Genomic DNA, 72,089 nt, shown 5'->3' with positions numbered 1-72,089 from the left:
GGAAATCTGTAAAAAGGGTTGAAGAACAATCAGGATACTTGGTTTATTTTAATCAGGAATCTGAGTCTCCCAAAGCCATATACCAGTTATATTTCAATCGGAAATGAATTCTTACTCAAATCAGTCATCATTTTTAGTGATAAAGCAGGCTGCTATATAGCCAATCCAGATTTTAGAGCCATTTAACTGAATGTGTGCAATTATTGTGGGATTCCCTTTATTACCCTTTTTATACCTTTGGATGCTAGCGCAGGAGGTCTTACAAGCAGCTGTCCTAGGTTTGTAGCTAATTGGTTTCCAGCATTTGCATTAACAACTGTTCTGTGTAGTTGAAGCGCACATTTTCAAATGTAGTGCCGTTAAAGTGCATTTGAATTATTAATTCTTACCCCCAGACTTTCAATGTGAAATGGTTTTTGGATTTATGAATATTTAAAGGAATATTTAGTGTATATGCACATATACACTCACATTACTAGAGGGGGAGAACAAATCTAACCGTTTGGTACCCAAGTTAGCCTTGTTAAGATCTAATTCCAATGCTTGTGATTAAATGTTACTTTGGAAAATCAAGGTCATTTTCAAACTTCATATTGAGAAGTTCCACTTGCATTGGACTTTTTCATATTTAAAAATGATAATGAAGTTCAGCTGTCTCCAAATGAATGACACATTTAAACGGTAGCACTAACATTTATATCAGAGACCACAATCCTTTTTGTGGCAGAAGGCTCTTAAAGGCAAGCACTTTAGATAGGCCTTTGGAAACTCTTTCTCTCCCTTTCTGGCAACTTAAGTAGTCATTTGATTGTAAGTAGTATCAAACTATGTAGGTAGTTTGATCATGTTTGAGGTAATCCCTGTTATCAGCCCTTGTGACCATGATAACTGAAATGTTACTTTTTTTGGACTATAACTCCCAAAATCCATTTGGAGCTATCCTGGGTATTGTTGGGTGAAAAAAGTAGCTTTCCCAGGCTCTGACCATAAACCTGCACCACGTGGTCCCACTAGAAATACTGTGTGTTTTGCAGACATGGGGAAGCTCATTTTGATAACATCAAGTTCCCAAGGCTACTTGTGGTTTGTTCTGTTGCACATAAACTACTTGTGTGAATTCTTTGGAAGCATCTCTTGTGTGTCCGAATGCAACTGGAATCAAAGGAATCTTATCTTCCATCACCTTCTCCTCTTTATTAGAGATGCAGGCTAACAAGATGGAAGCCAGGATGAGGACAGTTGACATTACCTTCATTCTGCACTCTTTCTGAGACAGACTGTTTCTGTCCTGGAAACCTTAAAAGTACTGTGATGATACCAGCCAAAAGATGTGTCTAAATAAGGAGGAGGAAATGTCTGAGCCACTGGCAATGTGTGGTCCTTGAAGCCCTCCAGAAACCTCTCAAAGCCCATAGATGCCCCCCATTTGGAAATGTCTTACTGGTTTTGGGGGACTTTTCACCCAAAAACCAGCCATAGACATGCAAACATATCTGCAGGTGCAGCTGCTTGCTTTCTGCAACCACTGGAGAGAGAGAAAAGGCCCCAAATCAGACAGAATGACAGCCAAAAGTGGAATTATGTAGACAATCTAAAATGTATTGGAGGGATTGCTTGTAGGAGGTTCGGGGATGGATTCCCTGTCAAATACCCCTTGGCCTTTCTTTTTATTGGCACTTTCTCGTTTTTATCTGTGACTTGGAATGTAGTTGGTTCACATTACTGCCATACTTCAAGAGAGGAAATATGGCTCCTGATGAAACTGGCCCCAGAATAGGCTACAAATGGGCTTATTTTCAAAGTGGCCAAAACCAGGCAGAGTTTCTGAATATCTGTGTCCCAGGAGGGAGATCCGCTCAACTCCTATTTTGCACTGGCTCTGTTGGGATTTGAACATGCATGCCTCTTTGCTAGTGTTGATGACTTATAGTGTTTTTTCCCCTCTTTTTCAGTGAATAATTTTCTTTTGATAAAAGAATTGCTTCTTTGAAAAAACAACAGAAATTCCTTTATTTGTATAAGGAACCTGGTTGTATTTTAATAAAGAAAATGAAATCAACAGACCTCTCAATTTCTAATCTTTGTCCAAAGATTCTCCTTCCTGGATTTATACACTTGTGCCTCCATATTTGCGGATTTGACTTTGCAGATTTGATTATTCACGTATTTTATTAATATGTTCTCTCTAGGTATCTAGGTCCTCCAGCGCATCTCTGCGGTCAACTTTGACCAAAGGTCGCAGTGAAGGACCTAGAGATTCCTAGAGAGAACACTCCACCAGGCATTTGTAGCTCCTCCAGTGCAATTATTGGGCAGATATTGACCACAGAGTTGCACTGGAGGGCCTAGAGATTCCTAGAGAAGTGTTCTCTCAGGTAAAAACATAGTGTTTTTGTTATTTGCAGTTTTTCCACATTCAAAGGGGTCCTGTGCCCCTAACCTCAGTGAATGTGGAGGGATGAGTGTAGGATGTTGCTCCAAGCCTAGATTATTCTCAAGTGTCGAAGTACTGAATTGTTCATTTTCCTTCATTCAACCTTATGTTTGCATAGGATTCCCATGCATAGCTTTAAGGTTAGTATTTTAGTTATGTATCTGCTCACCTTAGCATAGCTTGTTGGATTTTGCATCCTAAATCTCTTTGTATCAAATGTGGTTTGAATTAAAAAGCTAGGGATGTACACAAAACACATTAATAACAAGGTGTGGTGTGCACACAATAACTGGAATCCTGTTATGGCTTTACATTAGTGTTACCATCAGTTAAGCTAGTGTAACAGTCTTTTTCTGCCCTTCCACAAGGAGGTTTCTTATACAGTGGTTTTGCCAGTCCATACAACAGCTGCTCAGATGATGCTGGATGAACCTTCCTCCATTCCTACTGCTAATGCTTTGGCTTCTTGGGGAGAGATAAACACTCACCCTCATGCCTTGAGCCAGAGGCTGATGGCAGGCCCTCCCTCTATTGCAACTGCCATTGCTGTGGCCTCTACAGGAAAGATCAGTGGCCAAAACAGCTTCATCACACCTTGGCTACAGTAGCTGGTGAATGACCCTTTCTCCATGTTCCAACTGCCACTGCTGTGGCCTCTGAGGGAGAGGAGAGCAGCATCATGCCTTGGCTTAACAGCTGGTAAGAGGTCCTCCCTTCTTTCCAATTGCCGTTGTTATTTCTGAAGGATCCATCAGATCCATCACACCTTGACCACAGTACCTGCTGAGTGGTCCTCTCTCCATGTTTCATTGCTGTGGCCTCTGCGAGAGAGAAGAGCAGCCTGCCACAACAGCATCGTGCCTTGGCTTAGCAGCTGGTGAGTGGCCCTTTCTCTGTGTTCTAACAGCCATTGCTGTGGCATCTGGAAGAGAGATGAGCAGCTAGACATAGCTCTATTGCATCTTGGCTACGATAGCTGGTGGGTGGCCCTCTGTCCATGTTCTAAGTGCCATTGCTCTGGTTTCTGAGGGAGAGAAGAGCAGCCTGGCACAGTAGCATCATGCCTTGGCTTAGTAGCTGGTGAGTGGTCTTTCCTCTATGTTTTAACAGCAATTGCTGTGGCCTCTGAAGGAGATGAGCAGTCAGATGCAGCTTCATTACACCTTGGTCACCATAGCTGGTGAATGGTCCTCTCTCCATGTTCCAGCTGCTATTGCTCTGGCTGCTGAAGAAGAGAAGCCAGCGTCTACTAGGCTTAATACTTTCCCCCACTGCCATCCCCATGTCTTATTTAGATGGTGGAGTATAAATACCGTACTCTAACAATTTTTATTTACAGTGCACCCACGCCATGCATGGGCTTGCCATACAAGGACACAAGGTTATGCGGATGGCAAGCCCCCATAGAATGAATGGGACATGCGCCCACACCACATGACGCACAGGAGCATGCCCCATTCATGCAACTGGGCTTTGAGGTCCCATGTTTTTTGCCTTATGCAGGTGGTCCAGAACAGATCTCCTGTGTATTTATTTATCTCTAAACTCAAACAGCCATAGGAGTGTGCTGAAAATATTCCTGTCCGCCTCTGCCCGACTGAGCTTTGCCTTGACCCTCTGAAACCTCTACATAAATAGGGTAAGGGAAACATTACAACACTTAATCATGTACTTGACACCAGCCTAATAAAGAAATGAGAATCAGTGGTTCTCAAACTTTGGCCATACAGCTGTTTTGGACTTCAACCTCCCACCATTCCAGATGGCTGGCTAACCTGGCTGAGGTTTGAAGTCCAAGAGTTTGGAAACCACTGGATTAGATGACTGGCAAAGATAGAAAACAAATAGCACTGCTCTGTTTTTACTATAAATGTTTATAGTAATCCAACAGACAGCAGTTGGATTAGTGAACCCCTAGTTCTAGGCTGATGAGTACCCATAATAAAGACTGAATATGACAGTCCTAAGGCGAACCTATCCTGGGGTTTTCTTGGCAAGATTTGTTCAGAGGAGTTTCCCATTCCCTTTCCCTGAGGCTGAGAGAGTGTGACTTGCCCAGGGTCACCCAGTGGGTTTCTGTGGCCAAACAGGGAATTGAACCCTGGTCTCCTGCTTTGTAGTCCAGCGTCCACATCACTGCCACCATGAATCCCATTATTGGAAGAAAGGTGGGATATAAATGAACAAAATAATAATAATAAATAAAATAATGAGGAAGAACACACACAGCTGCTATTTTGAGCAGAGAAAGCCTGGCATTTAGGGACTGAGTTAAAGTACTTTTGCACTTTGAAAGCACTTTGCAGCAACTGAAGGAAGCTGAAGAAAAAGAGAAAGTGGGAAGAAGACGGAGAAAACCTGGGAGATTTTAAAAGTAGCTGAGAAAGTGAGACATCAGAAGATTGACCTGGGATGGTCTCTGCCAAACTAGAAGAGTTTGGCATAGCAGTTGGTGGGGAGGAGGCAAGTGCTATGGGTTTGGGAGGGCTTTTATATATATTTACAAGCCAAAAATTGGACCCCTGAAATTTTGGGAGAGGTGGCATTTGGGAATTGTAAAGGAACCTCAGAAATGGCATTGGAAGCTTCACTTTTCCCAGACCTGATTTAATATGCAGGCTTCCCCCACCTTTTAATACCTTGCTTTCTGACGACTCGCTCTTTCAAGGCTTGCAAATTGCAAACAAGTTCTATTAATTCAACAGGGGTTCCACTCTTTCGTCCGCTCTTCTTTCCTATGAGGCTCGCTTGGGACCTCTTGCATGTGCATTTGTATATAAATAGTCTGTTAATATAGCTTTGGCAAACCTCCTTTTTATTGATTTTTTATTAAAAATAAAACAGACATAGGTCATACATTATTTACATTCACACCTTTCACGACCGACTTCCAACTGCTAACTGTGCTTGGTGCCTAACTAAATTATTATTTTTCTGTTCCTTTACTACATGCGAAGAATTTTCTGATTCTATCTTAACTAAAAGGATAATTTCAAGCTCATAGTAGATATAAAATGATCTCTCGTAATCAGTTCACAAATCCTACAATTGCCATTTCTCCCCACATATTACTTAGCTTATTACCTGTTCCCAATTATTTGAGCTTTGGCAAACATTCAAAAGTTTTATATGTAGTGTGTTAGTTACGTTTCCAGCAGCCAAAATGCATTTGCAAGCTTAAAAAACAAAATTGGATTCCACTTTTCAACCAGTTCTACTTTCTGACAGTCCTCTGGTCCTTAACTCATCGGATAAGGAGCGCTTTCTTTGCATGGGACTTAATGTATTTTCTGCATAATAAACTTCTATTTTTCTGCTCAAAAGGCCCGATTTGCTGAGAGAAAGTGCCATCTACAGTTTGTGGAAAGGAAGACAGCTATTCCAGCACCGCTTCCAAAGGAGTACTTGAGAAAATGTAGACAAACTGACTTTTCAGACTACAGATTAATAAACGGTGATGTCTGGAGCAAAATATTCCAGAAAAGGCAACATTTCAGAGCTATGGCTCTGGACTGTGGTTTCTAACTCCTTGTCTGCAAATCCTAATATGGTTCTTTTTAAGTTCTGTTTAACCCCCTTCGATGCACATTAATAACGGAAGCATATAACATTAATAACGGATTCCCAGTGATTGGGTGGCATACAAATAAATCATATTATTATTATTATTATTATTATTATTATTATTTAGCAAATCCCTGTTCCATACTCTGTAACTCTACAGTGCTAAGGAATCCTAGGGGTTGTAGTTTGTTGTGGCACCAGAGCTCTTTGACAGAGAAGGCTAAATATCTTTATATACAATAATTTACAGCGTTTTATAAATAAAATGTTGTAGTAATAATAATGATGATGTCATAAAACTACAGTTCCCAGAATTCCCTAGCATTGAGCCAGGGCAGTTAAAAGTGGTCTCAAACTGGATTACTTCTTTGGTGTGTTTCGGACCTTAAAGTGCAAAAGTAGTTGGTGCTCTGTTAATTCAATTGGGGGGAAGGAGAGGAAGGCACAGGATCTTGCCCTTCCCTGTAGACTCAGACAAAAGCAAATTGATACAGACCCTACTAACTTGTCAGTTCTTCTGCATTAAAAACTACAGTATAGCCATTTCAACCACATTCTGGTGTTACTTGACTGAATATGTCCTTGTTTTCATCTGCTAAACATTGGAGAGTATGCCATTCTGAGAACAAAAGGTGCAAAGATTACAGGCTGAAAGTTAGCAAGTAAGAGTACAGTCAGCTCTCCATAGCCATAGGGATGTTGTTTTTTAATCCACAGATTCAAGCATCCACGGCTTGAAAATAGTTTTAAAAATATAAATTCCAAAAAGCAACCCTTGATTTTGCCATTTTATATAAGGGACACAATTTACTACACCGCTGTAGTTGATGAGACTTGAGCATCGTCAGAGGTTGGTATCCATGGGGAGATCTTGGAACCAAACCTCAGTGGATACCAAAGATTAAGGGTGAATATAAATGTAAGTATCCTTTGTTTTTAAAGACAGTGGAGGAAGAATGCTCAAAAGGTACTGAAAATTAAGATAGGAACCTATGAATTCTCTGAAAATGCCAGCCACAGATGCAGGCGAAACGTCAGGAATAAGCTCTTCTAGAACATGGCCACATAGTCCAAAAAACCCACAAAAGACTATGGATACTGGCCACAAAAGCCTTCGACTTCACAAACTACAGATCCTAGGATCCCATAGCATGGAGCCATGGCAGTTAAATCAGTCTCAAAGTGGATTCATTCTGCAACATGCCAACAGCCACAGAAGGTAAAACAGTGTCTAAAGTGCTTTATTTTTGCAAGGTGGCAGCAGCCCTAACTGACTTCACAGGGCTGTTGTGAGGATAAAATAAGACTTCACACACACGCACACACACCTTGAGCTCTCTGGAGGAAAGATGGGGCTCTGAACACATACGATAACCTCTAATTTCCTGAGCGCGATGGGTGTTCCGCAAACCATATTGGAGAGATGAATCATAGCATCTATTTTAAAGAGATAACAAAATGTATGCTAATGAGGCAGGCTATTTTGGGACCTGGATCTTATCTCAAGCTTCCTCTCCTCTGATCTGCAAGCAAGGAAAAATACTAAAGCTCTTAACGAAACCCCAAAGCTCACAAGAGAAGACCAAGACTTTACTCTTAAGGGGGGGAAACAACCATGTCTGTGCCTAATTCCTGGATTTTGAGCATCTTAAGCATTTGCTATCCCTTGTCTTGATGCTTCTGATGTACAAATTCCAGCAATGTCTGGTCAGTTTTTTGAAAATTTGTATGTTTATAGAGATTGAACAAACCAGAGAAACTGCAAGAGATATTCTACATATAAAAATCTGAAGTCAATATGATTACCATAAAGATAAGTTTTTCTTTATCACAGATTACATAAGGAAGTTGATACAAATATGAATTTAACAAATAGAAAATTACATTATAATAATAATAATATGGTTTATTTATAATCCGCTTTTCCAAAATTTGATCAAAGTGGCATACAATTGGAGTATAAAACATCTCAATAAAATCAATTAAAAACAGCATTAAAAACAACACAGCATGACTAAAAGACACCTGAATCAAAATGAAAAGTTGGTTGCTGTTGGAAAGAACTATCTCTATATTTTCTTTTATTATTTGGAACACTTAAAATAAACCTTTTTTTTTCATTGTATGTTTTTTTATTGTACTTTGCTTCAAGTCTCAATTTTGGGGGGTGGGGTGGGGTGGTATATAAATATAATAATGCAGTGGGCCCTTCCCCTCCCATGTAAGGGAAAAACCAGGTATGCTCGAGCCCCATTGAAAGACATTTCCAGACTGGTTCCTCTTACTGGTTTCTCACATTGGCTTACCATTTTCTCCCAGCATACTTTATCAGTACCAGCTGCAAACTGAGAGAGATAGAGACTGCTTATTTTCTCCTCCAGTTCCCAGTTTATTAGTAAGAAGAGCTGCAAGACAGACAGGGGCCAATGTATTTTATGCCTAAGATCCCAGGTTCAATACCTGGCATCTTGAGATAGACCTGGAAAACTCCCAGCATCCAAAACTCTGGAGAGATGCTACTCATCAGTATAAACCAGGGATGGGAATGATGTAACCCCTCTAGATCTTCATGCACTCCAACTCCTAGCATTCATCACCATTGTCTAAGTGATGCAGTCCGACAATACCTAAAGTGAAGTTGAAGGCTTTCATCCATAGTTTTTTTGTGTGTTTTTCAGGCTATGTAGCCATGTTCTAAAAGAGTTTATTCCTGATGTTTCTCCAGCACCTGTGGCTGGCATCTTCAGAGGATGCTGGCATGGAAGGGAGTGGGGTAGTGACCCTGGGTAGGGAGGAGTGATTTCCATGTTAATCTTTGTATTGTTCTGTTGTTGAATGGCAAGGCCTCAGAAGAAGATATGCAAAGAGGATTAGTGTCAGTTTAATTGGTGATCAATGTCTGCTGGAAAAACCCTAACCCTGGGTGGTTTTTCATTTACATTTTGCTGGGTCTTGATTTTAGTGTTTTTCAGAACTGTTAGCCAAACTTTGCTAACTTTAAGGGTTGCTTCTTTCCTGCTGAAGTCGTCCAGGTATTTATGGATTTCAATGGCTTCCCTGTGCATTCTGACCTGATAGCTGTTGCCACAGTCCAGAATTTCAGTGTTTTCAAATAGCATTTTATACCCATAATGGTTTATAACATGTTCTGCTACTGCTAATTTTTTTGGCTGCCTGGCCTAGCAGACCCAGCAAAATGCAAATGAAAAACCATCCAAGGTCAGGGGTTTTTCCTAAGCCAACAATGGATCTCTAATAAAACAGACACAAAGCCTCTTTGCATATCCTCCCACCCTGAGGCTTTGCCATCAACAGCAGAACAATACACAGGTTAACATGGAAACCACTCCTCCCATCCCAGGGTCACACAGTATATATATATACTTCACTCACCTCCATGTCAGCATTCTCTGAAGATGCCACAGATGCTGGAGAAACGTCAGGAATAAGCTCTCTAGAACAGTGATGGTGAACCTTTTAGAGGCCGAGTGCCCAAATTGCAACCCAAAACCCACTTATTTATTGCAAAGTGCCATGTCCCTCTGGCTTTCTAGTAACAAACTCTGTGCTGGGGTAATGGCACATGTGCCCACAGAAAGGGCTCTGAGTGCCACCTCTGGCACGTGTGCCATAAGTTCGCCATCACTGCTCTAGAACATGGCCACAGAGCCTGAAAAACCCACAAAAAAACTAATATCTAAAGCGCTACTTGATTTCCACTCCTGATCAGAGGTGTAACTTTTTTCTAACTAGATGCTTTGGAAACTAGTTACCTTTTGCAGCAACAAGGTAAAATGATGATGAGAGGGTTCTGTGTGCTGCTGACTCCATCTGAGCAGAGGGAGGTAGAGGACAAAAGATTGTAAGGATGGATGCTTCATGCTGCCACTGGGAAGAATAGCTTTGAAATGTCTTTTGTGATTTTCTCAAAATTAACAAGTTGCCGTATCTGAATTGCCCACTTGGGGGCACCAGAGAACATTTCCCTGTATTCTCTGAAAGCAAAACAGTAGCAGTGACAAATTAAACAGGGAGTTAACTCTCTGGACTGTGAACTTTCTGGACAGTGGGAATAAGAAGAAGCAATGATCTGTTGGGTGACTGGAATAATGACAAAATTAACTCATGTCTTCTGAAAATTCATGTTTCCAAACTCTGGGTATAAACAATAGAGGACTACATGAGCAAGAGCCTGATTTTGGTAGTAAGGAAGGCAGTTATGTCCCTTCCAGCAGCTTCCAAAAGTTTAAATGCCAACCAAAAACAGTACAAAAGAATAGTATAAATAACAAACAAACAAAAAAAAGCAATGAAAGCAGACAGTTGCAAAACAGTAGCCAGACTAAGAACAGAATATAGAAGTCAGCAAACTACCCTCACTTCTTAAATGCAGATGGAAAGGCAAGTTAATGGCCTGCTCCAGGGATGGCAAACCTTTTGTCCTCTGGATGTTTTGGACTGCAGACCCCACAATCCTTTACCATTATCCATTCAGGGTAAATCCGATGGGAGTTGTAGGTCAAAACATTTGAAGGGCCAAAACTGTCCTGCTCTTGTCTTATTAATTTACTTCCTCTAAGTAGCAAAAAACCCACAGCAACAGTTCAAGTTTGAAGTCCTATAGCACTTTACCCGAGGAGTAAAGGCTATTGAATTTAATGGTACTTACATCTGAGGAGACCTGTATTTCTGTATATGGCTGTGAAAGTTGGGCGTTGAAGAAAGCTGTATAGAGAAGAGACAAAAGTATCAGGGTGCTGAAAATGGTTGTTTTATTCTTGCAAGTGTTCTTGTTGTGTTCCTTTCTGACTTATGGTGACCTTAAGGCTAACCTGCCACAGGGTTTTCTTGGCACGTTTCCTCGAGGGGGGGGGGTCATCCCCTGAGGCTGAGAGAGTGTGACTCAACCAAGGTGGGTTTCCATGGCTGAGTCAGGATTCGAACCCTGGTCTCCAGAGTCCTCATCCAACACCCAAACAGCTATGCCATGCAGGCTCTCATACTTGCAATGTATGTATTTCAGCCTAGTACTGTAATATTTAATGGCCTTCTTCAGGGGCTGTTAGAAAAGAAAAGAGAGGAAAGGGACAATTCATAAACAACAAAAATTATAACAGAAGAGAAGTTACAATTTGCAGTATAAGGTTATTATCTTGCATCATATTATCTTGCATCAAGATGCTTGCAGAATTTCTCAGTTTTAAAAGTGCCCATCAACCCTAATAAATTTATGCTGGTAACAAACTATTACTTACAGTGCAATTTTAATGCTATCTGCAGGGATTCCAAAAAGAGCTTTTCCAGAGCTTAAAGTGATAGTTTGAGAAGTAGGAGGCAGAGCATTATACTGTTGCATTTCCCCCCAAAGGATACCAGGGACATCCTTATCATAGCAATTCTGCAGCAGAGAGGAATGTTATGGGATATGTAAAAACTTAAGTTTTAAAGCAGATGGATGTACTCTAAGTCCACATATGGGACTAAAATGTCAAGTCTCAATATCCAATCCATTTCTTTTTTAAGCAGATTTCTCTACTTCCCTTCTACTGAATATTACCAGCCCTCTTTGCTTTTCATTGAAGAAAGCTGACAGGAAGGAAATGGACTTATTTGAACTGTGATGCCGAGGAACAGTTCAACGGATTCCACTGACGACTAAAAAGACAAATGAATGGGTCAAGCCTGTACTCCCGCTAGAAGTCAAGACGAATAAACTGAAGCTGTCATACTTTGGACAGATCCTGAGATGATGTGACTCATTGGGAAAAGATGATAACGCTTGGCAAAGAGGAAGGCAGTAGGAAAACAATGGAGAACACACTACGGTTGAATTCGTTCAGTCATGGAAGCCACAGCTGCCCTGAATTTGCTGGACCTGAGCAGGGCAGTTGTTGATGACCAGGGGTTAGTAAACCCTGCATACCCTGCGCTGTATTTTGGGGTCCTTGGATTTTCATATCTCATATCTGGAGTTAGCATGTTTTCAAGAGATGGGTGACCCTTCAGGAACACTAGGTCATGTTCCCAGGAGAAAAGGAATGTGTCCCAAGGCATGTGTACACCCATCAAATCTAAAGGTGTGAATTAAGTGCTCTTTTCTTCGCCCAAGTAACCTGCATTTCAAATCCTAGAGTTGGAAGAAACCACAAGGGCCATCCAGTCCAACCCCATTCTGCCATGCAGGAACTCCCAATCAAAGCATCCCCAACAGATGGCCATCCAGCCTCGGTTTAAAAACCTTCAAAGAAGGAGATGCCACCATCCTCTGAGGGAATGTTTCCCACTGTCTAACAGCTCTTACTGTCAGGAAGTTCCTTCCTCCTAATACTTAGGTGAATTCTTTTTTCCTGTAGCTTGCATCCATTGCTCCAGGTCCCATTATCTGGAGCAGCAGAAAACAAGCTTGGTCCCTCCTCAATATGACATCCCTTCAAATACTTAAACAGAGCTATCATATCACCTCTTAACCTGCTCTTCTCAAGGCTAAATATACCCACCTTTCTAAGTCTCTCCTCATAAGGCATGGCTTCTAGACCCTTCAGCATTCTGGTCACCCTCCTTTGGACACGCTCCAGCTTCTTGACATCCTTTTTGAATTGTTTTGCCCAGAACTGGGGACAGTATTCTAGGTGAGGCCTGATCAAAGCAGAATAGAGGGCACTATAACTTCCCTTGATCTAGACACTATACTACTATTGATGCAGCCTAGAACCACATTGACTTTTTTAGCTGCTGCATCACACTGTTGACTCATGTTCAACTTGTGGTCTACTAGGACTCCAAGATCCGTTTCTCTTGAGACAAAGGGGCTTCTTGTACCCAAAGAAATAAGCCTCTTTTGCTGCCTCCCCCCCCCCCCCCCCGGTTGTGTCCCCAGCAACACTTCTGTCTCTACCCATCTCAAAGATATCCTGATCCAAACTTTTTTTTTTTTTGGTCCACACTAAATTAAAGCCATCAACAGTCCAGAATCCCACTGTCAATTCCGGGTGAAAGACATCCTGCCTTTGTTTACCTGACCAGATAGCCCATCGCTTGGGGCTAGTTGAAGATGGGGACAACGTTTGCCCTCCTCCAGTCTGCTGGGACTTCTCCGTTCTCCAGGTTTCTCCAAGATTATTGCCAATGGCTCCGATATTACATTTGCCAGTTTCTTTTAATACCCTTGGATGGAGTTCATCTGGTCCTGGAGACATATTCATTTAGATTAACAAATTATTCCTGTACTGTCTCTTTACTTATTCTGTGCTGCATTTCCCCTATTGTGTCCCCTGCTTCTTTTTCCTAAGACTGAGCACCATTTTTATTTTTTGAGAAAACTGAGGCAAAGAATTGTTGAGTAGTTCTGCCTTTTCTCTCTCCCCTGTTAGCATTTCACCATCTTCTCCAAGCAATGGCCCTAAGTTTGAAGTTCTGATTTGGTGCAAACGGGACTCCTTTTACTCCAGAGAATCACCTTGGAGCATGGATCGGACCCATGTTTAACCTGTTTTGGTCCTGTAGGTCATTGAAACAGGTCAACATGGGAACATTTCTTTTCCTCTGTGCAGACATAGCCAAAGACTGCCTCCCTTGTACCAATCTGATTGGAACGGGAGGTAAAGGAGCTTTACTTTCAGAGGCTTTCTTAACTGAAGTATGCCCATGGATTGCAGTGTGCCATTCATAAAGAGAGGATCTTTAGATTTAGCCCTGTTTCCAAGCCTTGCATGTCTCTGGCTTTGGGTCTTCAATAGCAGTTAGAAGGGAATTTGTTCAAAGTCACTTCCAACTTTCAGATTCCTTCAAAGGCTTTGTAGCTCAGCATTAATGCTGGAAACAAATCCGTAAGACTTGGCTTAAATGCTGTCTTTCAGAAAGAAGTGGCAGGGGAAGGACAGAAATCAATATACCTCATGGCTTGAACAAAACCCTGTTTCCACTGGCATGTTGGAAAGATTTAGACAACAGCTGGAACCCCGTTGGTGTCTTAGGTGTGTGACGGTTCCCCTTTGGAACTAGTTTGACATTTTTGCACTATGCAGAATGGCATAGTCGGTGCAATCAGAGTCGTACATGTGATGCCATTGTGCATAGTTGCATATTTTGGGCACAGGGAGACACATTTTGCATTGCACATAGTTTTGCATCACACATAATGCACATTGTGTGTGCCAATACTGCCTGCACATTTGGTGGTGCACCTGGCTGTGCAATTCACTACTGAGTTCACATGGAGCAACTGCTACATAACGCTGTGAGCATTCTTCAGGACACATTCAGGGTAGCCATGTTGGCCATAGAACAAAATACAACAAAATCCCATATCCACAAAACAGTGATACCTCTATTGGCCAATCAAAATGGAGAAAAACATTCCAGTCGAAAGCTTGCATGTCCAATAAAAGTACCACTCATGGATTTTGGATTTCGTGAACACTGTTTATTTATATATTTGTTTTAATTTTTTAAAAATAAAATTAATGAATTTCTTTCTCACCTTGTGTCCAAATGGGATCTAAGGCAACTCAGAGCATGAATTAAAAGTATATACATGAATTAAAACCTAACAATAAAAAGTTTTTGAACAGGGTGATTGCTGTTGCCTTTCTCTGAGGTTGAGACAGTGCACCTTGCCCAAGGTTACCCAGTCTGGTTCCATGGCTGGATTCAAATCCAGGTCTCCCAGAGTGATAGTCCAACACTCTAACCACTGCACCACACTGCCTCTTAGAGCAAGGTAAACGTATCACAGGGTTTCTTTTTCAAGATTTGTTCAGAGGGGGGTTACCATTGCCTTCCTTTATAAGGCTGAGAGTATGAGCCTTTTAGGAAGAGAATAATGACGAAAAACCTATTGGCTCGAATCCTGTTGTTAATTCCAAACCAAATACACCAAATGACTCTTAGATCAATGTTGACTTACCAAGTTCCCTTTCATTGAATAGGTCTATTCTAGCCAGGAGTAACAATCCAAAGATACTCTGTTGTTGCCAACTGCCATCAGATTGACTTTGACTTATGGCGACTCCATGAATGAGAGACCTCCAAGTCACCCTGCCCTCAACAGATCTTGCAGACTCAGGACTGTGGCTTCCTTGACTGTATCTATGCATCTGAATTGTGGTCTTCCTCTTTTCCTACTTCCTTCTACCTTACCAAGCATTATTGTCTTTTCTAGTGAACCATGCCTTCTAGTGATACATCCAAAGCACAACAGCCTCAGTATAGTCCTCTTGGCTTCTAGGGAGAGTTCAGACTTAATTTGCTCCAGAAGCCACAGTATCTGCAGAACTCTTCTCCAGCACCACCACATTTCAAGTGAGTTAATTTTCTTCCTATTAACATGTTTCCTGATCTCAAACTTCCCTATATTTAATGCCGGATTTTGGATAAGCTGGTAATCATTAAATGAGGCCGCTCTTCCTAATTAACTCATTCTTTGTACGTCTGTGACATTTCCCAATTCCCTGCATTCATAATCCTTGCAGGCAGCAGTTAATATGTAAATAAGAAGTTCTTGCTTATAGGAACACAAGGAATATTGGTACATAGTTCAACAGCAATAACAGCTCTTCTTCTGAGTTCACCTGAAGGAGCAAGGTTAAACTGATAACGTTAACCCTCCTATTTCCCAAAGTCTACGACTTCATTTGGCTGTGGCTTCTACAGCCTATTATTATTATTATTATTATTATTATTATTATTATTATTATTATTATATCTCACCTTCCTCCCGGTACAGGGACTCAAGTCAAGTCCCTAACCATCCATCTTCTTGGGTTTATATTCTTGCAAAACAGAATATGTCAGCTCCTTCACGATTACGTTTCAAGACAGATAGGTTAATTATAATGTAAGGTGTTGTGTGTTTTATGGATGGCAGCTTTTCATTGCATATGCTTTCATTTTTCTAAGCCAGTAGGTCTGAACTTGTGGTCCATGGACTGTTGGGGGGCTGCAGTGTCCTGGGGGGGGCAGCGGTCTCATCTGCCCTCTCTGCCTTGCTCCCTTGCAGCCAGGGAGCATGTGAAGGTGTTGTGCTGGTCTATGACCATAATAAAGATGAACTGAACTGAACATGTGAAGGTGCCAGGTGCATCAGAGGCAAGGAGCATGGAGGGCAGGGCAGGCGAGCGTTGGATCTGCTGCCACCATGGGACTCACTTTCTCGGTTTTCCTCTTTCTCCTGTATCTAGAGCATTTATGGAGCAAAAGACAACCCTAGCCATCCCAAGGTGTATAGCAAGTACAGTGTTTGATGCACTTTAGTGTTTTGAGTTAAGTTCTGGTCATCTTCGCGGTTATCCAGATGGCGAAAATAAACCAGGGGTAATCTGGGTTGAATCTCCATTGTTCACATGCATCCCAAATGCACCCAATTAAGTTTTGTGGGGGGAGGAGGCGGCCAAAAATTCATTTAATCTGGGGTCATTGATATCAGTCCTGCCCCCCAAGTTTTTTAAAAATATTTGCATTGTAGGCAGTGTGAATAACCAACGCAAATAGACTGGGATAAAACTCTCTGTGACTTGAACGTGTTCCTCTTGTCGACTCCATCTTTATTTGAGTGCTCACATGTGTGAGTAACTGACCTTGCAGAGATGCACATCAATGCAATTCCATAATGTGAATAACAAATCCAGAATGCGTGAGTGAGATTATTTGCATTGTGGCGCTAAAAAAAACATGTCTGAATGACTGCTTAGAATCATAGAATCTTAGCAATGGAAGAGACCCCGAGGGCCATCCAAATCCTATCCAACCCCATTCTGCCATGCAGGAAGACACCATCAAAGTGCTCACTGAGACGGATGTTCACTCAGACTCTGTTTAACAACCTCTGAAGAAGGAGACTCCACCACCCTCTGAGGGAGTGTATTCCATGGTCAAAAAGCTTTTATCCTCAGGAAGGTCTTCCTAATATTGAGGCGGAAACTCTTCTCCTGCAGCTTGGATCCATTGCTTCATTTACTAATCTTTGGAGCAGCAGAAAACAAGTTTGATCCATCCTCAACATGACATCCCTTCAAATATTTAAACATGGCTATCATGTCACCCCTTAACCTTCTCCAGGCTAAACATACTCTGTTCCCTAAGCTGCTCCTCATAGGGCTTGGCGGACCCTTCACCATTTTGGATGACCTCCTTTGGACACGCTCCAGTTTGTCAACATCTTTTTTGAATTGTGCTGCCCAGAACTAGACACAATCTTCCAGGTGGGGCCTGACCAAATCAGAAAAGCGTGGCACTATGACTTCCCTCAATCTGGACACTGATGCAGCCTAGGATTGCATGGTGAGGCACCAGGCTGTATGGATGGTGATCCCAGCAAAGTGTGGTCCTCCCTCTGTGTGTCTCTCTCTGCGTGGTCCAAGCTGCCAAGGTTTTTCAGTCAAGAGCAGAAAGTGCAGAGAGGCGATCTCAGATGCAGCCAGACAAACAACATTTTGATATCCATGTCTTTCTGTGTTAGGAAAAAATAGAGTGTGTTTTCCCCCCTGAGCTACTCAGAGCAGCTGTCCAGATGTTTGATAGCAGCCTTTCAGCTATCCCTGGCATTGCTTCTTCATTTTATTTTGCCGCTCTCTGTGTGTCAGCAGCAAGAAGAAGAGAACTGGAAGGAAGGTTTGGGAGAGAGAAAGCATGGGAAGGGGAGTGACTTGACTTGAGAGGGGAGCCTACTTTACCCTCCAGATTGTTGTTGTTTTGTTGTTTAGGTTTTTTGTTTTGTTTTGTTTTTTGCATCTGGTCCTCTTGGTGGATTGAATCTGAGCAAGCTGCACAGCAAAGAGCATGTCTCCAAAGCCGGCTGTCTTTAGAGTACATCCCTGAAGTTGCTGGCTGCCTTCTTCCTTGCAGCCTGGACCTTTCTGGCATCTCTTTTTTCTTTTTAAAAAAGCAAGAGCTAGAACATTGGGGAAGGAGTGCTGTCTTCTTGACACCTGAAAAAACCTAGCCACCCAAAAGAAAAAGGCACTGAAACTGGAGAGAGAAGATGTTCACACCAGCAGAACAGACCCAGGGCATCTCCCGCTGCTTGACAGGTAATGCTTTCCTTGGAATATTTTGGATGTTAAGTTCTCCAACCAGGGGGCACCTATGGGGAGCAAAGCAAACCAATCTCAGCCTGAGAACTTTTTGGGGAGGAGGAAGGGGAGAGATGGGAAGTGGAGGAAAGAGGAGATTTTTTTCCCCTTCATGGGCAAAATTCCTCTACATTTTGATGCTGAACTAGATTGGTTTGGGGAGCAGGATCAGGGGTTGTTTTTTTTTTTGTGTGTGTGTTTTATAAGAGTACTTCTCTTCCAAAGAGAAAGGATGGATTCTTAGCAGCCCTGGCTGGCAGAAGGCAGATCTGAACAATGGGCACTTAGAGAGACAACTCACCCGGGGGAATGTTAACAGAGAGGTAGGTGAATATAGGACAATTCAGCACGAAAAACATAACTCTGTGCTGAGGTGGGGTGGGGGAAGCAAGGACATTGCTTCAGCTGGATGTTCAGTTTGCTCGCCGTCTGAAAAGGTCCCCATAGTCCTGGGGTCATAGCATCACAGAGCTGGAATTCATCCCAAAGGTCATCTACTCCAGCCCCTTGGCAACGGAGAACTCCAAGGCTAAAACAGTGCACTCTGTGGTCCATGAGTGTGATGGTTGGGGCCCCTGGCTGTATGGGATGGCTAGAGACCACATTGCCTTGGTCACCAGTTGAGATGGATGGGATGGTCCCTTGCAACGCTGCAATTCTATAATCTTACCAAGAGTTCCAAATCTGAGAATTTGGAAGCTTCAATCTCTCTCTCCCTCTTCCCCTATCTCTGACAAAAAAGACACCATTTAAAAGTCAGATTTCCCCCCTAGAAGTTACATTAGGTATAAGCTAAAGATTCTAGACTTATCGGCTACAAGACTGAGTCCCCTCTTTCTTTTGGCAACTGGTCCCTGTGTAAAGTTGCCGACCCTATTAATTTTTTAAAAAACGTTGTTGCAGCTGGTGCTGTTGTTGTTACCTTTATCTTTAAGATGCTTGGTTTTCTGTGGGTTATAGATGCCGACTGTACATCTCTGTGCCTATTTTGTTAAAGATAGAGAAAATTATTAAGTACTCTATACTTCTAAAAGCCATGGGCTCTGCCCTCAAGGAGCTTACAGTCTAAATATTGGCACAGGGAAAAGCCAAAGGAGGAAGCATCAGAAAGAAGAGCATGGAGGATACTGAAGGATTTGTGTGTTAAAGTAGACGTTTCATTGTGCTGATCCAGTGATGGGAATTTCTTGATTATTGGAATTCCTTGGCCTAAATTCTGCTGTCTGTACCAACAAGAGTTTGTTGGTGTGTGTCTTCAAGGCGTTTCTGAATTATGGTGACCCTTGCCACGGGGTTTTCTTGGCAAAATTTGTTCAGAGGGGCTTTGCCATTGGCATCCTCTGAGGCTGAGAGAGTGTGACTTGAGCAAGGTCACCCAGTGGGTTTCCATGTCTAAGGTGGGGTTTGAACCCTGGCCCCCAGAATCCTACTCCAATGCTCAAACCACTGCATCACTCCACTGAATCAACTGGGTTTATATATGTATTGATTTGCCCTTCAACAACTGATTCAATTTAGTTGGAACTGACAGGGGTTAACCTTCTGTGTGCAAATGCAGCCCTTTGATTTAACCATACTAAGGGTTATTTGAGAGCCAGTGTGTGGCATAGTGGTTTGAGCATTGGACTCTGACTCTGGAGACCAGGGTTTGATTCCCAGCTCAGCCATGAAACCCACTGGGTGACCTTGGGCAAGTCACTCTCTCTCAGCCTCAGGGGAAGGCAATGGCAAACCTCCTCTGAACAAATCTTGCCAAGAAAGCCCCATGATAGGGTCGCCTTACGGTCGTCATAAGTCAGAAACGGCTTGAATGCACACGGCACAATGATTATTTGAATATCTTAGATTTGCAGTGCTAGTTCAATCAAAGGTGTAATATGTGTTCATTCAAGCAGGAAAATTGTATGTATTAATTTCCAACATTTATGCACTTTAAAAAATCCCTAAGGAGTTTTGAGTGCCAGCAGGTTCAGTCATATGAACAGGCAATAGGATAAAATGATGGAAGAAGAAGAAGAGTAACATCGGCAAAGTCATTTACTAAAATCTGGAAGTATTTTATTGCTGTGCTGGCTGTGTGCCTTAATAAATGATGTTTGTTTGAAAAAAAAAAAAGGTGACAGATTAAACATTTTAGGAAAATGAACGGGGGAAAAATAGAGAGGTCTTTCTTTGGGTTAAGTTCTCCCCGGGGAGAATATAGAAAGCACCCAACACTGGTCTTTCTGCCTCCCCTAATTTCAATGGGAAGATGATTTTGCCCTGTGTGTGTTTGTGTTTGTGTGTTGGGTGCCTTCAAGTTGTTCCCAAATTACAGCAGCCCTAAGGCAAACCTATTCTTGGGAAGATTTGTTCAGAAGAGATTTGCCATTGCCTTCCCCTGAGGCTGAGAGTATGTCACTTACACAAGGTCACCCAGTGGGTTTCATGACCAAGGTGAGAATCGAAACCTGGTCTCCAGAGTAGAGTCCAACGCTCAAACCACTGTATCACACTGGCCCTACCCTCCGACATTTCACAGGTGAAGCCAAGGACAGGTTGGCCCATCAACACCAGAATGTGGTCAAGATGGCAAAGTGGTTAATGAGGAAGAATGTGGAAGGTAGTCTCCTCTCGGCTGCAGCAGTTTGCTTTTGTCTGAGCTTCCTGGGAAGAGCAAGATTTTTTAGTCAAAAAATTGACCCCAAAAATCTGAGTTGACTTATCCACCGGTCAATGTAAGTACTGTACTTTAACTCCTATTTAAAAAGGAAACATGCCCTGGTGAAAAGCAAGAGCATAATGTGTCCTGGAAACATTGATCCCCCTCTATTCTCTCATTCATCCAGCCTTTAGGATGAGCACCAAGAGTTATGCCTGCTGAACTTTGGCTTTCTTTTCCTTGCTTCATCCTTTAGATCCTTTGTCACATGCCCCTAGGTTTTACCCTTGACTTATCCACGGGTCATAGCAAAATCCATAATTTTGGCCCCAAAACCTATCCTTGATTTATACATGAGGTCGATTTATAGTTGAGTATTTACGGTAATGTTCACTCCTTCTCTTCTATCTCCCTGCCCTTTATGAAATTATAAGAACGATAAGAATACTGATGAGAATAATCATTCATAAAGGACAGGAAGGTAGGGGAGAAAGTGTGAATGCCAAATGCATTTACAAATAAAAAAGGTGAGGCTTTGTTAGGCTGAAGTCTTGTTAGGCATGCTCAGCATGTGGGTTTTACACTCAGCCCTCCACATTTGTGGCTTTGACTTTTGCACATTTTATTATGTGTCCTCCAAGAATCTCTAGATCCTCCAGCACAACTTTGCTGAAAGATGACCACAGCGTCATGCTGGAGGATCTAGAGATTCCGAGAAAATACACTTCTTTAGGCATTTGTAGCACAGTTTTTAATGTCGACTATCGAGTTGCACTGGAGGAGGGCCTAGATTCCTAGAGAGGTATTCTCTCACCTTAATAAATGTGATTTTTTAATGTGTGCTTTTCCCACTTTCACAGGGCTCCTGTGCCCCTAACCTCAGCAAATGTGGAGGGCTCACTGCAGTACAAACTATGGCCTGTTACAGACTGCCAAAATAAAGCTGCTTCGGGTCTCTTTGGAGGTATGCTGTTTAAATGATGCATGCATTCTAAGAATCCGGAAGCTGCACCAAAGCTGCATTCCAGTGCTTAGGAATGGAGCGGGGCTTTGGCGCGACCTCCGGACTCTTAGGACCCATGCATCATTTAAATAGCATACCTCCAAAGAGACCCAAAGCAGCTTTATTTTGGCAGTCTGTAACAGGCCTATCCAACATATTGAACCCTAACTCTCAGATAGGTTCAGCAACTTAAACTACTCCTTTCAAGCTAAAACCCAGATTGAATTCAGCACCAACTCCTTTACATGGAAATTACCAGAAGGGGTAAGGTCCATTGTACTTCTAACTCCCCAACCCTCCAGGTTTGCTAGATGACAGTTCCCATCATCCCACCAAGATGAGGATGATGGTATATGTAATCCAGCACTTGTGGGGGACTTCCAAGTTGGGATAAGCTGTTATTAACTTTACCACAGTCAAATCTAGGATACAGCGGGAGCGAAACCAACTCCCCCCAGTTTCTAAGAGCTTCCCCATATATTACATTTGGTGGCTACTATAAGTACATGCCCCCCCTTTTAATACCATTCTGCTGAGGCTGTGATGTTTAATTGTTTAATTGGTTAAGATTTATCCATTTAAAAACACTTTTCATCTCCTAGTGAGATGCCCCAGGCAGCAGGGGATTTTTTATTTTAAAAAACCCTAATTAATGTGTTTATAAAGATTGCAGATGGAAGCGATGACATCTTAAAAGAGTCTTCCCCCTGCGCTCCTTTCCTTTCATATTGGAGGGGGTGACTCCTGTCTGGAAGGATGCCATCGTTTAACAAAAGAAGACTGATTTTTGTTGCAGAGAGATCTTTTAAAACACAGTTGTAAATTGAATGCAAAATTTATTGAATGAGCAAAGGCATATTTATCGGAACAACTAAGAAACAGAACTAAAACATATCACATGAGCAAAACGTTTTCACTTCTGCCATCTTCAGTTGCTGGAGACAAAACTGAGCTGCATCCAAATTGAGAACACTTATGCTGGAATCCTGTGTGCCTTGTCTTGCTATATACCTTTACGTACAAGCGATTCTAGGCTGCATCAATAGAAGTATAGTGTCTAGATCAAGGGAAGTCATAGTGCCACTCTGTTCTGCTTTGGTCAGGCCTCACCTGGAATACTGTGTCCATTTCTGGTCACCACATTTCAAGAAGGATATTGAGAAGGGGCAGATGCAGATGGATCTGAGCAACAATGGAGAAGGAAGGACCAAACCTCATATGTGAATTTACAGTTTTTTCCCATTTGCTTCATCTAACTTCTAGATGTTTATTTTTGCAGTGGAAGAAGTTGATCTCAAGCCATACCTTTGGTTTGTCTTTGCTGCTCACACAGCACTGAGCCTGAAGGATGCTGATAAAGATTGGCCCCAACCAGTTTTTGGAGAAGCAACGTCCCTTCGTAGAGGAGACAGAGCAAGCGTATCCCAGACAGAGGTCCACCTCAATTCCATTCATGACTGAAGGACCTTCTAGATCAGCCCAGCCATACCTGCTGCCCACCAATGCCACCAACTTGACAGACTGTGGGGATGATATCTTGCTGTATGGGGACACAGAGAAAGTCGTCATAGGGACGGTGCTCTCCATCATCACCCTGTTGACCATCGCTGGCAACAGTTTGGTCATCATCTCTGTGTGCATTGTCAAAAAACTCCGGCAGCCGTCCAACTACCTGGTGATCTCCTTGGCTGCTGCCGACTTGTCCGTAGCCTTTGCTGTCATGCCCTTTGTTATCATCACGGACCTGGTGGGAGGAGAGTGGCTCTTTGGGGAGGTCTTCTGCAATGTCTTCATTGCCATGGATGTCATGTGCTGCACCGCTTCAATCATGACTCTCTGTGTCATCAGTGTCGACAGGTAAGGATGTGTTTGTGCTCCTGTTTATGAGCCATACTATCAGAGTTGGATGGGAACGTATAGGTCCTCTAGTCAAAATCCTTTACCCCATGATGAAAATACAAATTATGCTCTAATAGATGTTCAGGCTCTGCTTTAAAACCAAAAGTGAAGGAGAACCCACCTCCACCATCATCTAAGTAACTGGCTCCATTGTTGAGTTGATCAAAAGGTTTCTACAACTGTTCAAGTTGGGAGGACTTAAATCTAGCCTCCCCACTTTCTTTCCTTTCTTTTTTATTTTGGTTCACTAAATTGCAATGTCATAATTGCTAAATTGTGTTACAACTAAAAATTAGAATTAAACTTTAAAAAAAACACATGAAAGGTATGCTCAGTAGAACAAAAGGCAAGGAGGAGGGATTAAGGGGGCGTCCAGAAGAGAGCCAAGGGACCACCGATGGCTGAAACAGCCCCAGTCATACTATTGAAAGCATGTGTGATACTGAGGGCCCCCAAATCGATATATATCCATTTCCTTTTGCTAATGCAAACATAGCAAGAATGAGGCTCGTGTGATAAGGACCTCAATTGTTGAATCAACATGTAAGTCAGTCTAACTGATTCAATGGGGTAGGATTCAAAGATACAGATGTGATTCAGTGGGCTTAGTCTAGTTGGAGATTAACAGAATTTAGGCCCTAGTCATACCTCCGAACCTTAGATATTGACTCTTGGGCCTTTGATCTTTCTTCTTAGATCCCAGAGAACAAGATTTTGTTTCCTTCCTTGTGTCAGTCCTTCTGGTCTTTCCAGATTGCCATAGCTACATTCAGTCATTTCTCCTCCATCTTAAACATAGTTCCTTCAACTGGTTCTCATAGGACTTTGATTCCCCATTCCTGACAATCTCAGGTGCCCTCTTTTGAATTAATTCCAGTTTATCTACACCAGAGATGAGAAACAAGTGGCCCTCCAGATGTTATTGTTCACCATAGTAGGTTATGTTGGCTAGGGTTGCTGAATGTCTCCGTTCAACAACATCTGGAAGGCTGCATGATTCCTACCCAGGTCTTCCTCCTTAAAGTATGAGGTCTGCAACCAAGCACTGTATTCAAGATGTTCTTGTCATCTTAGGATATATATATATATATATTGATGAAATTGTTGGATATATTTTATCATTGGACTGGCACAACATCCAAGGTGGAGGATGTTGTGTCATTGTTCCTGGCCAATGTTGGCTTCAGGTATAGTTGCTCCATGCCTGAAGACCATGCCCAAACTTATGACTGGAGCCAGAGGAGAGGAAAGACTTGAAGACAAGTTGGGCAAGTGAATGTAACAGTGTCTTATATCAGCATTCCCCTTCCAGGATTCTCTTAGGTATGCTGGATTACAATTGTCATCATCCCCAGCCATGATGAATAATGGTTATACTAGTTGGAATTATAACAGCGGATGGAAAGTTGTAAGATGCATCCTTTACATATCTACTCTGGATCTACTCTGTGAGGAAATTCAAACCAGTTTGAATTAAATGTGTTTGGTTTGGGCAGGTGAAACCAGACTGTGCAGTTTCAAACGTGGTAAGAAAAACTAAAACACATCACCCAACAAAAAACTAAGTGCAGTCCACCAAGTGACCATCTTGAATTGCATTTGCAAAGAGACCCCCAAAATGTCAACCTGAATCCAAAATAGCAGTTCCAGAAATAAAGATGCTGCTTTGAAAATCAAAACAGGGAAATGCTTTTACATTTTAATGATTAATGCATCAACCAATCATTAATGCATTTTTCTTTTTAAATCAGGAAAGTGACACCTTTTGCTTGGCAAAATGTACGGGTTCTGCATTCAAGAAACCTTAGGCTTTTAAAAACATGATCTTCTAGTCCTGTGAACATCAACTTATCTATTATGAGGGACTGGCCATTTTTTCCTTGGTGTGCCATGACTGGCTCCATATTTGTGCCCCTTGGCTACAATTGTTTTCTTCTTTCTTAGAAAGAGACCAGCAGCCAATGGCTTGGAAACCAGCACTGGCCCATGGACCACCATTTTGCATAGCACTGTTCCATTCCATCCTTCTCTAACCCGGCATGCTCTGATGTGTTGGACTACAACTCCCACAATCTACAGCCAGACAAGAGAAACTGGGAGGTGTAGCTCAATGCATCTGAAGGCCATCACATGAAAAGAGCCATTCTCCTTCATCTTCATCTTCGCCTCCACATATGTGGACTCTGAGACTTTTTAAAAGAAACATTGGCCTGTTACAGACTGCCAAAATAAAGCTGCTTCGGGTCTCTTTGGAGGTATGCTATTTAAATGATGGATGCATCCTAAGAATCCGGAAGCTGCACCAAAGCTGCACTCCAGTGCTTAGGAATGGAGTGTGGCTTTGGCGCAACCTCCGGACTCTTAGGACCCATGCATAATTTAAATGGCATACCTCCAAAGAGACCCGAAGCAACTTTATTTTGGCAGTCTGTAACAGGTCATTGAGACGATAGTTTTTTGTGGGTTTTTTGGGCTATGTGGCCATGTTCGAGAAGAGTTTATTCCTTCTAGAACATGGCCATATAGCTTGAAAAACCCCACAAAAAACTATGCGTACGACTTCACGTCATTGAGACTTCCAAACTCCTTGGACAGCCCTTTTTGGTCCTGGTCAAAATAAATAAATAAACATTTTAAAAGGGGAAATATCACAGAACCCAACCCTGCACTTCTTAACAAGCAGTTTTTCAAATCTATGACTGGACTTCCAGCCAATTTTCAAGGGAGGGAATAGCATTTTTCACAGGTCATACGGCTCCCAAAGAGATAGAAAATTGGCCCCCAGATCTGCAAAAGGGAAAAAAAAAAGCTACTTAATTTTCCACTTCTTTTTCTTTCAAAATATTTCACTCCAAATCTATAACAAAGTTATTTCCCCATTCATCTTTTAAGTAACGTTTCAAGGGTTGCCATTCTTTCTTGAAACTTTCAAGAGATCTTTTTTAAAGCAAATGTGTTAATTTATCTATTTCTATGAAGTCATCTAATTTTGTTCACCAGTCCTTTATACTCGGAGATTTTTTTATCTTTCCATTTAGATACATATAATAGTCTGGCAGCCGTTGTCATGTAAAATATTAGTTTGCCACATTTTTGTTCCAATTTTTCATCTGAGACAATACTTTATAAACACATTTTGGAGTCTCTCTCCTCATTGGATTTACATCTCTACCAGATATGATAATAGGTGCCCACCTCCTTTTCACATTTCCAACATAGGTTTTTCATATTTTTGCTTATCTTGGCCAATTCATAAGGTGTAAGGATACCATTGGAACGGCACCTTGTAGAAACTTTCTTTCGGGTTGTAGCTTAAAGTATGTTTTAACCTCTTTGACCATGTTTTTCCCCATTGTTCTAAATCTATTGATTGGCCAAAGCCTTGGACCCATATTATCATATGTGGTTTTATCAATTCAGCTTCCAACTCCAATTTCAAGAAAGATTGTTTGCGACTTTCCAGGGACTGCTCTACCACCTTTTGTTTTCTAGCTGCTCGGTTCAACTCTCAGCTGCGTGGCTGTATTCCCTGGATATGTGACTTTTCTTTTAACCTTCCCTGAACAAAGAGGAGAGAAATCTGAGCAAAAATAGAAAGGAGCCACTTAAAGTTAATTGCACAAGTTACAGCTTTGTCTATGACTGCAAAGGCAGCCGGGCGGAATTCAAAGCCAATTCCAGAAAGCACATATTTAATTTTGGAAGCTCCTGTTGCAGGAGTCATAAAGTCTGAGGCATGGAGATTTATTTTATTTATTCCTTTCCAAAATGTCTATCTTGCCTTTTGATATAAATATGCTCAGTAATGAAAAGGAACGGCCCATTGAACCAAGGGCACTCCGAGTAGGGAATGCTAAGTCCTCAGATTCATTATTGCTGTTTCCCCAAGTCTATTGCCTTCTTCTTCTTTTAAAAGAGTAACTTACATTATAGGAATCCCATAAGGACACCATAAGGTGTTCAGTGGCTCCTCCAGCCCCATCCAAAATCAAAAGATACTAGAAATATAAGAAGAGATGTTGGATAAAGGGATGTTATAGTGCCACTCTACTTTGCTTTGGTTGGACCTCACCTGTAATACTGTGTCCAAGTCTGGGCACCAAGAAGGATGGGGACAAGCTGGAATGTGTCCAAAGGAGGGTGACTAAAATGGTGAAAGGTCTGGAAACCATAAAGCCCTATGATGAGCAGATTAAGGAGTTGGGTATGTTTAGCCTGGGGAAGAGAAAGTTAAAAGGTGACGTGATAGCCATGATTAAATATTTGAAGGGATATCATACTGAGGTTGGAGCAAGCTTGTTTTCTGCTGCTCCAGAGAATAGGACACAATGGAGCAATGGATGCAAGCTACAGGAAAAGAGGTTCCACCTCAATATTAGGAAGAACTTCTTGACTGTAAGAGTTATTCAGAACAGAAGAACAGACTGCCCCAGTGCCACAACAAATGACAATTCCCAGACTTCCATAGCATTGAGCCACTGCTGTTAAACTGGTATCAAATTGGATTATTTCTGCAGTGTGGATGCAGCCTTTGGCTCTTAGGAGTCTAGTAAAAATGGTCCAGGCTTCCAGGGCAGGGCTGTAAGTCCCTTCTGGCTCCAAGCAGTGCCTATTATCTGGACTATCCTCTTCCCATTCTTCCTTCTCTTCTGGGTAGGATTTATTCTGAAGTTAGTTGCTTTCCCTTCCAAGTAAGAGAGGATTGCCCTAGAGTAAAGTCAGTCTGCCTTCATGTCATTTCCAGTTTATGGTGACTCTAAAGCAAACCTATCATGGGGTTTTCTTTGTGACTTTCTTTGTGATCATTGTGAGATTGTGACTTGTTCAATGTCACCCAGTTGGTTTTCATGGCCAAGTGGGGATTTGAACCCTGGCCTCCAGAGTTGTAGTCTGATGCTCCAACCACTACACACACACACCCAAGATACGTAGTTTTATGACATTTCCATTAGCTCTTTGGGATAAAAATAGTCTTTCACTGGAAAATATTTACATTATAGCCTTCCAATCCATTCCAGTTAAAAGCCAGTAGAATTGCTAAAGAATAAGACAAAGAATACAAATTACAATTTATTGCTTTCTTTCTCTCGCTCTCGCAATCCCATTCTGTTATTTTTCCCCCTTTCTCCACTGAGAAATTACAAACAGATATGAAAGAATGTAAAACAGACTCTCTTCTGGTTGAATCCATTAAGCCACAAAAGGCATTTAATTATGACAGTGCTTTTGTTAGTTTTCACTTCATTTGCCTGCATAAATCTCTTAATTGTAAGGAAGGCCCTAGCCACCAGGGATGGAAAGAATATCCAGTTTTGAATTCATTTTCTTCTGAGACAGGGTTTCGTGACACTTGAAGCAGAGCTGGGTAGAGTAATGGCAGTTGTGAGAGTCCCTCATGAGGTATTCATCTGCTCAAAATAGATGTATATATGTAATTATTTTCCACAGAAAATGTTTTTTCTTCACAGGAGCTGCGTTTCCTACTCTGGGGACAGTGCATTTTGTTTTAAAAGGAGAACTGTTCCTGGGCAGGAAACACATATTTCTGCACAAAAATGCCATCTGTATGTCTGACCTCTGAAGGTTCATTCAAAGACTGTGCAAAAAATATTTGTAATCTTGCCCATTCCTTATTCATTCCTGTTTGTGAGACTGGGGATCTCAAAGATTTGGGTCTGTATTGTAGTCTATGAGTGTAGCCACATTGCAGAATTAAAGCAGTTTGACACCACTTTAATTGGCATGAGTCCATCCTGTGGAATCCTGGGAATTGTAGTGAGGTATTCAGCCTGGTCTGTTAGAAAGCACTGGTGCCTTCCCAAACTACAGATCCTTTTTGCACTCTCAAAAGGGTGCCATAGCCACTGTGACTCCATCACATCCGAGACAGCATATTCCAGTGTTGAACAACTCTTATTGTCAGGAAACTCTTCCTAATGTTTAAGCGGAGTCTCTTTTGCTGTAGCTTGCATCCATTGGTCCATGCCCTAGTCTGTGGAGCAGCAAAAAGAAGCTTGCTCCAGCCTCAAAATGAGATCCCTTCAAATGTTGAAACATGGCTATCTTGTCACCCCTTAACCTTCTCTTCTCCAGGCTAAACACACCCAGCTCCCTAAGCCACTTCTCATAAGGCTTAATGGTTTACAGACTTTTGACCATATTGGTTGCCACCTTCTGGACATGCTCCATCTTCTCAATATCCTTCTTGAATTGTGGTGCCCAGAATTGGACAAAGTATTTCACATGTGGTCTGACCAATGCAGAATCGAGTTTTAAACAGAATATATGTTTTTCAGGTACCTGGGAATAACACGACCTTTGACGTACCCCGTGAGACAAGATGGGAAGCTGATGGCCAAAATGGTGTTCATCGTTTGGCTCCTCTCTGCCTCCATAACTCTCCCTCCTCTGTTTGGCTGGGCTAAGAACATCACCGTGGAACGGGTGTGCCTCATCAGCCAGGACTTTGGTTACACCGTCTACTCCACTGGAGTTGCCTTCTACATCCCCATGACGGTCATGCTGGTGATGTACAACAGGATCTACAAGGCAGCCAAGGCCAGTGCTGAGAAGCATCGCTTCATGGACCTTCCGAGATCCTACGAACAGGAGGGGACCTCCTGCATGGATGCCAGTGTCCGACGCCAACCCAGCACCAAGCGCAACAAAGCGGCAGAGGAGTGTGCCACATTGTCTAAGTTTCTCCGCCACGATCGCAAGAACATTTCCATCTTCAAGAAGGAACAGAAAGCAGCCAGGACCCTGGGTATCATCGTTGGGGCCTTTGCCTTTTGCTGGCTCCCGTTCTTCTTAATGTCCACCGCCAGGCCTTTCATTTGTGGCAGCCGTTGCAGTTGCATTCCGTTGCGGCTGGAGAGGACACTGCTTTGGTTGGGCTACACCAATTCTCTCATCAACCCCTTGATCTATGCCTTCTTCAATCGGGACCTGAGGACTACCTTCTGGAACCTGCTGCAGTGCAACTATCGCAACATCAACAGGAGGCTTTCTGCGGCCAGCATGCACGAGGCCCTGAAAGCGACAGAAAAGCATGAGTGCATACTTTGAGACTAAGGACCACCCGGGCTTTCATGGAAAAGGCATTGGGATTGCTACATGCTCAACAAGGATGATAACACTTCCTGACATTGCTCACCTACTTAGGAATAAAAGGAGAACAGGGCTTCATTCACCTCATCAGGGTGTGTATTTACAATGCAGTTCAGTACACACACACACACACACACACACACACCCAATGCCCATGATATATTCTTTCGTTAATCAGTGGTGGAACAGAGAACCTGACCAAAAAAATTAACACCAAGGCTGTAATTCTCTATCCTAGTCTACATTTTGTAACTCTACACAAACTTAGCTATGTAGTAGAGGCTCCACAGAGCCTTTCACTCTATCGGTGCTCATCAGCATTCCCTAGCTGGTGTCCTGATGCAGATCGCGAGTGCCAAGTGTGCCCCAGTCTATGTGTGCAGTGGTCACTTCATTGTCTTTTCTGTACCCTTTGCTGAATGCAGACATTGTGAAACTGCTCAGTTCTACTTTCCCGCAGATGTAAGCATTGAGAATCCTATCTGACCTTTTTCTTAACGTAACTTCATGTCAAAGTCATGCACTACCCATGGTCCTTGTGCCTGAACTCAAGCAAATAGGCATTAATGCTCTGCAGTGCTGTCAGCACCTGTACCTATGCAAGGTGCTGCAAAATAATTCAGAGTTTCAAAATTCTATACCCAGAATAGAATAGTACAGCGTATTTACAGCACTATATACAAATTAACAACAGTAATTCTGAATTTCTGTCATCGATTTTACATTTTAATAATGCGAATGGCCTTTGGCTTAAGCATTAATAAAATTGATTGATTGATATACAAATCAACACTACCCAACCAACCATCCACTAACAACAGCAACCCCCCCCCCCCCACTATATATATACATCTTTTCTGTGACATTATCATCTCGCACAGGTGTGTGCAATAGTTTTCTTGCATCAGTCGCTTGCGTCATCCTGGACATATCCTATATTGTGTGCTCAATGACACTCCATGTCAATCACCATGCTGCAACCATTCCCTTGTGTCGCATCATCCAGCATCTTCATCTGGCAGCCATATACTGTACAATGAAATTCAATTCTATTTTTACATACACTGACACTTTGAGTATCCTTAACTACGTAACAGAGGTGCTAAGAAACCCAGTTACTGAATTGCAAAGATGTGTAACAGGACAACGAAAAGAGTGCCTAATGTGCATTGAGACCAACATGACATGCATCAGGATGTGCCTCATTTCTATTGTGCATCAGGCATCAATATGCATCAGGCACTGATGCGCACTTGGCATTTTGCTGGCTGTTCTATCTAGTGATACAGAGGTCTTCTACTGGATACAGATGCACAATTTTAATTCCCACAGACATAAATCCACTTAGAAAAACACAATGCCCCAATAGGATTGTAGCCTAAATTTCTTATCTTGGCCTCTTCTGCTCTGTTCCAGATTAGGAACATTTACAAATCTTATTCTTCCAGTGTCGTCCCTGTACAATAAGGAGAATTTCCTATTGCTCTCTATTAACAAAATGTCAACACTGAAAGTGAATCAAACAAAGCCCTGACCAAACTGAACCAGCAGACACACTTACGTTCTCCAGACTGGCAGGTGTGTGACTACACCTCCCATAAACCCCAGTCCACAATGGCCATGCTGACTTGAATTATGGGAACTGTAGTCCCATACATCTGATAAATGCCAGCTCTGAAGGCTGTACTTCTGAACGAAAAGTTGTTTATGTAGTGTTCTATATGTCTTTGATAAATGAAAGCTGGAATAGAACTCTCTCTTCCTGAAATCTTTTTCAAGCAACTGTCTCAAAATATGAGTTTAATTTAAATAAACAACAACAACAAACAACAACGTTGTGTGGAAATATTGGCCATAGCCAGAGAAATCATAAGCATGTGAAACTGACAGTGGGCAGACTTTATGTACATGTTGGGTTTTTTTAGGCGCTGCATCATGGGGCCTGATGGAAGCAGGAGACAGCCCTGCTTTTCCAAGGTTTAAAAGTGAAGATCTACTGTAACTGAAGAGTACAAATTGAATAAAGACATTACTAATTTACTAGTCAGAGTTCTGGTTATCTTAATTTCATGCTTGCTTGTAGGCAGTGGCTGAAATGTGACCTGAGATTGATATTCATTTGAGTGAAACAAATGCGCACATGGTAGGCGGGCTGACACTGAAAAAACTATCCTGGAACTTGGTCTGAAAAGCACACTATTGGAGTATGCAATAACACCCCAGTGTTCATCAAAGGGTGCATCTACACTGTAGAAATAATGCAGTTTGCCATAGTGCCACTCTATAGAATCCTAGATTTTTTAGTTGTCTCCCCTTTTTTTTAAGTGGATGGATTTATGGCTTGGAGTGCAGCCTCTGAGGTCCTATGGAAGGTCAATGGGCCTCTTGGATCATAGTAGTTTCCCATTCCAGTATAGGATTTTTCATCACTCAACTTTGCCAGCTTAAACATGGGGGCACTCTCATGTCAGGGGGCTAGTGACTGTTTCCCCGGTTTTGGTCTTTTTATCAAGAGTTATCAAAGCCTGTGGGATGTAGTAGTTTGAGTGTGAAACTATGACTTTGGAGACCTGAATTCTAATCCTTGCTCACCCATGGAAACCCACTGGGTGACCCTGGCCAAGTCACACTCACTTAGCCTCAGAAGAAGACAATGGCAAATCCTCTCTGAGCAAATCTTGCCCCCCCAAAAAATAAATATCCCTGTGATAGTTTTGCCTTAGGGTTGCCGGAAATCAGAAACAACTTGAAGGTGTGTAACATCAATGCCAAGAATGCAGTTGCTTTTGCCCACACTGTCTTCTGTCCACACTGTCAATAATAATAATAATAATAATAATAATAATAATAATAATAATAATAATTATTATTATTATTATTATTATTATTATTTATTTATATCCCGCCTCTGCAATTGGATCGAGGCACCTTGCAACATTAAAACAATGTTAAAATACATTAAAATAACAAATGATGAATATCATCTGTCAGGACTGCACTGATTGTGTCTTTTTGCATGGCAGAGGGTTGGACTGGATGGCCCTTGGGGTCTCCTCCAGTCATATGATTCTGCTGCTGTTGCTTACTAGAGGAGAATGGAAAGAGAATGAAAGAATTCAGGCCATGAAAGAGAAGAGAAATGAGGGTGCATTCATAGGATGGAATGGACCCTATTTTTCCTTCCCTTTCGAGCCTAAACTAATGGTCTGAATTGCCTCGCTCTTCCCTCCCTTTCCCTTTGGTAAGATGCAACAGCAGAAAACCTTCACAGGACTTGAAAGGTTCTGGGGGAAGGTTTTGGATGGAGCATAGGAGCAAGAGTTCTCTCTCTCTCTCTCTCTCTCACACACACACATACACACACACACACACTCACACACACAGACACACACACACACAGAGGCCAAAAAGGTTATATAAGCATATAAGCGGAAGTTATGCACATGCATGTCACTACCAGGACACTGGCTGGGAATTCTTTTCCTTTTCACCTTTTCCAAAGCAGTCTTTTCATCTGTGGATTCAAAAGATGCCCCTAAAATTTTTGCGAAGAAAGAGACTTCTCTGTTGCTATGCAAATTTCCCTCTCTGGGGAGGCTGGTGATATATTCTTCTGTCTCCCATCTGTGCTGTAAAAGGAACAGATCATGGCTTTATGGGGTGGCAGAGTAAAAGAATCAGAAGTGACAAAGCTGTTGGAGCTTATGGAAAGAGTTGTTGGCTTACAGAACAAGGATGCTATCCTTGAACCCAGGCTAGTGACCCATGGTGCATCTACACTGTAGAAATAATGCCATTTGACACCACTTTAAGTGCTGTAGAGGGACATGGTGGCTTACTGGTTAAGGCTCTGACTCTGACGACTGCAAAGTCAACAGGTTGGCAGTTGAAGACCCAAGTGCCACGTGACAGAGAGCTCCCATCACTAACCCCAGCTTCTGCCAACCTAGCAGTTTGAAAGCATGGACAAGTGCAAATAGATAAATAGGTGCCACTTTGGTGGGAAGGTAACATCGCTCCATGCAGTCATGCTGGCCACATAGCCACAGAGTCATCTTTGACAACGTTGGCTCCCTCAGTTTAGTAATGGAGATTACAGGCCTTACAGGATTACAGTCAGACAGCAATAGACAAACTTGTCAAAGGGGGAATCTTTACCTTTACTTTTATGTGCTGTAGCTCCATCCTATAGAATCCTCAGATTTGTTTTACAAGGTCTTTGGACTTCTCTGCCAAAGACTGCTGGTGCTTCACCAAACTACAAATCCCAGGACTGTGTAGAATAAAGACATGGCAGCATTCCTTGGCAGAGAAGGCTGAAGGCCTTCTAAAATTGCACATTCCGGGACTCCATAATGTTGTAAGGTGCCTCGATCCAATTGCAGAGGCGGGATATGAGTGCCAAATTATATTATTTCTACAGTGTAGAAGCACCCCAAGCCTCTTTTAAACAGCACTTGAGGTGGCGTCAAGCTGTGATGTTACTATTGTGTAGCTGTAGCCTCAGCTCCACCATGAGTTCTAAAGAGGTTTAAAGCACAGAACATCAGAATGTATCTTTCCCAGTCTAGATAAATGTGCAGATAGTATATGGAGGGAGTAGAGAGACAGGAAATGCTGAGCCTAATGGGCTTATCTGGGTGAGATGACTTGGCGTTGGACAACCATTCCTTTTCAAAAGAGCACACAGAAAAGAACTGGTAAGAATAGTGTTCTTCTGCTGTGATTACTCCAGCAAGTTTCCCAGCATGCGAAAACACATGTGAAAGGGAGTCTACAAGTTGAACATGAGTCAACAGTGTGATGTGGCAGCTAAACGGGCTGGTGCGACTCTAGGGTAGATCAATAGTGTCTAGATCAAGAGACGCCATAGTGCCACTCTATACCGCTTTGGTCAGACCTCACCTGGAAGACTGTGCCCAGTTCTGGCCATCACAGTTCAAAAAGGACATTGAGAAACTGGAGCAAGTCCAGAGAAGGGCGACTAAAATGATGAAGGGTTGGAAACCATGCTTTATGAAGAGTTGGGTATGTTTAGCCTAGAGAAGAGAAGGTTAAGAGGTGCTATGATAGCCCTTTTTAAGTATTTGAAGGGGTGTCATATGGAGGATGACACAAGCTTGTTTTCTGCTGCTCTGGAGAATAAGAACTTGATCAATGGATGCAAGCTACAGGAAAAGAGATTCCACCTCAACATTAGGAGGAACTTGCTGACGGTAAGGGCTGTTTGACAGTGGAACACACTGCTTTGGAGAGTGATGCAGACTCCTTCTTTGGAAGTGTTAAACAGAGGCTGGATGGCCATTTGTTGGGGATGCTTTGATTGTGAGTTCCTGCATGGCCCTTATGGTTCATTCCAACTCTAGGATTCTATGATTCTACATCAGGAGAGATATAGAGGAAAGGATAGCCCATCTCCTGCTATGTCTTCTGCAGGAGGTGCAGAATATACAACATGATGTGACATGGCAGCAAAAATCCCAATATAATCCTAGGCTGCATCAATAGAAGTATAGTATCTTGATCAAGGGAAGTATCCATGACAGTCTATTCTGCTTTGGTCAGGACAGCAGACTGGTGTGATAAAGTCCACAGAGAATTAGCCTGATGGGTAGCTTTAACAAAACCATTATTCTGACTCAAGTCTAATGGAGGCAGCAAAGGGAGTGGTTAAACTTGTGGGATTTCTTCCAAAAGCAATGTCCCAAGGATCTCTCTGGGACATCATCCTGGTCTCTGGGCTTGCTAGAAGCAAGGAAAGGTTACATTTTCTTTGACAGATGCTAGAACCAAATCACATCTATTTTTGAACAGATCTCTAACGCCGTTGCTTTTCTGGGACGACAGCCAAAAGGTAAATGTTTGAAAAGCAAATCAAACAAATGCGCACAGCTTTAACTGGGAAGCAGAATAATCTAACTACGTTCAAAGAAAACAACAGCAACATGTTCTTCACGCCATCCTGAAGGCAATTCAAGAAACTTCTCTTCCTCAAAATCTTGGATCCACATGGCTGGTTTTTTAAAGTTACATATGTTTGTTTATCAGGTTACATAAAAAATCATCTGTTTCCCTCTGAGGCCTTACTCCCCAAGTGTCAGAACATATGTTTTTCTGCCTCAGCAAGCTGTAATGTCAACCTAAAACAAACCATCATGGAAAGAAGCAATATTTTGAGAAAGGCACATCTGGTAGTTTGACCAGAAGGTGGACCTTCTATCTCTCTTCCAAGGAAATGTATTTCCTTCTTCACCCAAAAGAACACAATGGTCAAGATCTGGTTTGCTAGTGGCGTGGTGTAAAATTAGGATTGGAATCCTGTTGGTGACATGCACACATAAATTTGCCTACAAAATGGTCAGCTAGCAACCTGTTAGTGACAAATGTCAGCGTGGAGAAGTGGTTTGAGTGTTGGACTAAGACTCTGAAGACCAGGGTTCAATTCTCAGCTTGGTCATGAAACCTATTGGGCGACCTTGGTCAAGTCACACACTCTCAGCCTCAGCGGAAGTCAATGGCAAACCTCCTCTGAACAAATCTCACCAAGGAAACCCTATGATAGGTTTACCTGAGGGTTACCATAAATCAGAAATTACTTGAAGGCACATAACAATAATATACCCTTTCATGGTCCTTATGGAGGATCAAATTCACTACCTCCTTCATGCAATGACCCCATCCCCTTAAAGACTCACTGCTTCTCTGCAGAGGCCCCTCTTCATGATGCATTATTAATATTATTACTATTATTATTAGTTTTTTTGTAGGTTTTTCAGGTTAGGAAGAGTTTATTCCTGATGTTTCACCAGCTATTGTGGATGGCATCTTTCTGAAGAGGTCAGCCACAGCTGCTGGCAAGAGGTCAGGAATAAACTCTTCCAGAACACAGCCACATAGCTCGAAAACCCCACAAAATCATGAAAACCTTCAACTTCAGATTGTTGTTGTTGTTGTTATTTATTGTATCAATATCCCGCTCTTTAGAAATGCTCTCGGAGCAGCTTACAAATTCTTAATTAGACACTTCCCTGCCTTATTTAGTGGCAGGTGACAGGTGTCAGAGAAGCATCTTTGTCCCTCTAGTGAAATGCAGAATAACAAAGGCATCCTCCAGGATGTCCTAGTTTATCCTCTGGACATCCTGGAGGATGATGGGCCTTATCACAGCAGGGTCATAAGACACCACAGTCACATTATTGTAGGAAATGAAAACATACTGGGTTGGGGACAGTAATTGTTGCACAACTCTTACAAATTGCCACAGTGCTGCTTTGGTCCCGGCCAGCCCTGCCTCCCTGCCCTATGCCCTTTGCCAGAGGAGTCACTGGGGGGTTCAGGGGATATGGACCACACCAGGTGACCAGGGGATATGGGGATATGGGGGTGACAACACTGGTCCCCAAACAGCTGCCTTTTGGCAGAAATGAGCTGAAGAAATGGTGTGAGTGGGTGAGGTTTAGTGGGAAGAGAAAGGAGAGGCCTCAGGTTTTTAAAAGAAAATTACATTTTAAATTTAAGAAAATAAAAAAAATTAAATTTTCACATCTTACCAAATTTTTACTCTAACCACATGAGACAATGCACATGTAAATACATTTAAGCTGTGCATGTGATGTCATAATTTAAAGGCATCATTTTAATTTTGCTAGTTGCTTGTGGCACAACTATTGCCATTACATGCAGCGATATACGGGAATTACGGTTTTACGTTTCAGAGCCTTTACACAAATCTCCACTCCTCACCAAGGTCCACAGTTATGGAATCTCTTAGACAATGCAACTCTGCTTGCAATGATACTATCCTTGCACAACCTCTGTGGAAGCACAACTGCTTGAATAATGGCATTTAAACCAGGGTAAAGCCACACCACAATTCTAGTCCTCCTGTTTTGCAAAAACAAACATAGAGACTAAAGACTGGGGCATCAATAGGAGAGAGACTGAAAACAGAGTAACAAATATAGCAATGCTCTCAAGGTGTATGGCGGCAAATCTAAGATAGTCTCCAAAAGCACAGGATGCCGCAACTTTGCTAAAGCTGAGCAGCTCTAGATCAGGTCACAGAGAGGATGGGAGACCATGTGGGAACTCTAAGATGGATGCTTCCTTAGCTCACGCAATGAAATACAAAAGTGATTAATTTCTTTGGCAGATGTCTGTGCTGCAGCAACTTTTGGCATTCTGAGAGCTGTTCTGAATGCCTTGTCTCAAGAAGACCTGTCATCGGAGATGGAAGAAGACAGAGAAAATAGAAACATAAAGAAAGGAATGGGTTTTCAGCTTTGGAGGGGAGGGATCAGATAACTTGGAAGGAAGTGTAACTTTCTTGGAGTTACAAAATTATGCAGTGATGGCTGCTGGGTTTCATATCAGTGAGGTGCTGAATCCGCACTGCGTTCTAGTTGGAATTTTAAAGGAGCTGTCTAAGCTGGAAAACCTATTTAGGAGATAAGGTTCAGAATCTTAAGCTGCATCCACACTGCAGAAATAATTCACTTTGACACCACTTTAACTGCCATGGTGCAATGCTATCGAATTCTGGGAACTGTAGTTTTGTGAGACATTTTAGCCTTCTCTGTCACAGACCTCTGGTGCCACAACAAACTACAATTCCAAGAATTCTATAGCACTGAACCATGAAAGTTAAAGTGGTATTAAACTGGATTATTCCTGCAATGTGGGTGCAGCCTTGGATAGCTCCATCAAACTAAAACTTAGAGCTGACATGGAAGGGTGAAATTATGGATGTCTTTCTCTCTTAATAACAATGTACCAGAACTCAAGAACACCCAGTGAACTGGCTAGCATTAGACTCTAAGCAAACAAAAGTGTTTCTTCACACAAAATGTAATTAGATTAAAGGATTTACTGTGACGGCACAGTATGAGATTAGCTAGATCTTGTTCTGCTAGATTGTTTTTTTTTTTTAAAGATAGAAGAAATTCATGGTGAACTGGTCTTTCGATAGCTATAAAGAAGTTGGGCACTATGTCAGAAACAGGGATTGGCAACAGTACTAGACCTTGGGAAACTTATTGTTTGGACTGCAAATCCCAGAATTCCCTCCACCAGCATGGCTACTATGGGGATTTTGATAGCTGTTGTCCAAAGAGTAACTTTCCAAAGTGGTGCTGATCTATAGGGCCTCCTGTATTCCTCGCCCTGGAGATCTCCACTCTGAAGATGCATGGGCAACTGGGTCTAACTTCCCATTCATTTCCTACAATGTCACTGAGATGGCACTGATCTGAGACCGTAGAAGAAATTAAAAATGGTGACTAGGTAGGTCCAGTTGCCCAGGACTATTTGGGGCAGGGATGAAAATCATGAGGACTATCTGTTACACTTCCTCTGCCGACAGATGAGAGGGACCAATTGACGAATAAATGGACACTTGCCCCATTTGTGATTCTGCTCTACTGGACCATGTTAACATCTTCCCCTTAGCCAAACAGAAGGAATTCGACAGAAATTTCTGGTTGTCAAGAAACAATATAATGTCCCAGCTACTGGATATGCAATTTGACATTGCTTTAACCACCATGGCTCAAGGCTATGGAATACTGGGATTTGTAGTCCTGTGAGATATTTAGCCTTCATTGCCAGAGAGCTTTGGTGCTACAACGAACTACAAGTCCCCGGGATTCCAGATAGGATGGAACCATGACAGTTAAAGCAGATTCAAATGGCATTACTTTTGCAGTGTAGATGCAGCCCCAGTTTAGCAGGCATGGTCCCAGTTAATCCTCTGCTGTCCCACTTTCTCAGCTGCTTTTAAAATGTCCCAGCTTCTCTTGCTTCCTTCCACTTTAACCTTTTCTACAGTAGCTGTAAACTGAGTCCAAAGTAAAAGAGAGGAGAAGAGAAGGTAGAGTCTTACCCTTCTCAGTCAAGTTTCCCCCCCCCCTTTCATTTAGAAGAGACGTTATCAGACAAGGGAAATTGGAAGTATAATCCAATGGCAATCCAAACACAATCATGGGGTTTAACATTATTGTGTGACAGACTACCACATGCAATTTCGGGCAATGGGAAGTCAGTCTGAACGCAATCATGGGGTTTCACAGCATGCATGGATGCGAGAGCTAGACGGTTAAGAAAGTTAAGAAGGAAGATAGGAAGAAAATCAATTCATTGGAGATGCGGTGCTGGAGAAGAGTGCTGAGGATCCCATGGACAGCCAAAAGGACAAACAAATGAGCCCTAGGACAGATCAAGCCAGAAATCTCCCTTGAAGCCAAGATGACCAAATTGAGGCTGTCGTACTTCGGACACATTATGAGAAGATACAACTCACTGGAAAAAAACAACAATGCTAGGAAAGGTGGAGGGAAGCAGAAAGAGAGGAAGGCCACATGCAAGATGGATGGACTATTAAAGAGATCACATACAGGGCCTAAGCAGAGCAATGGAGGGTCTTGGAGATGTCTCATCCACAGATGTCTCATCCATGGGTTGGGATCTACATGATGGTGGGTAACAACAACAAATGCATCTGACTGATCTGATTCATAAGCAGGGTATGGGGAAGGTTCTCCTACAACACATTCAGATGACTTTGTAGTGTCAAGTATCCCCCCCCCCCCAAATTTCCTTTCTTTCTAAAATTTCCCCAGCACTTCAACAAGTTCAGCAGTTGATTTTGATTGCAATTTTATGCTTTGGCCTGGTTTATGGACTGGATGTTGCCATACTGTCCCTTTGTTTTATGCTACCTCGCTGCTGGATTTGTAAGGTTGTATATATTGTTTCATGGCTTCAACTCTGTGCCCTCCCTCCCTCTGGGGAATCATGAGCTAAAAAGTGGCACATGTGTTCCCTAAGCAAACAAGTAAATAAATCATGGCAAATGACCAAAGAAAGTCTTCTCTTTACCACTGGACTGGGAATGTTCCACCTAGTGAGGACTGATGCCAATGTACCAAAAGCAGCAGACTCCCTTTAAAAGTTGTTTTTAAAATACCAGACAATATTTCGCACACAACCCTCCCAAAGTGGCTCAAAAGCACTGCAAAACGAGCTGTTTTGCTCCATCGTCCTCATACACTTTGAAAACCACCAACCCAGATACCAAAAAATGACCCCAAATTAACCCAAGTGGGGGGGGGGAGAGGAGTCAGCAGTCTGAAGGCAAAACAGCCAAATTTTGCAGCAGTCTTGAGCCTTTGTGGGAAAATTTGCTTGAGAAACTTTTTAGAATTTTTTGGAAAGATTTGAGGAGCTCCAGGGGCCTCACATTAGGGCCCCACGGGGCCACACTTTGCTGATTTGACTTCACTGCTTTAACTAAAGCAAATCCTGGGCCATTCGGTCTGCCTATGCTATTCCCAGAGCACACTTAATCCTGGATAAAGCAAAAGAGTAAAAACCAAGGTTTTCCTATTAGGAGCGGGTAATTTCAGCTGACGCCACTTATTAGAATCCACTAAATGGACCGTTGCAATAAAGCTGAGCAGTGCTTTGCACTCTCCAACATCAAATCTTGCCAAAGACTTTTCCCTTTTCCTGCCAGAAAATGAAATGTACGATCAGCAAGCTGGGGTATAATTAAGAAGATTGTCATGTGCAGTGTTCCCATTAATGCGCCTGATGGCAGGGAGATGTACCAGCTACGGAGCAGCAACCCACTCCTTGGCTAAATGGTGGGGAATTGCTAAGGCAGAGGGGTTGGCTGTGAAAAATACATGCCTTCTGGGTACATGGCACTCACAGCGGCTTGCTCAAAGAACGAAGAAAATATTTTCTGAGCAAAGACTAAACAAGTCAGTAAAATGGAAACAGATTCTGTAGGGATGGAGTGGTTGGCATTGATGATGTTGTTGTGTCCCTTCAAGTCATTTCCAACTTATAGTGACCCTAAGGCAAACCTATATAGGGATTTCTTGGCAAGTTTCTCCAGAGTTGGGGTTGCCATGGCCATCTTCTGAGACTGAGAGGATGTGACTTGCTCAAGGTAACCCAGTGGGTTCCCATGGCCAAGCCGGGATTTGAATCATGGCTTTGTACTCTTCCATTGTACCCTGGAAAAATCCCCTATCAGGCAGGAGGTGGAAGGCAGAGTGCCATTTCAGGCCAGCAGGTATTGGAATTGGGTGGCTTCCATGCCCAGTAGGGTGTTAAATAGGTTTAGCCTGAATTTTAAAGGAGCAGTTCAGGGTGCTGGACCTATTTTGCCCTTCCCTTCAATAGCTCTTTTAAAGTTCAGACTTAAAGCCACAGCAGATCCGCCACCCTACTTTCATGGAAGTCATCGGTCGCCAGTGTTAGTGAGATGATGGAAGGAGACTCTCAGCAAGAATAAATAGCCTGCTCATGACTAGGTTTTGGATTGCATAAGAACAATTTGTGCTTATAAGAAACTGGTTATGTGCCTTACGAGTGGCAATTTTCTGACTTTCACTCTCTCACATGCATGCTGTTCCAATGGCTTTGCACAATCTATGACATCAGGATCACTTGGTTGTTCTGATATGCCTTTGTCGACTCTGATCTATGGCAATCCTCTCCTAGGGCTGTCTTGGCCAGATTTATTTGGAGAAGGTTTGCCTTTGGCTTCCTCTGAGGCTCATCTGGGGTAGAGAAGGTTAATAGTCATTTTTAAATATTTGAAGGGCTGACAGTAAGGGCTGTTCGACAGCGGCACAAACTCCCTCAGAGTGTAGTGGAGTCTCCTTCCTTAGAGGTCTTTAAACAGAGGCTGGATGGCCATCTGTCAATGGGGATGCTTTGATTTAGATTTCCTGCATGGCAGGGATTTGGACTGGATGACCCTCAGAATCTCTTCCAACCCTATGATTCTATGTCATATTGAAGAAGGAGAAAGCTTGTTTTCTGCTGCTCTGGAGACTAGGACATGGAGCAATGAATGCAAGCTACAGGAAATGAGATTCTGCCTGCCTAAGGGGCTCCTCAAAGGGCATGGTTTCCAGAACTTGGAAACATGAGGAAGAACATCCTGACAATAAGAGTTGTTCAAAAGTGGAACATATTCCCTTGGAGAATGGTGGAGTCTTCTTCTTTGGAGGATTTCAAGCAGAGGCTGGATGGCCACCTGTCACAGGGAATGCTTTGATGGTGTCTTCATGCCTGGCAGAATGGAGTTGGAGTGCATGGCCCTTGGGGTCTCTCCAACTCTTTGATTCTATGATTTTAAATCTTGGATAGGAGCAATCTGTTAAATATCTCAGATTCAAACCATAAACTATTTGTTGGCTGAAAAACACTGTCCCTTATAGAATGTCTTTATGCTGTATTAATACGCCCTTGATCTAACCTGTCAGGGTGCCAGCAGTAAATACAAATCCATTTATTTTTCCGATGCTCAGCGGCATGCAAGACATTACGCAGAAAGCTTAATGGACCTCTTTGTGGATTAGGTCGCTTGTTTCCTTTCGCCTGTCATCTGCCAAAAGATACCCAAGGTGTCGTCATGACTACTCTGGAGGAGAACACAACTCGCATTTCCAGCCTTTTCTTCCAAAGCAGAGTCCAAATCATTTCAACAAGAGGAATCTTTTTGTCACTGTTCATCTCTCTCTCTCTCTCTCTCTTTCTCTCAGTGACTAATATGCTCATTTCTTTGGAAGAGTTTCTCCTTCCTGATTGCTGATGTTTATCCATTCTAAGCTGGTACTTTTATGATCTTGTCATTGCCGTGTTGCTTATATAAGCTCTGCTGATCAAGTAGGACTACTTGCCATTGTATTTCACTTGCAAAAGGGGTGTGTGTGTGTTTCAACTGGTATTTCGAATAGTATTTCACACTATTCCCCAATTTTATATTTTTAAAATAATTTTTCTTCAAAATTTTAAAGAGCATCAAAATGTTACTGAAATCGGGGGGGGGGGGGAATCACAAGCATAGAAACAAGTAGAAGAAACAAGGGAAAAAAGGAAAGAAATAGAAATAGAAACAAAAGAAATAAGGTCCAAAACACACTGCAGAAAAAATCCAGTTTGAGACCACTTTCACTGTCCTGGCTCAGTGCTAGGGCACTCTGGGAACTGTAGTTTTATCAAACATTTAGCTTTTTCTGTCTGGTGCCAAAACTTAAAACTACAATTCCCAGGAATCCCTAGCATTGAGCCAGTCGCAGGTAAAGAGTATGTTTTGGACCTAAGAGAAACAAATGGAAACCAAAGAAAAAATAACTTCCAGCCTTCTTTTCAATGTTTATCTATTCTAGAGCCTGGGAAATTAGAGTTTGGTTGGGGATATCAAAATGTGTGGATGCTCAAGGCTCCTTTAGACAAACAATTATACAGTAAAATGGTGTCCCTTAACTAAAATGGCAAAATCTAGGTTTGCTTTTTGGATTTTTAAAATATATATATCTCAAACCATGGCTAATTAAATCCATGGATGCAGAACGCATGATATGGAGGGCCAGCCAAACATATAAGCGGTTCAGGCCTTCCCTCCACCATACAACAATTTTTCTTCTTTCGCCAAACTATTCTTTCTAATCATCCAAACCAACAACTATTCCCCCCCTTCCCGCAAAGCCCCTTTCTCTTAACTTTCTTCCTAGCCAGATAAAGCCTGACTCCCCCGACAGGTTCAAATTGGTTTCCACCCGCATCCCTCCCCATTTCCTTGGCATCGGTCTTTCAAACATCCTTCGGCGTGTACCCTGATGCCTATCAGCTCATCCCACAGTTCATGAGACTGGAGATCAAACCAGGGTCTGCTTCACCTCATCACACCTTGCATGGCGATGGATCTGACAGTTTGTCTTGCAAGATTTCTTTGGCCGTCCTTCACAGGTTGCGGCTGTGCTGTTGCAGCTGGCGGCCAGGTGTTGTTCAGGGAAGGCACCGAGCTTGGTTTCTTCTCAGACTTTTGTATTTATGGGCTCTTCTTTGCAGTAGGAACAAAAGAGGACACAAAGCACCCACAATGCTAATTGAGGCTAGCTATATTTTAATGAGAGCCAACATAGAGTAGTGGTTTGAGCATTGGACTATGACTACCATGAAACCCACTGGGTGACCTTGGGCAAGTCACACTCTCTCAGCCTCAGAGGACAGCAATGGCAAACCCCCTCTGAACTAATCTTGCCAAGGAAACTCTATGATAGGGTTGCCATAAGGTGGAAATGACTTGAAGACACACAACAACAGCAGCAGCAACAACAATGTTTTAATAAGAGCAATGTGTGTGTGTGTGTGTGTGTGTACATTTCTTTGTCCTTTTGGCTGTCCATGGGATCTTTAGCACTCATCTCCAGCCCCACATCTCAAATGAATGGATTTTCTTCCTATCTTCTTTCTTAACCATCCAGCTCTCACATCTGTACATGGTGATGGGACATACAATGGCTTGTACGATTCTAACTTTTGTGCTCCGTTGTATATCCTTGCATTTTAGGATCTTTTCTAGTTCTTGCATATCCACTCTCTCCATTCTTAATCTTCTTCTGATTTCCTGACTACAATCCCCATTTCTATCAATGTTCAATCCCAAGTATGGGACTTCTTTTGCTATTTCTATTTCTTCATTGAATAGGCTGAACTGTGAAAGTCCTTGGTGGTCATTATTGTTGTTTTCTTTATGTTCAGTATTAAGCCTGGCTTTGCATTTTCGTCTTTGATCTTTCTTAGCACTGTTTCCTCCTCCTCCTCTTCTTGGTGCCACTCACAGCATCTCTTCAGCATTTTAAAGGGATGGATGCACAGCCTGTTTCTGCCAAAAGGCAGATGTTTGGTGTCACTCCACCGTAGGGTGCCACCTGGTGCGGTCCGCACTCTCTGCACCCCATTGTGATGCCCCTGCTGTCACAACTGCTACTACTAGCACTATTTCCTCCTCCTCTTCCTCCTTCTTCCTCTTCTTTTTCTTCTTCTTTTTCCGCCTCCTCCTCCTCTTCCTTCTTCCTGTTTTTCCTCCTCTTCCTCTTCCTCCTCCTCTTCTTCTCCCAGGGAAAGTCCCATAGATGCCAATGTCTTTGCTTACATGACCAAGCCTAGATTCAACCCATCTCTGTGTGTGTGGGTATTTGCCTTGACTTCTTCTCATGTGAACTGTTTCCAGCATAGTCGCTGAGAGAAATGCCATCTGAACACACTGCGACCACTTTGTGTTCAGTAGCATATTACTCTCAGTGCCTAAGGCATACAAGAGCAGGAGCAGATTTTTGGCACAGAGGATTAAGGAGTTGGGGAAGACTTGCCCGTCTCCTCTATGCGTCCAACCATGAAAAGCAAGGTGTCATTTTAAAACAATGTGCAGAAACACAATACCTAGTACATGGCCGTGCCAAGCAAATGGTATCATGGTAGAGAGTGTGTGCTGCATAAACCTTAGCAGCCTGATGCTATATGCCAGGATGCTGGGCAAGTGGCGAATTTCCACATGTCAATGAACTCCAAATCTCATCAGCCACAGCAAGTTCTGGGCCTTCAGAGAGCAGTGGTTCAAACTGGAGTTTATAGATGAGTGAAGAAATAAATCTTCTCTGGTCCTAGTTCTTAGATGCTGGGTGCATTTTTAAGGGTCTGTATATGAAAATCAGTGTGGTGTAGTGGTTTAAGTGTTGGACTATCACTCTGGAGACCTGGGTTCAATGCTCATCTCAGCCATTAAGCCCATTGAGTGACCTTGGGGAAGTTGCACTCTCTCAACCTTATGGGAAGGCAATGACAAATAACCTTTGAACAAATCTTGCCAAGAAAACCCTATGCTAGGTTGCCATAAATTGGATATTACTTGAACACACACAACAACAACATAGCCACATAGCCTGAAAAACCCACAAAAAACATAGTTTTATTTATTTTTTTATTTTATTGCTTTAATGTGTTTTATTGTTTTTAATTGCTTTAATATAGGCTTCTTTAATTGTATATTTAATGCATTCATATGCCTTTTGTAGTGTTTTTAACCTGTATTTTTAAAATAATGTTCCTCGCCTTGACACCCGTTATTGGGAGAAATGAAATCATCTACACTGTAGAAATAACGAAGTCAATTTTTGTATTATATTATATTTTCTAGAATGTATGCCACTGGCAGATCCATTTTATTTCGTTTTATTCTATTTTATGTACAGCGCTGTGTAAACTTACAGCGCTTTATAAATAAAGTTTAATAATAATAATTATAAATGAATAAATAATTTTGGCACCACTTTTCTGCCATGGCTCCATCCTACAGTATCCTGGGATTTCTAGCTTGGTGAGACACCAGCATGCTTTGGCAGCGAAGGCGACCTTCTAAAACTACAAATCCCAGGATTCCAAAAGATGGAGCTACAGCATTTAAAGCCCTCATTCCTACTTACAAATAAATTGGTTTGGGATCCAAATCGAATCAATTCAACAGCGGAGCATGGTTCACACTACATTTGCCCCAATCGCATTTTTTCCCTGTAAAAGAACTCACTTGTGGTTCACATTCACGAATGAATCGATTCAAAATGGACCCACTCCAGCCGGCCAAAGGGCAAATTTAAATCGATTCTGATCCGCATCTGGTTCACACTTGCGCGGAATCGATTTATCCAAAGACACGAAAAAAATCAGTATCAAAAAGACAGAGGTTAAATGGGTCTAGTGCATTGCCCCCTTCTCCAAATCACTTTAGCGATTCGGTTCAAGTGCGAACCATGGTCATTTAAATCAGTTCAAACCGATTTGCAATCCAGTTTAAAAGATAGTGGGAATGAGGCCAAAGTGATGTCAAACTGCATTATTTCTACAGTGTGGAATCGATGCACCCTTTGTGATGCCCAGGACTGGTTACAGGAGTCCAGGTGAGGCCTGGCTATCATGCCACCTTTCAACTTTCTCTTCCCCAGGCTAAGCGTACCCAACTCCTAAGGTGTTTTTCATAGGGCTTTATGGTTTTCATCCCCAAACAACTGTCCAAGACAACCTTTCTGCATTCTGAGAACAACCACAGCTACATTAATCCCAGGACATTGCTTTTCCACTTCTCTGACCATGAAAATAGCTTTTGCTAAAAGGCAAGATACCATTGTACCAGTTCCGTTCTGCTGATTTGCAGGGACACGCTCTCCCCTGGAGCCAGCTCACGGAAGAGAATTAATATTCAATCTCACCTGGCCTGGAAATATAATCGGCACTGTAACAGACAGCTTTCTTTGCTGGAAACAACAACAACAACAAAGAAGACAACAACTGGAACAAATGTTCTTATCCGGAAAGGTCACCCTCATTTGTAAGTGCTGTACTGCTCCTTGCGTAGAGTGTCAATCACATTGTCTTTTCTTTCCTGCTGTTCTTGACTGTGCTTTGCAAATTCATCCATGGAGTGCAGCATGGCATCCTTTAAATGAGTGGAAGGCAGGAGGAACTTGTTCTCTTGGTCAGCAAAGAAGGTTGTTTGACATTTCGCTGCTTGGACAAACTTGGACAAACTCTTTGCCACATCTAGATGTGGTCGGGATATCTTGTGGATTCTGGGAGTTATAATACCCCAACATGGCATTTTCCCCAGCTCTGATTTCCACAAGTCCCACTAATGTGATGTCTTAGTTGTTGCTCAGATTCCATAAAATGCAAAAGCAGCTGCTAACATCTACATTGGTCCAATCCACACTACAGGAATAATCCAGTTCGACACCACTTTAACTCCGCAGGCTCAGTGCTAGGGAATCCTGAAAATTGTAGTTTTTTGTCAGACCAGAGCTCTCTGACAGAGAAGGCTCAATGTCTCACAAAACTACATTATCCAGAATTCCCTAGTTATGTCAAGTTGGATTATTTCTGCAGTGTGTATTGGCCCTTAGTATATCTTTGACTTAGCCAACGTGGTGTAGTGGTTTGAGTGTTGGACTACTACAACTCTGGAGACCAGGTTTCCCATCTTGGCCATGAAACCGAGTGGGTGAGCTTGAGTTAGTCACACTCTCTCAGCCTCAGAGGATGGCAATGGCAAACTCCCTCTGAAGGAATTTCCCAAGAAAACATCATGATAGGGTTGCCTTAGGGTTGTCATAAGTCGGAAATGACTTGAAGGCACACAACAACACCTTAACGATGTTTTTATTTTAAGTTATTAAATTAATGTGATGTTTTAAATTCTGTTTTTAAAACCGTGCTGCTTTTTAAATACCTTTTGTGAGATGCCTTGGGTCTAATTTAGAAGAAAGGTGACATATAAATAAATAAATAAGTAAATAGGTATGATTTGGGCAAATATCAGCCGGTCAAAATCTGGGTGCTGGGTGCCACAATAAGATAAGCTTCCAAACCATTTTTAAAACACAAACAGCCTTAGATGTTGCAGCAATGCAATGAGATCCTTAATGCCTTCCTATGTACTTCTTCACGTTCCTTGGTTTTATTAATTCACAAATATTTCTATTTGCTTTTCAGTACCAAATGTTCAGGAACAACCAGAACGTTGTTAATATGCATATAATTTTTTTTTGAAGAAAGGAAAGCAATCTCCAAAACCAATAAGCAGTAAAACAGCAAAGCAATAACTTGGCAGGAGAATTAGGCAATTCTGATGAAGATCCTCACACAACAGCAACAGTAAAAAGTCATAATTGAAGCACTTGATCCCGGGCGTTTTACAGTGTTCATGTTCTCTCCCAATCTGGGCAGGATATATAGAGATCATAGATATGTGGAGATGGTGAGACGCATGCCTAAAAGAGTTTTAAGTGGATAGATAAATAGATCCTTATTTTTATCAGCCACAAGCCATTGCATTAGAAACGTAACATTCTACTAAAGCTAAAAGTTAAAATTTTGCAATATTCAGTAACCATTCTAGCGAAACCAAGTCTGTGTAACATACGATGCAAAGCGTCCTGAAAGCTATCCAAAATCAGGACTCCAAAAAACATGCTCAAGCTTGTTCTAACTGCAGCTTCTATGAATTTTGCAGACTTAGTTGTCACATATTATTGTGGGCTGCAGCTACACTGCCAAATTAATGCAGTTTGACATCGCTTCAACTGCCATGGCTCAACGCTATGGAATTCAGGGATTTGTAGTTTTGTGATATACATACATACATACATACATATATATACGAGACCCAGTGCAATATCGTAGTTTGAGCATTGGACTATGACTCTGGAGACCAGGGCTCGAATCCCCACTCAGCCATCTAAACCCACTGGGTGACCTTGGACAAGTCATATTCTCTCAGCCTCAGAGAAAGGCTATGAAACCCCCTCTGAAGAAACATGCCATAATAGGGTCTCCTTAGAGTCACAATAAGTTGGAAACTACTTGAAGGCACACAAGAAAACTGAGATATATGTAGTCTTCTTCGGTGAGCTCTGGCGCCACAACAAACCACAAATCCCAGGATTCCACAGGATAATAATAATAATAAATAATAAATTTTATTTATATCCCGCCCTTCCATGGATATGATCAGGGCGGCGTACAAAATATAAAAACAATTACAATACAGTACAACGTTAAAATCCAATAATCAGTTAAAAACATTACTACAAAACAGGAACAGGAAAACAATAAAATAAAAAATCACATGGCAGGGGCAGAAAAAAAATGAAAAATTCAAGATCAATCCAGGGTCAGGAAAGAAAAAAGGGGGAAAGGGGGCAGGAAAAATGAATGAACAGATTAAGGTGGGAAGGCCAAGCGAAATAAGTATGTTTTTAACTGTTTTTTAAAAACAGCTAATGAGGCGGCGGAGCGAAGCTCTACAGGGAGCTTATTCCAGAGGGGAGGGGCAGCGGTGGTAAAAGCCCTCTGTGAGGTCCGGACATGATTGGACCTAGGGACCTCCAACAGTTTGGTCCCGGAAGTTCTGAGTGTGCGAGGCGGATTATATGGGGAGAGACGGTCCTCCAAGTACCCTGGGCCCAAGCCATTTAGGGCTTTATAGGTCAAAACCAACACCTTGTATTGAGCTCGGAAGCGAATAGGCAGCCAGTGAAGATCTTTTAGAATAGGTGTTACATGGTCTGACCTGGAACTACCAGCGACCAATCTGGCTGCCATATTCTGCACCAATTGCAGCTTCCGGGTTTGGTACAAGGGTTGCCCCATGTAGAGCGCATTGCAGAAATCCAAACGAGAGGTTACCAAAGCATGTACAACAGTTTCTAGGTCCTTTCGGTCCAGGTAGGGACGCAGCTGGCGTATCAGCCGAAGCTGATAACAGGCACTCCTGACCGTCGCATCCACCTGAGAAGTCAACTGGAGCGACGAGTCAAGGAGCACTCCCAAGCTGCGCACCGAGTCCTTCAGGGGGAGCGTGACCCCGTTCAGGACCGGGCGACAGATCTCACCACCAGGAACCGGGGAACCTATCACCAGTACTTCCGTTTTCCCTGGATTCACGCTGAGTTTGTTTTCCCTCATCCAGCCCATTACCGACTCCAAGCAGGCATCTAGAGGAGAGATGCCATCCTTAGTTACTGCATCAGTCGGAGACATAGAGAAAATTATCTGGGTGTCATCAGCGTACTGATAACACCGCGCCCCATGTCTCCGGATGATCTCTCCCAGCGGCTTCATGTAAATGTTGAATAGCATAGGGGACAGAATCGCTCCCTGAGGGACACCAGATGTCAGGGCCCTCCTATCGGAGCGACAGTCCCCCAGCTCCACCATCTGGGACCTGCCCGAGAGGTAGGAACGGAACCACTGCAAAGCAGTGCCCCCAATTCCCAACTCCCTCAGGCGACCCAGAAGGATACCGTGGTCAATGGTATCGAAGGCCGCTGAGATGTCCAAAAGTACTAACAGGGACACGCTCCCCCTGTCCATACCCAGACAGAGATCATCAACTAAGGCGACCATGGCAGTCTCAACTCCATAGCCCGCCCGGAAGCCGGTTTGAAATGGGTCCAGAAAATCGGTGTCGTCCAAGATCGACTGAAGCTGGAAGGCGACTGCTCTCTCGATCACCTTCCCCAAAAAAGGTAGCAGCGAGATGGGTCTATAATTATTATGAAGCAGGGGGTCTAAGGAGGGCTTCTTTAGCAGGGGTTTAACCACTGCTAATTTTAATTTAGATGGAAACTGACCCTCACTTAGAGATGTGTTGATTATGTGGTGCAACATTAGCCGCACCACATCTCCCCCCTGAGCTGTCAACCATGAGGGACAGGGATCAAGAGAGCAAGTCGTCCTCCTAACACTTCGGAGGATCTTGTCCACTTCATCGGTACTAACAAACTCAAAGTGATCCAGTATAACAGGGACCACGGACGCTTCGGACATCTCTACTACAGGATCTGCACCAAGACAGGCGTCGAGATCAGCCCTTACCCGAGAGATTTTATCCGCAAAGAAGTTGTTAAAATCGTCGCAGCAGGCTTTAGATGGCTCTAAAATAGGGCTCAGGGTGGGAGGGAGACGAGTTAGCTCCCTCACAACCCTGAACAGCTCTGCCGGACGCGACTCTGCGGACGCAATACGTGCAGCATAGAAAGAATTCTTTGCTGCACGTATTGCCACTCCGTAAGCTCTCAAATGAGAGCGAAGGAGTGTCCTGTCGGACAAGTGCTGATGTCTTCGCCATTTGTGCTCTAGTCGTTGCGCGACCCGCTTCCTTTCCCTGAGATCTTCCGTATACCAGGGTTGTTTATTGGGAGCAGGCCGGAAAGGACGCTTGGGAGCGATACTGTGTATAGCCCTAGAGAGATTAATATCCCAGATGTCAGTAAGGGCATCAACAGAATCGCCGTCAGAGCCAGTCGTATACCCCTCTAGGGCTTCTTGGAACCTTATGGGTTCCATCAGCCTTCGAGGGTGGACCATCTTAATGGGTCCGCCACCCCCGGGAGGGTTAATGGTAGAAGCCTTGATTCTAGCCTCAACCAGGAAATGATCCGTCCATGACAAGGGAGAGCCATTAGAGATCTCTACCCACGGAGCCTCCATGTCCGTACTGAAGATCACATCAAGGGTATTACCAGCACAATGTGTTGGCCCCGAGACTAGTTGAGACAGGCCCATGGCTGTCATGGTAGTCATGAACTCCCGAGCCGCACCAGTTAGAATATCATTGGCCCCGAAAGGGATGTTGAGGTCCCCCAGGACAAGAAGCCTAGGGGACTCCAGCACCAGTTCCGAGACCAATTGTGTCAGCTCGGCCAGGGAATCTGTTAGCGCACGGGGTGGCCGGTAGACCAACAGAATCCCCAGGCTGTCTCTGGCCCTCAGGGACAGGTAAATACATTCGATGTGATCTGTTTTCCGGACTGGGATCCTGGTTAAAGAAAGGGTGTTTTTATGGACCAAGGCAACACCATCCCCCCGCCCACCTAACCTGATCTGGTCGTTAACTGAGAACCCGGCTGGAAGGGCCTGGGCCCACACTGCCTCACTCTGGCATGGAGCTATGGCACTTAAAACAGTGTCAAGTTGCATCAATTCTTTAGCGTGGCAGTTTGACATCATTTTAATGTTTATGGCTCCATCCTACAGAATCCTGGGATTTGTAGTTTAGTGAGCCACCAGAGCTCTTTGCCAGGGAAGTTTAAAGCCCTTGTAAAGTTACAAATCCCAGGATTTCATAGCACGGGGCTACAGAACTTAAAAGTATTGCCAAACTGCACTATTTCTACAGTGTAGATGCAACTTAGGTCTGCTAAAGGAAGGATACATAGAAATTAGATGGCACAGATGTCAAGAGAGGGAAGATTGCTTCCCTCCTTAGAGCTCTAGAAAAGGGACACAATAGCCGAAGAAGGACAATTTATTCAATTCTTCCATTACTAAAAAAAAAAAGTTCAATCTTGCAATGGATTTTGTTGCTGTTGTTTTGAAGACCTCAAGCATAGCAAATAGCAGTCTATTCGCTCTTGCTTGAGCGAAAGCTCTTCTATATTTAGGAATGGCTAAATGCTGAAAATACACTGCTGGTGAATGGAGAGGTCTGGGAGGCAGGCGGTCAACCATGAAGCAGATAAAAAAGAAGCAAGCTGCTGCCAACAGGGAATGTGAATCCAAAGCTGCAGGATCATGGAGAGCTCCAAGGGAAGAAGAGCCTGCTCCAAAGGAATCCAAGGCTGCATCCACACCGGAGAAATAACCTGGTCTGGCACCGCTTTAACTGCCCTGGCTCAAGGCTATGGAATTCTGGGAGTGGAGCCCAGAACGGTCAAAAGAATGGTCTCCTGCTCTTGGAAGCAGTTTTTGTGCAAGGAGGTAGAAATGAAATGCATAGATATAGATGGGGAACACCTGGCTGAACAAGACTTATAAATGTGAAAGGGATCTAGGAATCCAAGTACAGTAGAGTCTCGATTATCCGATAGCCAAAAATGTCGGATAATCCAGAGGGTCCAAGAAAAGCCTTGAAATCACTATGAATTGCAAATGTATTGAAGTTTTATTGCAGTAACAGTAAAAGTAACGTTGCAATAATGTTACAGTAACAACATTTTTTGTTTGGGGGTGTGTCTGGAGGCATGTTTGAGGGGTGCAAAAATGCCTACAGCCATGCCCCCAAGCAGCTGCAACGTCGGATAATCTGGAATGTGAGATGACCAAAGGATGGGTAATCAAGGCTCTACTGTAGACCACAAGCTGAACATGAGTCAACAGTGTAATTTTAGTGCAATTTTAGGCTGCATCAATAGAAGTATAGTGTCTCAATCAAGGGCTGTAATAGTGCCACTCTATTCTGCTTTGGTCAGACTCCACCTGGAATACTGTGTCTGGTTCTGGGCACCACAATTCAAGACATTGAGAAACTGGAGCGTGTCCAAAGGAGAGCGACTAAAATGGTGAAGGGTCTGGAAACCATGAAGCCCTATGAGGAATGACTTAGGGCACTGGGGATGTTTAGCCTGGAGAAGAGAAGGTCAAGAGGTGATATGATAGCCCTGTTTAAATATTTGAAGGGATGTCATATTGAGGAGGGAGCAAGCTTGTTTTCTGCTGCTCCAGAGAATGGGACCTGGAGCAATGGATGCAAGCTCCAGGAAAAGAGATTCCACCTCGACATTAGGAAGAACTTCCTGACAGTAAGGGCGGCTCAACAGTGGAACAAACTCCCTCAATGGAGAGTAGTGGAGACTCCTTCCTTAGAGGTCTTTAAACAGAGGCTGGATGGCCATCTGTTCGGGAATGCTGTGATTGAGAGTTCCTGCATGGCAGAATGGGGTTGGATTGGATGGCCCTTGTGATTTCTTCCAACTCTAGGATTCTATGATTGTATGATTATGCAAGAAGGTACTAGATACCTCCTTACGCAATGCCTGCCCCTTGCACAAACACCTAAAAGGACATCCATGCACGTAACCCCAAGTTATGCATTTGTATGTCACCTACCGGAGTCCAGCAATTCTTTCCCTGGATACTTAGGAAAGCAATGGCAATGGAAAGAAACATGTCAAGAAGTGTGGATCCCTAGGGACAGAAAGGGGTCTGTGAGTGACAAAAACAGCAGGGAGGGAAGCAGTCAAGCAGGAACCGAACTCATATTTATCTCCATCACAGGCATCGACACTTGCATCTCTGTCTTCTCTTGCCAGCCGTCTCCCCCTCTAGCACTTTTGCTAACTAAAGATGCGTCATTTCAAGTCCTGCCTGGAACAATCTAATTTCACACTCCTTAAACATCACAATTATCACTGCTGGATTGCTTCCTTCGTGGGAAGGATCAATAGTCACAAGCTTGCATTTCCATTCCCCCCCGAGGTATTTATTTAATCAATATGGGTTTTGACCAAAACGGTTAACCCTCATTCCCAAATATGCATAAGAAAGTAATCTTTACAAGCTTTGCAAGCAACGCTGTCGGCCAATGCAATTGATCACATTTTTGGCTCTGATTTTGCATTAGAAACTACAGAAGTCCTTTTGCCATGGACAGAGAAGGATGCATATGCTACACATAACATATTATAAATTGAGGTCAAGATCCTAGTTCAAGGAGGCACTGTGTACTTTATACTCATGGCGTTAAGTGGCAACTGTTGGAAGTAAACCATGTATAATAACTCGGGACCAAATAGACTTTGGTCAGAATTCTGTATCAGCTACTCAGTTAAATATAATTCAGAGACATAGCCATGTTAGGCTGGAGTATAAGTATACATAGAGATCTTGTAGCACCTTTGAGACTAACTGTGGAAAAGGCATTGTAGCATAAGCTTTCATAGACTTGGTCCTTCAGATGTATGGAGTGAACTGGTACCCAGGAAGGACCTTTAGACTGTGTGGATAGCCATAGAAATGCAAAACCTATGGATATGGTGATGAAGTGACAAGTACAGTTTTAACTCTGGTCATTGAGGGACAAAGGCAGGAGGAAAGATGTTGCCTGAGGCCAGGGTGGGCGGATAACGGTATAAATTGTGGAGGGAGTTTTGGAATGTGGTATTTGCAAGCTATGAACCAGAAACAGATGTGGGAAACTTGCTAAGGGCATCCTCCTGAGGTTGTGATTTCAACCAGTGTTATATTACTGCATATACTCATGTATAAGTCTATAAATTTTAGTCAAAAATTGACCCCCAAACCCTAAGTCGACTTATCCATGGGTCAATGTGGATACTGTACTTTAACTCTCATTTTCAAAAAAAAGGGAACCATCGTCTGGCAAAAGGAAAGAGTGTACTTTGTCTCGAATGCACTGACCTCCCTCTATGCTCTCATCCATCTAGACTTTAAAGTGAGCCCTAAGTTATGCCTGCTGGAATTTTATACGTTCTTTGCCATTGTTTTCCTTTGCCTCATCATTTAGATCCTTTGTTACATGCCTCTAAATTTTAGCCTTGACTTACAGTATCCATGGGTCATATCAAAATCCATAATTTTGGCCCCCAAACCTGTCCACAACTTATAAATGAGGTCAACTTATAGACCCTGTCTATGAGTTGGTGCACTATGTGCAGTGTGCCAGGGAGCCAAGTGTCTCTGTTAAATCCAGTGTTGACGGATTGGAGTTTGGGGATATAGTGCACTTCAACTCTTTCTCTTTCCAATCTCCCTTTGTAGTTTTTGTTTTGGGTTTGGGTCAAGGACTGCTGTCCTGAGATCAGAGAAGGAATGTCCAGGAAAAGTGAAGTGTTAAGTTCAGTTAACTAAGGCCTCATTCCCACTGTCAAAAGAATCGAATCGCTGAGCGAATTAAATGGCCCTGGTTCCCATTTGAAACCGGTTCCTGTCGCGATGTGATTGAATCTGTCATGATGAAGCGAGGCAAAGGCAAAAGAACTGTTTTTTCCAGACACCAGCCAAAAAGAGGTTCTTTTGAAAAAACACGATTCCAAAGAGTGTTCAGCAAGTGGAACGACAGATTGGAATCACAGCATTCTGCAAGGGAGGAGGGACCAATGGAGGAGGGGTGTTTATCATTTAGATGTCATTCCTCCACGTCCCCCCCAAGTGCTGTCTTGTCATTTATTGGTGTGACTTTTGGTTCCTTTTTTTAAAGTAAAACTAAGTGACAGAATGGTTTAGCAACTACTTGCAAAGGTCTGAAACCACTCTGTCACTTAAGCGCTTAATTGTATTTACCAAAAAAGAAAAGAAAAGATGCCCTGTCCTCCTTCCTACAAGCCTCCCTGGGTCCTGGTGGCCTCCCTCCTCCTCCTCCTGCTGCTGCTGCTGCCTCCTTCTTCCTCCTCCTCTTCCTCAGTTGGGCCCCAAGCCCCACCTTTTCCTCCCCCCCAGCCAGAGCCTTCATCCCCCTCTTGCTTCTGACCCTTCCTCCTCCTTCCTCCTGCTCCTCCTCTGCCTCCTCCTTCTCCCCCGGCGCCGCTCTGACCCTTCAGCGTCTGCATCTCTCTTGACCATCACACTCTCTCAGCCTTCAGTTTCCAAGCCGGGCAGCTGCTTACGTCGTGGATGATTGACAGGGGATACTGAAGCAGCGCTGCCAGTGGGGATGACCATCGGGGCAAATGAAATCACTTGGACTGGGGTAAGGAAAAGGTCTCCTTGGATAGTGGGGACTTGGGTTTTTTTAGAATCGCTTTCAAACCCAGGGCAGAAGCGAATCACGGAGCAAGTCCTCCTGTCAGTGGGAATGAGGCCTAAGTGACTTCTCATGTTCCAGCAGCAGCCTAGGGACACAAATGTCATTCACAGACATTTTCCCAATGGAAATGTCATTCATTACCAGAATGGATCTCCTCCAGTCCTAAGTTTGCCTGGCTAAGTTTGCCAGAGAGTCAGATGCTGGCCAAAGATCAGAAACAAAGTCTTCTAGAACATGGCCGTATAGCCTGAAAAACCCACAAAAAAACTATGGATGCCGGCCATGAAAGCCTTTGACTTAACAACAACAATCTTGTATCATATTAATGATAGCTATTTAGTCACTATTGCCACGATCGTAACTCTCCTCCCCAAACCTAGTTTACCAGGCATCATCTGCATGGAGAGAAGGAGATCTACTGGGTTTCCAGGGTTGAACAGGATTTCAAACCTTTTTTTCCTAGAGTCCCAAACTCACACTCCAATCTCTATACTGATTCATATGGGGAGCAAAGTGCAAAAATACTCATTTTCTTTCACAGCCAGGACAAAACTATAGAAATTATTAGCACATAAGGACAAAACAGCCAAAGATTTACGGTACATCTCTTTTCTTAACTGTTTTGCTGTCATTCACTTCTAGTGGGGAAAGGCTGAGGTTTGAAGCAATGCAGCAAAGCCACACATATTTCAATCCAGGGCATCCACCCGCCCCTTGTAAATAACTTTACAGCAGATACCAAGGCATCTCCAAAACATAGAAAGCCTTGGGTAGGAAGGCATTAGAGTCCCCCCAGGGGCTACTTTTGAATTTGAGAAAGGCCTCATGCATTATGAATAATGGCTGGATTGCATAAGAAACTCTCTCACATGCATTCATCAGGGCCAGGGGTCATCACCAGGGGGAGACAAATGAGGATGCTAATTCAAATTGCACAATGTTCTGAAGGAAAATAGTTCAAAACGAGAAGATGAAGAAGAAGAAAACGCAATTTCTTTTGTAAAGGAAGCAAGCATCTTATGGCACAATCTCACCATATAGGCCGGCCTTTCCAGGCCGTTTATAATCATGAATTTTAAACATGAATTTTATATTTATCGTTCTATGTACTGTAATATAAATATTGCGTAGATCTCTTACTATGTGTATTTTTATGCAGCTTGATATGTGTATTTTATGTAATGATTGTGTTTTAACTATGTTGTAACTCACTTCAAGCCGCGAGGAGAGGCAGGTAAGAAATAAAATCATCATCATCATCATATCATATCATTTTGGATAAAGATAGATTTTTTAAAAAACTGTACTACCTAAAGATCACATACTCTCCAATTGTCCCAGTCCTATTAATCCTCTGCTATCCCGCTTTTTCAATTGCTTTTAGAATGTCCCAGATTCTCTCTCTTCCTATCGCGAGTTTTTCTTAGCAAGATTTCCCATTGCCTTCCTCTGAGGCTGAGAGAATGTGACTCGCCCACACAGTGGGTTTCCATGACCGAGCGAGGATTCGAACCCTGCTCTCCAGACTCATAGTCCAATGCTCAAACCACTACTGACTCTGCCCCACTTAAGGAGACCCATTTGAATCTTAGAAATTTAGTTGTGATTCACAACTCTCATTCATCCAGATGTTGCTGGATGTAGCTTCAAAGCCTCAGCCTACACTAATTTTTTGATGTCTAATGGGTTTTAGTAGCTCACATAGTATATTAGAATACAAGGGGAAACGTCAGAGAAAAATAGAAAGAGAAACAGAAAGACGGTGGATTGAAACGTGAGTATTTAACCATGAATAAATCAAGTATAATCCCAATAAGTGAAAAGTTGTTTAAATTTTAGGGCACCTTTGAGCCTAACGGAAAGAAAGAAGGCGGCAGCATGAGCTTTTGCAGACTTAAGTCTGCTTCCTCAGATAAATTTGGAAGTCTAGGAAAGCTCATGCTGCCAACCTCTTTCTTTCAGTGAATCTCAAAGTCACTACAAGATCTCTCTACGTCCTGATTCTACAGACTAACATGGCTATATCTTTGAATTAAATTATAAGAGAAATCCACGACCTAGGAGTGTTTCCACACAGGGGCAGTGTGTCAGCGTTAGCGTAATCATATCAAAGTAGTGTGATCATAATGCCAGAGTTTGGTGGACTGCAAAAATTCATCCCTGTGACTACTGAACATGTTCATTTGAAACCTCTGAGTATCTACTAACCTACTTACAGATCCACCTTTGCTAACCTGAGCTCATCCTTCCAAGGTGAGGCTGCCCTGCCTTGTTAAATATACCGAAAAACCTTCATTTTCCCTCTCCCTCCCTTTCCTCCTTGAAAATTCAGTCAAATGTATTATGCACTTTACCAACTGTAGCCCCACATTGAGCTGACATCTCCACTGAGCTGTCAGTGCAGACGCTGAGATCTTCTGGGGAGATACATACATACATACACACACACACACACACACACACACACACACACACAGCTACTTTTCTCCTCTGGAAAAAGTTGAGAAACTGTCAGCATGTACAAATCACCTAAATTGATCCTTTCAGCATGCATTCCTCTTGTGCCCAGTTTAATCAACTGGTGAGCTTTCTCCATCAGTCCAAAATGCCTCTTTCTGGCTTCTATGGGACCAACTATGAATATTGCAAACACAATCATAGTTTAAATTCCAATACACACACACACACTTTTAATAATTATGCAACAAATCAAAGGTTAACATTTGACACATACAGTCTCCAAAGCTGCAAGCATCCAAGTAGGTTCTGATCAGAACTTGATGGTAGAACTTGTCTACCTGTGCTGCTCAGGAGTATTGCAAAATTTGGGCTGCTGCCACACTGCGAAATTAATGCTGTTTGACACTGCTTTAACTGTCATGGCTTCTTCCTATGGAATCCTGGGATTTGTAGCTTGTTGTGGCACCAGAGCCCCCAGGCAGAGAAAGGTACATAGCTCACAAAACTACAAATCCCAGTATTGCATAGCATTGAGTGGTCTCAAACTGCATTAAGACCACAATATAAATGCAGCCTGAGTCTATCCACCAGTAAAGTGGCCTTGCTTTTTTCCTTCTGCCTTCCATTTCTTCCCCCTCCCCATCATTATTGTCTTTTCTAGTGTGTGGTCTCATAATATGTCCAAAGTAAGTCAGCCTTAGTTTAGGGCCAGAGCAGACAGGCAGGAAGAAGTGGCTCAATCCTAGGTTTTCTGAAAGTGGGTCAAAACCTCACTGTCCATACAACCTGGTTCCAAGTCAGGCCAAACGCAGTCCACACTACAGCCTGGATGCCCAGGTTTCAGCAGTGGCCAGGAGTGCATTTGCATAGTTAAAACTTATGTGCCAGCTGTATCCATTCCTTGAGCCTGGCTACAGTGATACATGCCTTGGTTACATCCCCTTTGGACTACTGCACTGCGCGCTACGTGGGGCTGCCTTTGGAAATTGTTCGGAAACTTCACCGTGTGCAAAACGCCGTTGCCAATTTTAGGGACCACATAACCCCCTTGCTGAAACAGCTACCGGTTCGTTTCCAGGCGCAGTTCAAAGTGCTAGTTATGACTTATAAAGCCCTACATGACTTAGGTCTAGATTATTTGAAAAAACGTATCTCGCCATACGAACCTGCTAGAGCCCTACGATCCAGAAGAGAGAGCTATTTCGTTTTTTCCTTCCTCCCTGCATAATTGTTGGGATTTGTGGAATAGCTGTCAAATTAAGGTTTCAAAAGTGTAGCGTTTGCTTTTCGTCAACTTGTTTAAACCACTGTTACTCTTTTGCGAGTAATGCATACCTATATATATTCCACAAGCTATATTCCTGGCATCATCTCATGAAAGTATGCTTGAAGGTAACTAAATAATGTCTGGCTTCCTGGTGCTGATCTAGAAGCAAGTTAGTTCCCTTACACATGTGGCCATACTCTCCAACTGTCCCGATTTGGCAGGGACAGTGTGGATTACTCCTCTGCTATCCTACTTTCTCAGCTGCTTTTTAAAAGTCCCAGTTTCTCTCTTCTCCTGCCACTTTCCCCCTTTGTCTTCAGCTTACTTCAGTTGTTGCAAACTGAGTTCAAAGTGCCAAAGTGATTCACCCTTTGGTTAAAAGGAATGGGCAGAATCTGGTCCTTCCCAGTAGACTCAGGGAAAAGCAAACTGCTGCAGCAACTCCGAGTTTGGGTGTTCTTCCTGCTTACTATCTTTTACCATTCCGGTGTTGCTTGGCCACAATTGTCCTGGTCTTCATCTGTGAACTATTGGAGCTATTTAATAACTGCATAAGTGGAGTCCCCAAGTGTAACTGTTACACATGTATATGCACATTCTTGAGCAATGAGTAACTACTCATCGGCACCTTCAGTGTACCACTTGATTCACTGGGATTGGGGAAACAGCCATCACATTCACAGTTACACAAGTAGTTGCACAATGTTGGTATTCAGCAGAAGGGTGGTATTGGGCAACAACCACTTAACTACTGAGTGTAGATTTGCACTACACAAGCACAATGCAGAATCTTGGCTAATAACAATTACAGTAGCAGTCCTCTCATTATCAAATTATGCCACCTCCAAGTCATTTTTGACTTATGGTGACCCTAAGGCAAAGGGTTTTCTTGGCAGTTTTCTTCAGAGGGTGGCCATTGCCATCCTCTGAGGCTGAGAGAGTGTGACTTGCCCTTTTATGCTCAAGTTGTGAATTGAACCCTGATCTCCATGGTTGTAGTCCAATGCTCAAACCACTACACCACACTGGTTCTAATGCCGTCCAACATTTCACAGATAAAGACTAGGATACATGTGGCCAAGCAACATTTAAGCATGGGCAATATGATAAAAATTATTAATGAGAAAGAACAGGCAACTTGGAAGAGGATTCAGGAGTTTCCTTTTGCCTGAGCCTCCTGGGAAGGGCAATTTTCTGCCTCCTCTCTTTTCGCCACATATAGTTAACTCAGTGCAAACTATTTTTGCAATTTGGACTCAGCTGAAGACAAAAAGAGAAAGTGGGAGGAAGAGAGAGAAACAGAGATTTTTTTAAAACAGCTGAACAAGTGAGATGACGAAAGATTAAATGGGACTGTCATTGGGATTGTTGTAGGGTACGGTGAAGTTCCTTTTTGGGTGAAAAACTGGGGAGGTTAAACCAAAAAAAGCAACTTTTCCAGGCTCTGAAAACATCTATATCTGACTGAATTAATATTACGTTATATGCTCTAAAAATACTGATTGTACATATTCCTTGGGGCGAGTCCTTTGGCTTAACACTACTTTGCAAAGCATCATCCACACTGAAAATATTGCTTTAAGGTGAAGGAGTATCTCTTTAGAGCAGCTAAAAAGCATCACTCTTTGAAGTGAAATTGATCAAGACTTAATACTGCAACCAGTCCACCGGACAATTGCAAGGCAATTGCAGAGCCTGACCTTTGCCAAAGCAATTAGAGTGGCTGACTCAGATCTGGGATATTTATTCTTCTCAGGATTAAAGCAGTGTATTATTGCATTCCCATTCATCAGGGCAACAAACAAACCCTGAAACAACTCTGGGCTGTGTCCAAAGCTCCCCTCCTAAGAGTGGAACGATTACTCTAACAAGATTTTATGGCAGGAGAGGGAAAAGCGTGTCCCGGAACCGAAAGCAAAGTCATCCTCCAAAAAACATGAGCCGGAATCTTGCATCAGCTACTTAGAAACATCATTCACCCACACTGCCATCACTGGTAGAATGGACCTTCTTCTCTCCATGAAGTTTATGATCAATAAAGAGGGTTGGGTTGGGGTTTAGATCATAGAATTACTTTCATAATTGTGATTTAGGACCTTATCACACAGGGGAAATCGGGGGTTTAAATAGCAATTATCCCATGCAAAACGCGATGTCGCAATTAAGATTTTCACACACATCCCTATTAAACAGGCAATAACAGCAACAAATCATTTCCAGGTTTTTCCTGTGAATGATTTGTTGCCGTTTATTGCCTGTTTAATCCCTGTTTAATAGCGACATCATGTGAAAATCTTAATTGTCATATCGCATTTTGCATGGGATAATTGCTGTTTAAACCCCCGATTTTGCCCGATTTGCCACGCGTGACAAAGTCCTTAGTAGCAATTGTGAACTTGGAGCAGTTGTGGATGATTCAGTCCAGCTAACTGTGCCACACTCACAGTCACAGCTGAGAGCCTTATCGCTTTACAAACAAACCCGTCAGGCAACCATGTTTCTATTTCTGTCTCAGCCATGACTTCAAAGCAGTTTCATTTTCTTCCAGTCATAAAAGCAAAGGAGAGGGTCATAAAAGTGTCTCTTTTGCCAAGCTGGAATAATCCGTTTGACCATAGAGGCGCTTTTATGATCTTCTCCCTTGCTTTTACAACAGAACAAAAGTGCTCTGACATCATGCGGAGACAGAAAGAGAAACATGCCAGAAAGAGAAACAGCCAGCCGGACAAGTCTAGGTACCTTCTTCTGTCTTCAGCAGCACCGGAGACAAGGGGATGGGCCAGTGGGGCTGATGCATTGTTGGCACAACTGGCCCATGTGCACAATGATGTGGCATCACACCAGATTCAGTGAGTGTGTTCACTATCATGGTTTGTCCATGGCCAGTCAGGGTCATAATGCTCCAGACTAGCCCCGGATTAAGCAGTCAGTGTAGATGTGCCCTTAGTCAAGTACACTTAACTAAGTATCTGATACAGGATTCCAGCTGTTGGAAATATTTTTTGCTTCCCAGTGTCCCCTCAGGGTTATGGAAGTGATTTTGCAAGTCTCCTTAGACCATTTTAGGCCTAAGATGTTCCTCTTTTGCAACATGAACATAATGTTGACTTCTAGGTCACTTTGTGTTTTCAAAGAGGCCTTCTCTGTGGCTCATCGGGGCTGAGACCACTTGGGGAAGGGACAGAATTTTGTCATTTTTTCCCCATATGTCCCCTAGATGACCAATGCAATCCCTTCTCCCAGCCTCAGCTCATGCCTCTTTAAAGGAAATGCCTATGCCATCAGTGTTACTCACAGCAGCAAATCATTTTGAATAGTTTTTAATTAAAGTTTGGCACCGAATATTCCAAATGCAGCGAAACTTCACAACGCTTGGCAGCCAAAGTTACAGCGCCATGAATATTTCATGCTGCACCAATTAGTCAATTCATTAATTAATTTTCCCAAAAGAAAGAAAGAAAGAAGATAATGGCCCATCCCTTTTGTTGTGAGAGGGGCTTTCAGGAGAAGGAGAAGAAAGGCAAGTCCTGTTTCTCAAGTAGTGAAATTACATCTCACCTTCTTTCATGAACAAAAAAGGATAAACCTGCCTTGCATTTTTGGAAACTCTTAAGACATGATCCACAGAACAATGTTTTCACTGCCTTTCCCTCCATTTTTTGCAACCCATACAACTTCTGGGGAGACCATATTTTCTGCAATGCTGTTGTAAATCATGATGGCTTTGGAGAACCTCCATGAAGGGATGCCATGCAGAAGATGGGGTGAGCTTCAGAGAAGAAAACATGAACCAATGGATTCAATTTATAAGGAAAGAGATTCCCCCTAAATATTAGGAAGAACTTCTCGACTGTAAGAGCTGTTCAAAGGTGGAACAGACTCCCTCAGAGAGTGGTGGACTTTCTGCCTGGAGGTTGTTAAGAAGCTGGATGGCCATCTCTCAGGGCTTCTATACATTAATTGTGTATTCCTCCATGGCAGGGGATTAAACTAGATGGTTCCTGTGATCCCTTCCAACTCTTTGATTCGGTTATTCTTTTGCAAAATCAGCACCCACTGAAGAAAAACCTTTGTAATAAACAGAAGCAGGCTGTTCACTTCCAACTGTGGCTGTTAGTTTCCCAGAGATGCCCAAGTGGACATTGTGAGGAAAAAAGATTCCAGGATATTTCTGAAGCCTAATTGCCATGAATGTGTTGATCAATGTTGTGACAGCCTTACAAAACCATGATATTTCTGGGCAGCAGGCTTTGAACATCAATTGGTGGGTTTTCTGGAGGAATCTGGTTGGCCATTCTGGAGAGCAGGATCCTCCATTAGATATTGCTTTGCTCTGACCCAGCAGAGATCTTCTCATGTTCTTGTGAAACTGAACTTCTGTTAGAGGTAGCTACTTTAGCATACCTAAATAGTTGCCAGTTTTCATACTAAGTTCAGACACAGCATGCATTCATATAATTTCTTGTTTGTCCTGCATCGGTTAGTCTGCGCTTGTCCTCCATTTTGTCATCTGTGAGTCTCCCTTTCTCTACCCATCTTTGAAAGCCACATGTCACACAGCCGCTCTGCACGAGATGTTATAGATCTTTAGTATTAGTAACTAAATCCACTTCATATCTCTTTACAAGGAAGACTAAGCCTGTTCTAATTCTCTACTAGGTTTTGTGGGGTGGGGTGGCAGCATGGGACTGGTTGTTGTTCACCTTCTACTTCTCTCTCATATTCCCCAGCAAATCTCTCCCTGCTGGACAGTTGCTAAAGCTCACACCTGGATTCCTGCACTGGCAGATGGTTGGTCTGGATGGCCCTTGAGTTACCTTCCAACTCCATGGCTCTGTGGTTCTGTCTTTGGAAATTACTGGATATCATTGCAAAAGGAGTAGGTTTTAGTTCATCAGTCTGTTTTTCTCACAGTTCCTTTTATATACATGTTGCTTTTGAAATCATTATCTCTTCAGAGTGCTAGGGAACACAGAAAACAGAAATGGAGACAATAAATATTTTAGCTCTGGGTCAAAAGCACCCTGGATCTGCCATTTCTCATTTCCATGATGTGTTCTGTTCCGTTACTAAAGACTTTTTCAGAGTTCAAGCTTTCTAAAGTTCAAGCCCAGGAGAGCAGAAGTAAGCATTCTCTCCTGCAGTATATGGAAAGGATGTTGTCAAGCGCTTTTCCACATTACCACGGGCGTAAATGAAAACAGCAAGTGGAAAAGATAAATAAAACATTAATTGAATAAAATGGTTATGAAATACTACCATCAAAACAAGGCTTGAGCTAAAATTATTCACATTCTTGGCAACGTCAAAAGGCTAGTTTACATTTGCTCTCACTCTTGGTATACTTGGTTTTCCTCCAGTGATATAATCACATAACAAAATCAACTGGTTATGTTGAATAATCACAGCATCATATTTACTATATCACTCCAGTTATCTGGCATCATTAATATCAGCAACATAGTGAGGAAATTTGCCCTGACTCTGGATTGACTTTGGTTTCTTTTCTACCTTTCAGTCTAGAACAGTGGTTCCCAAACTTTGGTCCTCCAGGCGATTTGAACTTCAGTTCCCATCACTCCTGTTGGCCAAGTTGGCTGGAGCTTCTGGGAGCTGAAGTCCAAAAGAAAGGGAGGACCAAAGTTTGAGAAGCACTGGTCTAGAAGGATCTGTAATATTTCTTATGAATCCAGTATAAGTGGCGCACTGCTTTAGCATTGAACTACGACTCTGGAGGCTAGGGTTCAGTTCCATGCTCAGCTCTGGGCAACCCACTGGGTGGCCTTGAGTGGGTCACATACTCTCAGAAAACCCTGTGATAGAGTCAGTTTAGGATCTCCACTTGATTCCCTGAAACTGTAGAAACAGCTCCTGTGCATTATTTGCCAAAATGGGACACTAAGCAGGCATACCTGCAGATACTGAAGAGCATGCAACAGAATCCCAAAGAAAAACGGGGGAGATGCGTCTCTCAAGTGCTCTGTTGATGGTCTTTATTTTATATTTCGAAGCAAGCCCCATGTGCTATGTACGAATTTTAAGGGTCGTCTTCAAGGGCTATTGTGATGATTCCTTGGGAGCAAAGCCCTGTGCGTGGCTATTACTCTCAGGGAGATCCCTTTAAAGAACTATATTTTCCGCTGCCACCACTCAGTGAATTAATTCCTTCCCCACACACACTGAGACTTGTGAGGAATAGAGAGAGAGATCTAGTTTCCTTCCTTGCTAATCCACAGCAATCAGTGACCGAATCAGGCACGTGTATAGGAGTACAGAGATAGCAGATGCTTTTAAAAGAAAGAAGTTTATTTTAAAAAAAAGGATAGAATAGGATAGAAAGGATTTATAACACTCTTGCAAAGCCTCTTTGCCTTGCAGGTCAAAGAACATAGTTACAGAATTCCTTCCAGACAAGCCATTGTTGAAAATAACAAAAGGCCTAAACGCACTAGCTAACACATTCCTAACTACTCACAGAAGATGGGATTTGTAGTCCTTTTGAGTTCCTGGATGCAGGGAGGGCCCCCCTGGCCTCTCGACCTGCATTCCCCTGAGTCTGTGTCTCCCAGACTCAAGGAGACAGCATCTGGCATCCCCCTCAGGAGAGGATCAAGGGAGAGACAAAAGACCGCATGGCTCCACAAGTCCTTTTAAAGATTCCCCATAGAAAGTTCTTGAATCTCGCGGTCCTACTCTCTGATTGGTCAGTTAGACCTTACATCAGCTATGATGTCACAGCTCATTAGCATGTGATGTCATCTCTCATTAGCATGCACCTCCTCCCAGATTAACCCTTTGTGTTCAGGAGAAGTTCCCAGATGGCTGGAGACCCAGCCATCACAGCTATATAAAAACAAAGAAATAGATATCACAGATTAAAAATCAAAAGGACAACACATAATAGTATCTATATAAAACATCATTTGTTGTTGTTGTTGTTGTTGTCTGCCTTCAAGTCATTTCTGACTTATGGCAACCCTAAGGCAAACCTATCACTGGGTTTTCTGGGGCTGAGAGTGTGTGACTCGTCAAGGTCACCCAGTGGGTTTCCATGGCCAGGAGGGGGAATCAAACCCCCATCTCTTATGGAGTTAGCATGTGTCATGGTTTGAGTGTTGAACTACAACTTTGGAGACCAGAGTTCGAATCTCTGCTCAGGCATGGAAACCCACTGGGTGACCTTGGGGAAGTCACACTCTCTCAGCCTTAGAGGGAGGCAAAGACACACACTCCCCAAAAGCTTCTTGCCAAGCAAACCCCATTATAGGTTTACCTTAGGGTCTCCATGACTTGAAGGCACACAACAACAAATTGATTCATACGTTCTATGTTATTCTTCCCAGTTTTTCACTTTGAGGTCTACTCTGTGCCCTATCCAGGAATTCACACACACACACACACCACTAAGAGGCCAAAAATAGGTATTTTGGCTGTGTCAACCCATTGCAAAAGGTTGCATTTTCCCTCCATTCACCTCATCTGGCTTTTAAAAGCATCTTTATCCAAAGCAGCACAATTCTTCAGCCATCTTTGCTTTCGGTGGGAGCTGCTTCCTAATAGCAGGTTTCTATTTCTGTTCCTCTGTCCTGTCAGAGGCAATTGGACCCAAGGTAGTAGTTTTCGTTGTAATCAGCTCCCCAGCACTGGGCTGACAAAGCCCTCATAAAGGGCATCACACAGAGTTTATTACCCATCTGTCCGGTTCCAGCCCAGTCCTCCCTTCTCTGGCAGGGTTGGCATCTGACAGTGATGGGAGAGAGAGAGACTGCAGCTGTTCTCACATTGACATGCCACCAAATAGCATATTTAAGGGATGTGGTTTCCACCTTGGAACCAGGGGGAGAACAAGCTTCCCTCTGAGGTTTATAATTAAATAGCCCAGACCCAGAGGACAGGATCAAAATTCAAAATGACCTGAGTAGATTAGAAAGCTGGGCCAAAACTAACAAAATGAATTTCATCTGGGAGACATGTAAAGTACTGCACTTAGGGCAAAAAAATGAAATGCACAGATATAGATTGGGAGACACCTGGCTTAACAAGACTATGTGTGAAATGGATATAGGATCCTAGTAGAAGTAGTTGAAGATGAGGCAATAGTGTGATGCAGCAGCCAATTCAATTCTAGGCTGCATCAACAGAAGTATAGTGTCTAGATCAAGGGAAGTAATAGTACCACTCTATTCTGCTTTGGTCAGACCCCACCTGGAATATTGTGTTCAGTTCTGGGTCCACTTCAAGAAGGATATTGAGAAGCTGGAGTGTGTCAAAAGGAAGGTGACCAAAATGGTGAAGGGTCTGGAAGTCACCAAGGGCTATGAGGACAGACTTAGAGAGCTGGATATGTTTAGCCTGGAGAAAAGAAGACTGAGAGGTGATATGAAAGCCCTGTTTTTTGAAGAGGTGTCATACTGAAGATGGAGAAAGCTGCTTTTCTGCTGCTCCAGAGATGAGGACATGGAGCAATCGATGCAAGCTACAGAAAAAGCGATCCCACCTAGACATTAGAAAGCCCTTCCTGATGGCAAGAACTGTTTGACCATGGAATGAACTAATGGATAATTCATATGTTATCTTATTTTAGTCTAATTTATCTTATCCTATTGTGTTCATACACTGTGTTTTCTCAAATTTTACCATGTTTGATGTTAATCAATAAACTTTTTAACTAACTAAAGTCTACTTCCAAGGAGACGATGTACACTCTCTTAGTAGCCCCCCTGTTCCCTTCCTTGCAAAGCCCCCAGCTGGGCAAAAACTACCAAAATGAATGTCGACAGGGAAAATGTACAGTAGTACATTCAGGCAGGAAAAACAAAATGCATAAATGTGCAACACCTAGCTTGATAACAGTGCAGTGGGCCATTGGTATCCACTGGGGTTTGGTTCCAGGACCCCTCATGGATATTAAAATCTGTGGATGTTCAAGTCCCATCATATACAGTGACACAGTAAAATAGTGCCTGTTATATAAAATGGCAAAATTAAAGTTTGCCCTTTGGATTTTAAAAAAATTCTAGCCATGAATGGTTGAACCCATGTGGGTAAGAAGGTCTGACTATACACATGAAAAAGGATCTGGAGGTCTTAGTAGATCACAAGTTAAACATGGCTGTCAAAAGTGTGATGCTGCAACAAAAATAGCCAATGCAATTCTAGGATGTATCAACAGGTGTCCAGTGTCCAGATCAAGAAAAATAATTGTACCACTCTGTCTAGCTTTGGTCATATCTGGAGGACTGTGTCCATTTCTGAGTACCACATTTCAAGAAGGATCTTGATAAGCTGGAATGTCTCCAGAGAAAGGCAACCAAGATGGTAAATTATGTCAAAGCCAAGCCTTATGAAGAACAACTGAAGGAGCTGGACATGTTTACCATGGAGAAGATAAGGCTGAGAGGTGATATGACAGGCATATTGAAATAGCAGAAGTGATGGCATGTGGAAGATGGAGCCAGCTTGTTTTCTGCTGCTCCAGAGACAAGAACACAAACCAATGCATTCAATATGTAGAGAGATCTTGTAGCACCTTTGAGATTAACTGAAATAAAGGACTTGGCAGCATGAGCTTTCGTAGACTTCAGTCTACTTCCTTAGATGCAATGGATTCAAGTTATGAGAAAAGAGATTGCATGGAAAATGTAAGAAGAGCCTTTTGATGGTTAGAGTTATTCTACATGGGAAGAGACTGAAAAAATGATGGACTTTCCTTCTTTGGAGGGTTTTAAACAGCCATTGGATGGCCACC

At 42.8% G+C, this 72,089-nt stretch overlaps 2 protein-coding genes across 8 annotated transcripts in view; both read left to right on the top strand.

Moving 5' to 3' along the window:
- Positions 1 to 2,059, top strand: part of SLC4A11 (solute carrier family 4 member 11) — a 207,046-nt gene extending 204,987 nt beyond the window's left edge. For all 5 annotated transcript variants that reach the window (XM_042470069.1, XM_042470067.1, XM_042470065.1 and 2 more), the window contains exon 20: positions 1 to 2,059. This exon is cut by the window's left edge and continues 6,273 nt beyond it. The gene's annotated coding sequence lies outside the window, so the exon portion shown is untranslated.
- A 15,286-nt stretch (positions 2,060 to 17,345) lies between these two features.
- Positions 17,346 to 31,543, top strand: LOC121931167 (5-hydroxytryptamine receptor 7-like). 3 transcript variants are annotated; one of them, XM_042468584.1, is made up of 3 exons: positions 17,346 to 18,024; positions 22,990 to 23,567; positions 29,906 to 31,543. In XM_042468584.1, exons 2-3 carry the CDS (start codon positions 23,059 to 23,061, stop codon positions 30,675 to 30,677), a joined length of 1,281 nt encoding a protein of 426 aa, XP_042324518.1. In that variant the 5' UTR covers positions 17,346 to 18,024; positions 22,990 to 23,058; the 3' UTR covers positions 30,678 to 31,543. The 3 variants fall into 3 exon arrangements, with proteins under 3 accessions (XP_042324518.1, XP_042324519.1, XP_042324520.1); XM_042468585.1 differs by lacking the exon at positions 17,346 to 18,024 and adding an exon at positions 20,751 to 20,783; XM_042468586.1 differs by lacking the exon at positions 17,346 to 18,024 and having other exon boundaries at positions 22,982 to 23,567.
- Positions 31,544 to 72,089: the final 40,546 nt, after the last annotated feature.

This window comes from Sceloporus undulatus, chromosome 5 (genome assembly GCF_019175285.1).
Source record: "Sceloporus undulatus isolate JIND9_A2432 ecotype Alabama chromosome 5, SceUnd_v1.1, whole genome shotgun sequence".
NCBI lineage: Eukaryota > Metazoa > Chordata > Lepidosauria > Squamata > Phrynosomatidae > Sceloporus > Sceloporus undulatus.
The sequence above is the reverse complement of the archived record's forward strand: the minus strand, read 5'-3'. Positions and strand labels throughout refer to the sequence as shown.

Coding starts and splice junctions, on each gene's coding strand:
- LOC121931167 (XM_042468584.1), top strand. CDS start 23,059: ATGCTGATAAAGATTGGCCCCAACCAGTTTTTGGAGAAGCAACGTCCC. Junction 23,568..29,905: donor TGTGTCATCAGTGTCGACAG/GTAAGGATGTGT, acceptor TATGTTTTTCAG/GTACCTGGGAATAACACGAC.